This window comes from Colobus angolensis, unplaced genomic scaffold (genome assembly GCF_000951035.1).
Source record: "Colobus angolensis palliatus isolate OR3802 unplaced genomic scaffold, Cang.pa_1.0 Scaffold101, whole genome shotgun sequence".
Lineage (NCBI taxonomy): Eukaryota > Metazoa > Chordata > Mammalia > Primates > Cercopithecidae > Colobus > Colobus angolensis.
This window is the reverse complement of record NW_012111031.1, coordinates 1,089,099-1,154,643: the sequence shown is the minus strand read 5'-3', so window position 1 is coordinate 1,154,643 and position 65,545 is coordinate 1,089,099. Positions and strand designations below refer to the sequence as shown.

At 43.0% G+C, this 65,545-nt stretch overlaps 1 protein-coding gene across 1 annotated transcript; it reads right to left on the bottom strand.

Annotated features, from left to right (window-relative positions):
• Positions 1–7,221: 7,221 nt before the first annotated feature.
• Positions 7,222–35,393, bottom strand: LOC105510623. The gene is made up of 5 exons (XM_011940512.1): positions 35,206–35,393; positions 34,267–34,645; positions 11,047–11,194; positions 8,755–8,995; positions 7,222–7,746 (listed from the first exon to the last, which is right to left on the bottom strand). The coding sequence occupies exons 1-5, from the start codon at positions 35,391–35,393 to the stop codon at positions 7,572–7,574; spliced, it is 1,131 nt and encodes a 376-aa protein (XP_011795902.1). The 3' UTR covers positions 7,222–7,571.
• Between the last annotated feature and the right edge of the window lie 30,152 nt (positions 35,394–65,545).

Below are 65,545 nucleotides of genomic sequence, written 5' to 3'. Positions count from 1 at the left end.
TTTGCTTTCCATTTGCTTTCCATTTGCTTGGTAGATCTTCCTCCATCCTTTCATTTTGAGCCTATGTGTGTCTCTGCACATGAGATGGGTCTCCTGAATATAACACACTGATGGATCTTGACTCTTTATCCAATTTGCCAGTCTGTGTCTTTTAATTGGGGCATTTAGCCCGTTTATATTTAAGGCTAATGTTGTCATGTGTGAATTTGATCCTGTCATTATGATGTTAGCTGATTATTTTGCCCATTAGTTGATGCAGTTTCTTCCTAGCATCGATGGTCTTTACAATTTTGCATGTTTTTACAGTGGCTGGTACCAGTTGTTCCTTTCCATGTTTAGTGCTTCCTTCAGGAGCTCTTGTAAGGCAGGCATGATGGTGACAAAATCTCTCAGCATTTGCTTGTCTATAAAGGATTTTATTTCTCCTTCACTTATGAAGCTTAGTTTGGCTGGACATGAAATTCTGGGTTGAAAATTCTTTTCTTTAAGAATTTTGAATATTGACCCCCACTCTCTTCTGGCTTGTAGGGTTTCTGCCGAGAGATCTGCTGTTAGTCTGATGGGCTTCCCTTTGTAAGTAATCAGACCTTTCTCTCTGGTTGCCCTTAACATTTTTTCCTTCATTTCAACCTTAGTGAATCTGACAACTATTTGTCTTGGAGTTGCTCTTCTCGAGGAGTGTCTTTTTGGTGTTCTCTGTATTTCCTGAATTTGAATGTTGGCCTGCCTTGCTAGGTTGGGGAAGTTCTCCTGGAGAATATCCTGAAGAGTGTTTTCAGTTTGGTTCCATTCTCCCCGTCACTTTCAGGAACACCAATCAGACATAGATTTGGTCTTTTCACATAGTCTCATATTTCTTGGAGGCTTTGTTCATTTCTTTTCACTCTTTTTTCTTTAATCTTGTCTTCTAGCTTTATTTCATTACTTTGATATTCAATCACTGATATCCTTTCTTCTGCTTGATCAAATGAGCTACTGAAGCTTGTATATGCTTTACGAAGTTCTCGTACTGTGGTTTTCTGCTCCATCAGGTCACTTAAGCTCTTCTCAAGACTGGTTATTCTAGTTAGCCATTAGTCTAACCTTTTTTCAAGGTTTTCAGCTTCTTTGCAATGGGTTAGAATATGCTCCTTTAGCTCAGAGAAGTTTGTTATTACCGACCTTCTGAAGCCTACTTGTGTCAACTGGTCAAACTCATTCTCCATCCAGTTTTGTTCCCTTGCTGGCAAGGAGTTGTGTTCCTTTGGAGGAGAAGAGGCATTCTGGTGTCTACAATTTTCAGCCTTTCTGCTCTGGTTTCTCCCCATCTTTGTGGTTTTATCTACCTTTGGTCTTTGATGTTGGTGACCTACAGTTGGGGTTTTGTTGTAGATGACTTTTTTGTTGATGTTGATGCTATTCCTTTCTGTTTGTTAGTTTTCCTTCTAACAGACAGGCTCCTTAGCTGCACATCTGTTGGAGTTTGCTGGAGGTCCACTCCAGACCTTTTTTGCCTGGATATCACCAGTGGAGGCTGCAGAACAGCAAATATTGCTGCCTGATCCTTCCTCTGGAGGCTTCGTCCCAGAGGGGCACTCACCTGTATGAGGTGTCTGTCAGCCCCTACTGGGAGGTGTCTCCCAGTCAGACTCCACAGGGGCCAGGGACCCTCTTGAGGAGGCAGTCTGTCCATTATCGGAGCTCAAACACCATGCTGGGAGAACCACTGCTCTCTTCAGAGTTGTCAGGCAGGGATGTTTAAGTCTGCAGAAGTTGTCTGCTGCCTTTTGCCCTGCCCCCAGAGGTGGAATCTAGAGAGGTGGTAGGCCTTGCTGAGTTGCAGTGAGCTCCACTCAGTTTAAGCTTCCCTGCCTCTTTGTTTATACTGTGAGCATAGAACTGCCTACTCAAGCCTCAGCAATGGTGGATGCCCCTCCCCCCACCAAGCTCCAGTGTCCCAGGTTGATCTCAGACTGCTGCACTAGCAGCGAGCAAGGCTCAATGGGTTTGGGACCTGCCATGCCAGGCACAGGAGGGAATCTCCTGGTCTGCTGGTTGTGAAGGCCATGGGAAAAGCACAGTATTTGGGCAGGAGTGTACCGTTCCTCCAGGTACAGTCACTCACGGCTTCCCTTGGCTAGGAAAGGGAAATCCCCCAACCCCTTGTGCTTCCTGGGTGAGGCAATGCCCCGCCCTGCTTTGGCTCACCCTCCATGGGCTGCACCCACTGTTTGACCAGTCCCAATGAGATGAACCAGGTACCTCAGTTGGAAATGCAGAAATCACCCCTCTTCTGCGTCGATCTCACTGGGAACTGTAGACCAGAGCTGTTCCTGTTTGGCCATCTTGGAAGTGACCTCCAACCCTTGACATTTTGATGCTTCATGGTCTCCTGCCGGTCTCACCTCATGGTCATTTCATTCATTTACTCAATCTGTCAATTATTCAGTCAACACACAGTTGGTGTAGTTCTAAGTCCCGGGGATACAGTGAGCAGAGCAGACTAAGCCCTTGCCCACATGGGGCTCACAGTCTAATGGGGACATAGACATGGGTGCATGCGTGTGTGTGTGTGTGTGCATGCATTAGATCATGGTAAACATAACAAATAAAACTTCAGCATTGTAGGGATGAAGCAGTGATGCTTGAGATCCAGTGGATAGGAGAGGCTTCTCTGAGGAGGCAACTGTTGAGTGCTGGAGCCTAAAAAATGAAACCATGTGGGATCTAGAATGTTCTTCCCAAGGCACCCTGCCCTGACTAGCTCAGATTTATCTGTTACAACTTTTGGAGACACCCTGGGCCTCTGGCAGAGCACATACTACAATTCTGATTCATATGTGTTGGTGCAATCCTTTGGTTAACGTCTGTCTCTTCTGTGAGACTAGAAGCTCTGTGAGAGGCTCTGTTTATGATATATCCCAGACACAAGGCTGGGACATAGCACATGCTCAATAGTATTTGTCAAATGACAGATGAAAGGATAAACAAACATAGGCAATTCTCCCAAGAGAATGTCCAGTAGGCTTTGGCATTCTCTGTGGCCTGTGAGATCATCCAAAATGGCTATGAATGACTATGTGAATTGATTTACAAAGTGTGCCTGCCCAAACCTCTACTCATCTCACCACACTCCCCCTCCTCCTTGCAAGGAGACCTGCAGAGAACCAGGGTGTTGATGAAGAACTGGGGGGTGCTGAGTACCCAGTGTTTGATCAGGGATGCTGGAACGACTGGAGGAAGGCAGTCCCTGAGGATGCAGACAAATGACATGGGACCATGGGTAAGATCTGCCATAAGAGTCTGATCTGGCCAGATCTGGGGAGTTTACGGGCAAACACCACATCCTGGGGAGGAAAGAAGTCAAAGAGGATGGAGAAACCAAGAGAGGCAGGGGACAGTCAGGAGTCGGACAAGGGCTGGAGAGTCTCTCTTGCTGGGGACATGGGCAGCTTGGATTGGTTTAAGCCTGCAATGTTTCAGGGGACAGCCTTGGGGATCCTACTCCTCCCCCTAACTATACTGGGTTCTACTTCACCTCTCCACTCTCCAGCTTGAGATGCAATAATGGTGCAATTCTTTATCCCTGTCTGCCCAACTCTATGCCCCTCCTTTGACTTCCTCCAACCTTTTCAGTCTGATTTTCCATGGCTGCTCGATAGAAACCCTGCCCTTCAGTCAAGGGCGCTTCTTTACTGTCCCCCACCCTTTCCATTACTGTTTCCATAGCTGTGCTTTTGCATGCTGTTCCCCACCAGCATTCTTCTGTTAAAGTCCAAATCCATCTTTCAAGGCTTCACCCCAGCCATGACGTTCTCCCCTAACACCTCAAGCTCTGTGGGCTCTCTCCTTTCCCAGAGCTCCTTTTGTAGGTAGACAGTGACACTCAGTGAAGCAGAAGGAGCTCAGCACAGATTCTCCATGTTCATCCTGTTTTCTCCATTTGGGTCACCAACTGCTGAAGGGCAGAAAGCAGATCAAGTGTTCTTTTGCTTGGCACATAGCAGTTGCTTAATAAAGACGTGATGGACTCGTTGAAGGAAAACATCACTCTTGACCAGCAGCAATGTTTATCTAGAACCATTGCCCATTCCTCATCCTTATAGGATTGAAATGACATGTTTTTTCCCCTTGGGAATTTTGTATAATTGAAAGTCTTTCTGAAATTGGAACCTGTCAGACAAGACAGAATTTCACCTTAACCAGATTACAAGGGAAGAGCTGGAACCAAAGGAGTTTGTAAATGAGAGAATGTAAATGTAAAGTCAGAATTAGTCACAGATATTAGGCTTTTATAATGAAGCTTAAAAGGGAATTGGGCTGGGTCTGTAAGAAGGACTAGAACATCTTGTGATGCTGTATGGTTGGCTAAATAATGGCCTCCCAAAGATGTTTCCATCCGAATGCCCTGTGAATGTCATTTTATATGGCAAAAGATATTTTGCAGAATTGATTAAAGTAAGGATTTGGAGATGGAGTGACTACCCTAGATTGCTCAGGTGAGAGTGATGTAATCACAAAGATCCTTATAAATGGGCTGGGCATGGGGGCTCACACCTGTAATCCCAGCACTTTGGGAGGCCAAGGCGGGCAGATCACCTGAGGTTGGGAGTTTGCGACCAGCCTGACCAACATGGAGAAACCCTGTCTCTACTAAAAATACAAAATTAGCCGGGTGCGGTGGCGCGTGCCTGTAATCCCAGCTGCTCAGGAGGCTGAGGCAAGAGAACCACTTGAACCCGGCAGGCAGAGGTTGCGGTGAGCCAAGATCGAGCCCATTGCACTCCAGCCTGGGCAACAAGACCAAAACTCTGTCTCAAAAAAGAAAAAATCCCTTATAAATGGGAAGCAGGAACACAGACTGAGCAGGTGGAGACGTGATGATGGAATCAATGGGTTGGAGTGACGCAAGGTTGGGGTCACCAGCCAAGGAATGTAGGAAGCCCCTGGAAGCTGAAAAAGGCAAGGAAATGGATTCTCCTCTAAAGCCGCCAGAAGGAACATAGCCCTGCCAACACCTTGACCTAATCTGGTGAAACTGGTTTAGGTTCTTCTGACTTCCAGACTGTAAGAGCATACATATATATTGTTTTAAGCGTTAAAATCTGTGGTCATTTATTATAGCAGCAACAGGAAACATATCCTCTATGCAAAGGTGACCAATGGTAAGAGGAACACAGTGTCCTGTTAGACACACTTTGGGCTCTGTGTCTGAGAATGGGCACCAGGAAGGTCAGTCTTAGCAGCCATGCTCTCAGTTGCATGGCACATGGCTGGGTACACACAATTCAAATTGAACTAGCAGCTCCATGCATCTTGCCCCATGAAGCAGAAGACAGTCTGTAGCAGGAGCTAGAAACCAGGGGCTACTAAAAAACAAGCCAGATGCCAGGGATGCACATCCTCTCTTTTTGACATTCTGTCTGGGGATAGGTAGATTTTCATGTATCAAAACAGAATCCTGGGAAAGCCAGAGATGCTAACATAGTCCCAGTGACCAGCTTGATTCTATTGAGTAACTGGCCAATCCAAGGAAGAAAAGAATCCGTCGACTCAACTGGGTTTTCTGAATTGACTTTTATTGTTTCAGATTTGATTTATCTCAAACCCCACCAGACACCATCTCAAGATTCCCCAGGCAGAGCCCAGATCCTTGGGTTTATCACCAACTTCAAACACCTAAAAATTATCCCCAAAGATGAGACAACCTTCTGTTTCCCAATCATGGAATTTTTTCAGGTTGTCTGTGTATAGTCTAATGAAAAACAAAGCAAAATAAGATGGCACAGCTTCATGTCCCATAAGCAATAAATGCTTTAAAAAAAACAAAAAACAAAAAAAAACAGGACTCCAAATATCCTCTCAGCCATGTTTATTTTTTCTTATCTTTGAAAACAAAATGTACACAGTATCTTCACTACATAATTTCAAGGTGAATCTACGATAAACTGTAGTTTGATAAGAGGCAGAGTAAAGACACCTTTATCCTGAGTTTATCCCCAACAATGAGCTTTTATAGATGAGGTTTCAAACAAGGCCACATTTAGAGAAAAGAAAAGATCCGTGGTGATAAATGGCAGTGCTTTAATGCAGTTTATAAAACAAATCTCCTAAACATTTATTTTCCAGACAAGCTTCTGGCTATAGTTGGGTTAGTACAAGCAACAAAATGAAAGAATCCTTCCAAACATTGACATTGGCACTTGAAAAATAATAAAGAGAAGTATTAAAACATTTCCAGTATGGTTTCATTCTGAAAACATGTTGAGATGAAATTTCTAAGAATGCCATATAATTATAGCTGTCTTTTATTTGTAAGAGTTACATATTCTTAGATGCATATGATCAGGTTCACATAAACAAAAGGTTCTTCCTAAAAAATGGAACAATAAGAATATCATCCCACAGTCATGGCAGAAAGGAAGCTTCTGTTCAGTTCTTAGCCTGACCTTAGCCTAGAACATCCTTGGCTTAATTTAAGTGATTGTTTTTTATTTTTGTTTTTGTTTTTGTTTTTTAGTCTCTCTCCCTTCCTTCTGCCCAAAGGCCCTTATACATGCACAGACTGGTTTACAAGAAAATGCCAAAAAAAGAAGTGAGAATGGATAAAGTTCAGTATATTCTCCAAACCAGTGGTTCTCAAGCTTGAATGGGCACAACTATTGCAAAAATGCAAAAAGTATTTAGAAATACAAAGAATATATTTTAAATGTAATTCTGATTCAGATACTTCCTAAAATACAGAAATCCTTTCTATACCAAAAGAACATAATGATTCTGATTGTTCTCTTAAATGGGGAAAGAGAAAGGCATGGCCTGTCATAAACTGGTTCCATGGATATTTAAAGAGATTTTTCTGGGTAAGAATTAGAAGAAGAAGAAAAAGAATCACCCTATCTTCCTTCTTCTCTAGTCAATTGCCTATGGGAAGAGGGGCTAAGTTTTTGGGCCTGAGGAAACAGTGTGGCCCCCAGGCAGGCCCCTGACATACCCCTTCCCTCACCCCATTGCCAGGGCATTAGCCTCATCTTAGCCTAATGCAGCAGGAGTTTCTGGAAAACTCTGAAAAGAGAGCAAAGGGAGCTGCTTTCTCAACTGCATTCTGTACACAAGAAGACAACCTCAGTACAGATCCAGCGGGTGTCTGAGCCTCATAGAAAAAGGAGCTACCTCTCTGAAGCTTTGGCCCAGAAATCTATGGGTGAGTTCATCTCTGGTACTGAGCACATCGCCAGCAGCCACCTGGACAGACACGTGGAGAATGAGGAACAGGCCGGGTGAGGTCAGGGGAGTGAGCCCAGACACTCCACTCAACACCTTCCATTCCTTCAGCTCTTGAAAACCAGCCAGGCTGTAAGTCCCTGCTCATCAGCCCATGCAGAGAAACTCAGGCTCTGAGAGTGTCCTGAGACCCGTCCCCTGGGAAGCCACAGGTCTGTTTGGCACTAGCATGGCACCAGCAGGCAGTGTGCCAAGGGGGTTGACTGTGTTACAATTTGCATTTTCAACTCTACCAAACACCTCATGCTGCACTAAAAGTGGACAGCTTCTCAGGGACCCAGCCTGAGACACGTCAAGGAATCCAGATGGGGTCAGGGCACTGTCCGTTCCCAAAGTCTTTTTCGAAGCAGCCACTGTCCTTTGGGGTTCTCTGTCTCATAGTAGTCCTCCCCAGGAGACATCTGGGGCTCCAACGCAAAGAGCTCTGCATCCCACTCCATATCTTCTCCTGAGAAGTTGAAAAGGATCTGTCTGGAGCTCCCCAGGCTGGAAGGAAGGAATGAGGCAGGAGGTTTAAGTTCGGCTTGGCTGGCCACACAGAGGGAAGGGATGCTTGATTACCATCATTCTCATGGAGACCCTCAGATTGCTGCCCTAGTCCTGGGTCTTGAGGAGGACCAAATGGTGTCACCATGGGGGCCATGGGTAGACATCAGCTGGACCTTGGCCTGGCCTTGAAGGGGAAGGATGGGTGGTGAGGGCTGGGTTGTGATTTTAATATGTCCAGTGTGTGGTCTGTTACTGTGGGAGGAAAATGCTATCTAGAAAACCCCTAAATCCAACAGGGTTTAGTGGCTTTTGTAGAAGCAAAGAAAGACAGCTGGCGAGGCTTGGCAGGCCCTTCCATTGTGACAGGCAAGGCCCTGCAGCATGGCCTGGGTTGCCCAAACCCAGAAAGAACTTACCTCTCTGAGTGAGTAGATAACAGGAATTTGATGGTTAGTAATGGTAACTAGGCCTGAAGGAAGAGGATCTAAAAGGAAAGAGGCCAGAGGAGATGGTGGTAAGATGGCCCAAGAGGGGCCTGGCCAGCAAGCAGTTGTACATCTCGGAGCCTGCCCGGTGCCTTTTAGAGAGGGGCATCTGATTCATTTGATGTTGGTTTCCTTTTGGTGCTATACTCTGTTCAACCTCAAACTCTTTATAAGTCTGTAGCACGCAATGCGTCAGTGGCACTGGGGGGAATCCATGAAGGTGGATGGCACAGTGCATGGGCTAAGTGGGCCAGAAAGAAAAGGCGGCAGACCCAGGAAGAAGCAAGTTGGGAGCAGGCAACAGCAGTGCACCAGGCTAGAGTGCAGACTACCAAAACAAATGTTGAAACTAAGACCTCCCCAACACTATATACATACATACATATATATATATATTCATATATATATATATAAATAATATTTGGCATGTAAGATGGGGCTCGAGGCACCTTAAGGATCACCCCAAGTGTCTGGAGGCCATGAGAACATCTTGATCATGCTATTTAGCCCAAGCACTTACTCTTTTTTGCAGGCTTTGGGCTTAAATTTCCAGGTGTTGAAGGCCCCTTCCACAGCCTTGGGCAAATAAATGGGGTGCCTCTCAAGTCTCCTCTGAGTGCCCACGGTCCTGCGCTCGGTGCTCCTTCGAAACTGGCCGTCCACAGTATGCACAGTGTGAGCCGCGATATCCTCGGAGTGTCTGCGCGGCGCCCGCAGGATCCAATTAGAATGCAAGCTGTGCTCCTGGGAGCTGGTAGCCACTAGAAGAGAAAAGCATGTGACCCGGGAAGGAAGGACTTGCCACTGGGAGGCACATAAGGCAAAGGAGAGGGCGGATTGGACTGAACACTCACAGGAAATGGGTATAGGCAACCATGTTCCTAATAATGAATTCTTAGAAAGGCCTGATAGCCAAGCAAAGCAGATTTGACTCTGCAGTTGCGGTGCAGGAGGAATGCAATGGAATATATGTCCATTAAAATTGAGGACATAGGCCGGGTGCGGGGGCTCACGCCTGTAATCCCAGCACTTTGGGAGTCTGAAGCAGGCGGATCACCTGAGGCCAGGAGTTGAGACCAGCCTGGCCAACATGGAGAAACCCCATCTCTATTAAAAATACAAAAATTAACTGGGGACGTGGTGGCAGGCGCTTATAATCACAGCTACCCGAGAGGCAGAGGTAGCAGTGAGCCGAGACCGCATCACTGCACTCCAGCCTGGATGACAGAGCGAGACTCCATCTCAAAAAAAAGAAAAAAAAAAAAAACCATGAAGACACAGATCTATATTTATTGACTTGGAAAGTAGCCCAAGATGTATTGTAAATTGTTAAATGAAAGGAGATCCTAGTTTTATTTCAAAAAAATTAAAATGAGTCTATGAGTGTGTGTGTGTGTGTGTGTGAGAGAGAGAGTATGTGTGTGTGTGTGTGTGTGTGTTAAAACCACACTCAAAAGGACATATCCCCAAATGTTAACGGTGATGATTATCTCTGGGTGGTAGTTTGCCAGGTCATATTTTTTGCTCTCTTCTTTATGCTTTGGTATGTTTTTTGTTATCAGAGGAGAAAAGTGGCCATTTCATGAACTGAATAAAAGTGACTTGGTCACACTCATTTTTATTAAAAATCATAACTCTGAAAATGACCCTTGCATCCTTAGTGGATTTTGTCATCCCTTCACCAATATCCTGAATTTCCTAGGCCTCCTCACTCCCAGGGGCAGGGCTGCTGTCTGTCAGGGACTGGAGGGGCTGCGTGGGAGAGGAGGAGGATAAGAATAAGCTTGGGGAGCAGGGTTAACCTTCTATGAAACTGCAAAGAACCCAATTTGAAACCCCAAATCCCACAGACACACATCTATCAAGGCCAGAACAACAACAATAAATCACAAGCTTCTTTCAAGCATTAGAGAAAGTGCTCATGAATTATTTAATATTGGTACCAAAAGCTTTGACCTTAGTATAAGGGGCCAGTGAGCCCCCTGAATAAAACCATCATTAATTTACGCCATGGGGGGCAAGTCAAAGATTAAACAAACTGTCTGACAGTCGCATGATGGAATATAAAGGGGGCTCAGCTGATGTGTTTGGAATTTTTGCTCTCCATCAGGAGGGATGCCCCAGGACACGCCTTAGTGAGGAGGGTCCAGCTCTAGCAGTCCAGGCTGGTTCTGGGCAGCCACGGTGGGCCTCTCCTGCCCTACGCACCACACTACTGCCTAACCTAGGTATGGTCCGAAGCTGGATTCTCAAATACAGTTTGTCCATTCCCTTTCTTTATTTTTTTAAGTTGTGGTGAAGCATACAGAGCATAAAATTTACCATCATCACTATTTTTTAAGTGTGCCGTTCAGTAGCGTTCAGTATATTCACATTGTTGCGCAAGTGACCTCTGGAACTTCTTCATCTCAAAAAAAACTGAAACAGTACCCTTTAAATGACACCCCTCATTGATTCTCCTTCCTTCATCATTTCCCTATTGCTGTCCTTCTTAGAGTCTTAGGAAAGTCTCAACTGTCTCAGCCGTGGTAAGTGGACCGCAGAGAAAACATTGTCCAAACATGGCACCAGAGTGTTTGAGGAACAGGCTGGAGCGGTGGCAGCAGAGACAACGGAAGTGAGAGATCCCCACAGAGGATGGGCTGAGGGCCTGGCTCCAGCTTGGAGGTGCAGGGTTTCCCTGCAATCAGGGAGGTGGGATTCCTGGTGGCCTACCCTATAAGTCCACCGCAGAGCCCCCAGCCCGTCTTCACAGCATCACAGCCCTACCCGCCTTCAGACACCATCTTCCCACTGCCTTCCTGGAACTCACCGTCAAAGTCCACGTCTTCATTTGGTGGGGTGGCCTCGGCAGCCCGGGGCCGTCTCTCTGTATCCAGCTCTGCAATGATGGAGTCAAAGAAGGCGATGGCCTCGGCCACATCGGCACTGAACTGCGAGTATTTCTTTGGGGTGGCTTTCTGCTAGAGGTGAAGGGGAGAAGAGAGAGTTGCCTGAGGCAGTAAGCCAGAGACTCAGAAAAGGGTGAAATGTTGCTAAAATGAAATGCGCATGGGGTTAGGGATTTGTGAGGTTTCAAAGATAACTATGAGTAAGTGCCCTGTGGAAGGAGGGTAGATACTCCAGGTCCACAATTGCTGTAGGTCAATGGATTTCTAATTATCTCAAGAAGGGAGAGTGAAAGGACAACAAGATCTACTTCTTTCTTGGTCACAGATTTGCTGTCAGACGTTAGGCAAAATAATTAGTCTTTTTTTTTTAGCCTTGTTCCTTGCTGATAAACACCCAATTAGGAGATTGTACAGTTCCTTAGGTAGGTGGTGAGATGCTCACAGCAGAAAAGAAATGATAGATCTCCAGATATGCTGAAAATGCTCTAAGAGTTGTCAGTTTCTATAATAACTCAATTGTACATTTTAAAATGTACAATTTTAAAATAGCTAAAAGAGTATAATTGGATTTTTTGAAACACAAAGGATAAATGCTGGAGGGGATGGATACCGCGTTTTCCATGATATGATTATTTCACATTGCATGCCTGTCTCAAAACATCTCATGTACCCTATAAATATATACTCCATAAATATATACCTACTATATACCCACAAAAATTAAAAATAAACTTTTTTTTAAATAAAGATGTTTTCAGTTTCTAAAGGAACCAAATTTACACTCAAATCATGGAATAAATTAAAATTAGTATGGTTGTTTGAAAAGTACAAGGAATAATAAAATAGGGAGTTTCAAGAATCTGTTCAGTAGCTAACCAGGTTCCAGGCTTTTTCCTGACCGTTCCCTTCATGATCTTCACAATAGTCCTGTCATGAGTGACCGACATCATGGAAGTTCAAGATAGATTTCAGTGGAGAACTCATGGTCTCTAGAACTGACCAAATCAATATGTGTACTAATAACAAACTCTCTGAGGAATTTAGGAAATAAGAGGACTTGGGGAGAGAAAAAAAGGGACAGATGTGTTAACATGGGCACTTTTGATCCAATGAAATTTTATTTTATACGGGCATTTTGAAAATAGGATGGTATTAAAAGTGAATATGATTTAGTTATAGACAGGTGTGTCAGGAAAGAAAATGACAGCATCTCTATCTGTACAAGATGTTTATTAAGTGTATGCATTTTGTACTACTAAGAAACATTTTTAAATAGAGAAGTTTTTTCCTTTTATACTTGCACAATATCAAAGGAAAGCTCTAAGAACTTTCTTAGAGGAAGATGTTGAAGGACCACAATATATACCTTGATATGATTTGATTCCGTGTCCCTACACAAATTTCATCCTGAACTGTAATCCCCACATGTCGAGGGAGAGACCTGGTGGGAGGTGACTGGATCATGGGGGCGGTTTCCTCTTTGCTGTTCTAGTGATAGTGAGTGAGTTCTCTTGAGATCTGATGGTTTAAAAGTGTGGCACCTCCCCTTTGCTCGCCCTCTCTCTCCTGCTGCCTTGTGACGAAGATGCCTACTCTCCCTTCACCTTCCACCATGATTGTAAGTTTCCTGAGGCCTCCCCAGCCATGCGGAACTGCGAGTCAATTAAACCTCTTTTATTTACAAAGTACCCAGTCTGGGGTAGGATCTTTACAGCCGTGTCTCCTGGTCCTTCTGCTCCATCACACTGGCCACCTCTCCACCTGCTTTCTGGCTGGCAGAAGCTTTTGGAAATCTCTCTTCCACGGATGGCCTCTTTTAAAATGAAACTGAGGAGAGGAAAAGTAGAAACTTCAAGAACATAGAGAACAAGAGAAAGGCCATCCATGGAAGAAAAATTTCCAAAAGCGTCTGCCAGTCAGAAAGCAGGTGGAGAGGTGACCAATGTGATGGAGCAGAAGGACCAGGTCCCAGAGCATCATGGGTGGGGTGGCAGCTGAGAAGAGGGACAATTCAACCTTCAGGAAGTGGAGACACTCTAGACTGGGTGACACCAGGCGCAACAAGGGCCGGGCATGGGATGAGACTAAAACACCAGGAGGCCCAGTCTCTGAGTGCAGTAGGCCCAGCTGCCAGGCATCCTTCTTGCAGGCAAGTGACAGAAGGCTCATGCCTGGAGGTGGGTCCACACTTGTTCATTCTCCCTGTATTTTCTCTTGCTGCTTCCTTTGCCTTGGATGTTCTCATTGGCTGACTTCCAATTCATCCACTGAATCTTGGCTGAGACTGCTCCTTCTCCAGGAAGCCTACCCCTCTCCTTGGCTAAGTTTCCATCCTCTAGGTTCCCATGGGTTTCAGTACCTAACCTAAGTCTATGATGACAGATATCATTTTAGAGATTTTGGTGAAGTGGAGAAGAGAGAAACAAAGAGTGGATAAAGTCATTCTTTGGCTGACCCCTGAGGGTCAGGCTAACGCAGCTTGACCCCTGAGGAAGGATAAGTATTATTTAATAGTAATGCAAGGTCCATGGTGGTTTTGCACCTCAAAACCCACCTCCACATGGAGGGGACATCTCCAAGTCTTCAGAAGGCAACTGTCATCAGTGTTTAGCTTAATGCAAAGGTCTCAATCTTGTTTGTGTTCATCACATTCTTTTTTATCTGGGTTACCCTGTTATTCGATTTAAACGATTCAGTCCTAAGTGTCTCTGGAGGGAGGGTTTGGTTAGCAGCTCAAAGCAGCCTGAGTCAGTTGCTGTCAATTGTTAAAGAGTTGGGAAAAGAGTCAATGTTGGTGTCTTAGCTATTAAAGGCTAAAAAAGCATCCTGCCATTGGGTAGCTTAACATGAATGTTGTCTTGTTGTGAATCTCCCGAATCTCCTCAAGTATTATCCTCTGAGGATAACATTTGTAAACTAGAAAAAGAAAACACTAGCATAGAAATCACCACCTCAGCCGCTGAACTCTCTGTCGTCCAAGCTAGTAGACAATAGCCCTTTAAGCTTCACCTTTGCTGGAGGTGAGATTTCAAATATTCAAACACGTCACCTATTTCAAAAACTTCAGCTCTAGGATTCAAGACTTGGGTCACTTTCCCACACTTTGTCATTTCTGCTTAAGCTCAGCAGCAATTACCATCCCAGGATCACTCAGAAACACTGACAAGTGAGCTCCTTGGGTGACACTGAAGAGCCTGTTCTTCCAGGTCCCACTTCTCAGGCTCTGCTGGCCCAGTCAATCCACAGTCATTATAAAACTGGTTTCTGTTGAAAGAGCTTTTGGATCCTGCTGTGGCTGGGGAATGAGTCAGTGGTGGCACACTGGTGACATTATTTGTGGCTGACCCATATGCGCTTGTGTGACTAACTCTCGTCACACAAGAGGGCTTTCCTCCACTTGTCCGATTATCTTCATTAGTCCCCCCACTGCCTTGCCCCAAATCCTTTATGGGATAAGGCAGGGGCATAAACACATGTAAATGAATAAACAAATTGTTTTATTCTCCTACTTAGCCCTGTCTGCCTTCCCTGCCTGCTTTCCCTGCCCCTTGACTCAGTCTGAGATCCCAGTCCTGAGAGTGATAATGCTATCCCCGGTCAGTGTTAGGGTGACTCTGTAACAGTCGTACCTAATCCTAGTGGTTGTTAGACTCTCCTGAGGTGCTTTTAAAGAATATCTATGCTTGCCCTTTTCCTAAAGCAATGAATTTAGACAATTAAGTGATTCTAATACACAGTGGCTGAATTATCAGTCTACAGGGACCTAAACATAGGGGAAACAGCAAAGGGGCCCACGATCTCCACCTCAATGTCTGGTTTACAGTGGAAAACCTCAAATCCTAGTTCTACTCCCTGGGTTTGCAAGAGCAGACAGGAGTGTCTCCTCCATGACAAGAACACAAGGGACATGACCCAAGGGGACAGGATACAGGTCATTGAGGGATGAGAACAAAACTCTGGGTTAAGAGGCCCAGACTGCTCATGTCTTTGTGTCCTTCCTATGACTTAGCACACAGAGAGGCCCGGGTAATGGAACTCCATCCATCCCCTGCTGCTCTCTCCTGTTGGCCCGAAGTATGAGAACATCTCACCCATAGGGGCGCACTTTCCCATTCCCAAACTTTACCTAAGCCACCTCCTGGGCAGATATTTCCTCTGTTTATATTCATGCAGTTTTGTTTGCTTCCTGAATTTAATGTTTGGCATTCATCCCTGCCAGACTTCATTCTGGCTAGAAACAGCTGCTGCTCTAATGTGTTACAAACGGCTTGGGATTCTGATCCTATCTCTTATTGTCCAGGGGATCAAACATCCTGGTGTGCTGAGGAATCATCTCAGTTTATGCCTGTTATCCCAGTGGGATTATGCATAGTACCTCTTTTCACTCTTCCAACATGTCCCTAGTTGGGGGATAAATCACCTGGTCCTTTATCATGTAAACCACAAGTTGTGCCACCTCCTCACTCCCCCAAGTCTGTTACCACCTGCAATAAGCTGCATTTTATTATCAAGTTACTATAAATATGCATAACATTTTCCTAAAATCTTCACTTTAATCCATGTTTTTTGATCACCAATCTTTTGAATAGGATTTATTCATTTGAATTATTCATTTGTTTTCACCTAAATCTTATCCACAATATTTCCGGATTTGGTTTATTTAAAGTGATCTAGGCACCTGAGAAAAAAACTTGAGTGTAAAATCCTAGCTCTTTATATATTTTTTCCAAGTCTGTCACATTTGCTTTGTCCAAACCTCACTTTGTTGCTTTTTAAAAAGCAACTCTCTATTAGTGAATCTTTCTAAAACACTCAACTCAGTTTCCATAAAAGAAATTAGATTTTATCATTCATATTTTATAATATTTAATTAAAATAAATGATTATAAATTATAATAAGTCCAAATTATATAAACCAGTTTGGGAACAATATAACTTAATTTTAATAAGCACGTCATTCAACTTGTGAACCTGAGAAGTACATAGACATATCCTAGTTTTAAAAATGTTTTATTACAAACAATTTTTCAATACAAAAACTGTAGAAAATAGAACCATGAATCCCATATACTCATCATCAGCAACAACTATCACCTTTCTGCCATTCTTGTTCATCTATCAACCTCTCACTTTTTTTTTCTGGAAGCTAATCCTAAAGATAATTTTACTCATAAATACTTCAAAATGTATCTTTAACACATAAGAGTTTTTGACAACATTATCCACAATATTCTTATACTCAACAAAACTGATAATTTCTTAATATCAGCAAGCACTTAATATCAGCAAGCACCTAGTTCTATTTTTCTTGACTGACTCAAAAATGTCTTGTGCAAGTTGGTTTGTTCAAGTTAGGATTCAAACAAGGTCCACATTTAGTTGCTACCTGTTTAAGTCTCTTTAATGATTTATGCAGGTCATTTAATTGAAGAATCTGCGTCTTTTGTTCTACAGACTTTCTCACATTCTAGATTTGACAGACTCCTTCCTCTGCGTATTGGTTCACATGTTTCTCTCTTCCTCAAATTCCCTATATCTGGTACTCAGATCTGGAGCAGGGCTGTCCAGTAGTACTTTCTGTAGTGTTGGGGATGTTCTACATCTGCACTGTCTGACACGGCAGCCACTAGCCACGTGTGACTGTTGAGTACTTGAAAAGTGGCTACCGTGATTGAGGAACTGAATTTTTAATTCTTAAATTTAAATTTAAATAGCCATATGTGACTGGTGGCTACTGAATTGCAAAGTTCAGATTTAAAGGTGAATTCAATTCAGATTTAATTTTTTAATAATAAGGTTAGTGGTTTTGTGTATCACACACCAGGAGGCACACAGCACGTTTTCCTGTTTTATGCAATGTTGACATTGATTGGGGGTTTATGTGATGTTGCTTGCATCCATCTACTAGAAAATTTGCCATCTACCTTTTACTTAATGCTTTTAGCAATCATTATTTAGATTCATTATTTTATTTTACTACTAGTTGCAAAATATTGCTTTTCCAGTTCTTCAACCTTCCCGCATTTATTAACTGTGCTTTTGGTATGAAGAACTTTCCCACGTCAACCACATGGTCTGTTTAGGAATGGCAGAATACTTGCTTTTTTTCTCTCATATAATAAATTGATACCCTAGAAAGTTTTCAAGGTAACCAATAAGGCTCACTTGCTTGTTTGGAGGGGGATATTATTTAAAATTCACATATTTTTAACATATTTGATGTATTTTCATCAGTTGTAATTATCCTTTTTGATGCTCACACTGTCCTGTATTTTGATAGCAAGAACTCTTTCAAGGTGGATCCTGAGTCTCTTTGACACAATCCTAGTATCTTTGAGAACCTCCAAACTTTTAGACATAAATGCCCAATATTCATCTTGTACATTTTCTACTCCAGACCTAGATTCTGTTACTTCTCCAAAAAAACCTTAATTTTTAGTTGGAAGTGGTATTTAGACAGCACAATATACATGTTTAGGGATTTTATTGCTACAGGGTTGTCATTACTTCTAGGCCTTTTCAGTGCAAAAAAATGAGGAAATACTAATTTTTTAGAAATAAAACATCTTGAGTTCATACTGATATTTGCAACTCAAATTAAAATAGCGTGTTCACGGTTCCTCTTCCCACACTTTGTATTATTGCTACAATACATTTCACTTTTAATTATGCTGTAAATACACAATACATTGCTACCCTCTTTGCTTTAGACAATTTGTTATAATTTGGAGAATTTTAAAATGTTTTAAACCCACAAATTGTATTTTTACTTTTTTCCAGTCCTCCTTACCTCTTTGTGTGGATCTAAGTTTCTATCTGGTACCATATTTACTCTTCAAAAAAATATCCTTACTATTTATTGCATTACAAGTCTGCTGAAAAATGAATTCTCACAGGTTTTGCTTATCTAAGAAATATTTCTTTTGCTTTCATGTTTTAAAAGATATTTCCACTGAGTATAGAACTCTGTTGACAAGTATTTTTTTTCTTTCTTTCAGCACTTTAAAGATACCACTTTTAATATGGTTAGGCTGTGTCCCCACCCAAACCTCATCTTGAATTGTAGCTCCCATAATTCCCATGTGTCATGGGAGGGACCCTGTGGGAGATAATGGAATCATGGGGGTGGGTCTTTCCTGTGCTGTTCTCATGATAGTGATTCTCTTGAGATATGATGGTTTTATAAAGGGGAGTTCCCATGAAAAGCTCTCTTGCCTGCTGTCATGTAAGATGCGCCTTTGTTTCTCCTTTGCCTTCCGCCATGATTGTGAGGCCTCCCCAGCCATGTGGAACTGTGAGTCCATTAAACCTCTTTCTTTTATAAATTACCCAGTCTTGGGTATGTCTTTATTAGCAGTGTGAGAACAGAATAATACAACTCTATTGTTTCCTGGCTTGCATCATCTCTGCTGAGAAATTTGTTGTAATTTTTATCTTAGTTATACTGTGTAATGTGTCTTTTTTCTCTTTGTCTTTTCAGCAATTTTATTATGATATATGTCGGTTTTATCATTGTTGTTGCTGTTGTTGTTGTTATTGATCCTGTTTGGTGTTTTCTTAACTTCTTAGATCTGTGGTTCAAAGTATGTCATTAATTTGGGGGAAATTGTCAGCCATTGTTCCCTCAAATATTTCTTATACCCCCTTCTCTCTTTCTTCTTCTCTGGGATTCTAACTACAATTATATTAGACCCCCTGATGTCATCCCATAGTTCTTGGATGCTCTGTTTTTGTTTTTGTTTTTGTTTTTTAACTATATCTTCTTTTTGTGATAGTTTTGCTCATCTCTTTGGACCCATCTTCAAGTCTACTGATGTTTTCCATAGCTGTGTCAAATCTATTGATAAGCCCAGCAAAGGCATTCTTCATCTCTGTTCTGTGCTGCTCATTTCTACTCTTTTCGTTTGGTTCTTTCTTATGGTTTCCATCTTTCTGCTGGAATTATCCATCTGACCTTGTGTGTTTTCCACCTGTTCCATTAGGGCTTTTAACATCTTAATTATAGTTTTTAAAAATTTTCCCATCTGATGGTTCTAATGTTCATTTCATGTCTGAGTCTGGTTCTATCAGTTGCTTTGTAGCTTGGCACTGCATTGTTCTTTTCTTGCTTTTTCATATAATTCATAATTTTTTGTTGAAAGCTAGGCATTTTATGTAGGTCAGTAGACACTGAAGTTTTTATGTCTGCAAATGGTCTTTCCTTTGGCTAGGCCTTTAGTTTGGCTTTGAGTCAATCTAGATAAGATTTTAGCTGGGACTGGGCCTGTTGTTGCTATGGTTACTCCAAGTGCATCACAGACTTTAAATCTCTCCAGAAATACCTTGTGTTTAAAGTAGAGGCTAATTTTCCAGAGAGCTGGTCCTCAATGTCTGCTGCATCCTCAGCTTTAGGTCTTTCCTTCGTGCTTTCCTAAAGAAATGGTCTCCCTCCACACTTTTGCCCCTCTGTTAGCAGTATTCCACTGTCAGTTTCTACCTGATGCTTGTTAGGATGGTGCTGAGAGGCAGGAGGGCATTCACTGTTTTCTGATAAAGCCCCGGCCTCAGGCAGGCGCTGTGTCCCTGGGAATGCGGCCTTCTCCATGGCCTTGAAAGGCTGAGAGTGATATTCTTTCCCATTGTACACATCCTGAGCAGAAACTGACAGTCTCTCTAATTCAAAGTGAATAGTAGAGATTTCATATTTAACTTCTTTAATTCTTATTTGTATCTCTATTAAACTGAATATCTTGGTTCCATGCAACATTCATAATATTATTTATTTTACCCTACTATATATAATCATTTCAAAATAGTAACACCAACATTACCAATAGTAAGCCCACTGAATGCAGTTTAAGATGTATGTGTACATCTGTGTGCGTGTGTGTGTGTGTTATGTGTTTTGTCTTTGGACTGAAAAACGAAAATTCTGTTTTAAAGTCTCTTGAAATAACGTTTTGCTGTGTAATTATGCTTTTGACTTGGTAATTTGTTAGATTCCTGTGCTTCAGTTGGGTTTCATGTTTTAAGGATTGCTTTTTCTTTTTGCTTTAATATGTTAAAACTATGTAAATAATATGCATGGCTCCAAAACCAAAACTATAACTAACACTCAAGAGAGGGCTTGCTTTCATCTCAGTCCCTTCTCTTCATTTCCTCTATCTTTGCTTTAGTATTTTGTTTATCTTTCTATCATTTCTTCAAAAATATAAGCAAGTAAATTTGTATTTACTGCTTTTAAAAAAACAAAAAGGAGCATACCATGTACACCTGTGAGTATTGCTTTCCTCACTCAGTGTATCCTGAGGATCACTCTATAGCAGTAAATAGAGATCCTCCTCATCCCTTTTAATAGCTGCATAGTTCTCCATTGTACAGACAGGCATAGATACAAACAACAGTCCCCTATTGATACATCTTTGGGTAATTTGCAATCTTTGGCTATTACTGCAGCAATGAAAAGTCTTGTCATATGTCATTTTGTATTTTGCCTGTAATACTATAGTTAGACATAGGCTTCCATTTATAAATAGCCAACTTGCTCTGGATGTCTTGAGAGAATGGTAAGCATCAAGTAATCTGGTAAGTTAATTAAGTATGGTTTGTTAATAGAGCTTCTATTGTCCTTTTATAAATTACACTTTTAAAGGTCATCAAATGGATTGTATGATGATTTTTTAAGTACCAAGTCTAAACTACAAGTCAGGGCTGAGTCTTTTCTATTCCTGGATTGAACTCAGGCTGAGCTCAGTTTTTTCTGCCTTCTCACAATTTCCATGGGGCTTTCTAACCTACACTATGACATTCCCGCAATGATTCTTTCAGGGCTCAGGCTATTGTCACAGGAAAATCTACTTTACAAAGAGGTGGTTGTACAAAATGAGACTTCAGTCATCAACCCCCCTAGATGAAACCCAAAATAGTCTTCCCTCCCTGAACTCACAACTCCAAGCAAAAGTGGATTGCTTCCCTCCCAATCTTGATTTTTTTTTTTCCTAGCCCAGACCTTTTGGTCTTTGGAAATGCCAAATGTAATGCAAGATGTTTCCTGCTGCAGCCTTCCTGGCTGAGTTTCACAGGGTCCACCTTTGCCATCAGCCCTGAAGTAGCCCAGGGAGAAGCTTTCTCTAAGAGCATCTGTATCGCATTGCCAGCTCCACTCCAGTTTGCCTTTCACATTTAACCCTCCATGGCCTTAGGGTTATCATTTTCCACGTCTTCCCTGCTCCATCTCCCCACCCCAGGCCTGAGCCTCAGATTACTTTTCTCAGATGGAATCCTTTGCACCTTCCAAACAAAACTCATTTGTATTTCTCATGTCAATTTCTAATTCCTTGAGGGCAGTTTCTAATTTTATATTATTTTTTTTTTTGCGTTTCATATCAGTTTGCCATCCTGTTTGTCTTCACCACCCTTTGAGTACCTGGGCTGCCTGCTTCTCCAGTCTATTCATTTTCTTCTGGGCTCTGTCAGTATTTTTCTGCAAGAGATCTAAATTCTACAAAATAAACTTCCAGTTGTAAACAGCAACATTCTGTCAGAAAGGAGAACCCAGCCAATGCCAAGGAGACCACCGCTAAGCATCCAGCCCCCTCTCACCTCTTCTACTTGGCAATTCCCCTCATCTCCTCAGAGGTCAGCTCATGTGTCATCTCCTCTCTGAAGCTTTCACCAATTGCCACAGACAGACCCAGGCACATCTTTTCTATGCACATTTTCTATCTCATTGGCTAGATCCACATTGCACACTGTATTAATTCACACTGGACCAATGATCCTCAACCTCTTCTGTGAGATGACTTTGGCAAATAACACTCATGAATATGACATACCCCTATTGATAAATGCACACTGCCAGCTGCAAACATGAGACAGGTTGTAGGATATTCACAACTCCCAACGTTCTGGTTGTAATTCCACCTGTTTCTCATGCAAGGCACCTCAACACACCAGTGTGGCTCAAACAATGACACTGGGAGTTGCTGCCTCAGGCTATGGGCTGCATTAGGGCAAATATATTGTCTTTAGGTTTGAACATCAAGCATCTATTTCAGTGCCTGATGTGGAGTAATAACTATGTGTTGAGTGAAGGAATGTACATCATTATATACATGCCATTACCTAATTATATTTTCCAACCAATTCATATGTTGCTAATTTATACTTTGGGACTTAATTTGGCAAATTTTTAGGAACTCTGTACTTCTGATTTCTACGAAGTACTAATAATATTTTCTTGGGATAATCATGCCTAGGAATCTGAATGTCAATATTGGTGATCAAATTTCCAGGGTCAAATGTAGAATTGGTCTTGACTGAGAAGGTTGTTTTATACTTGGATCATTCAGCTAGGTGAAATTAAATGCAAAACAAGTCAAATGTACCCACAAGCAATTTAATACTACCAAATAAGGTTTTTCTGGTTTTAAACCTTAAAAGTTCCATCTAGTGCATCTTTTTTGCCTCTTGCTATCCTTGGGATGGAGATACAGGACCAAGTCAAAAGTGATACTTATCTATTTCTTTTATACTACAACACCCAAGGAAATGTATGCTCATAATTGGATAGGGTTTTACGGAAAAAGAGTGGGAGTTTATGAAACAAGAACTGTAAACTGAGAAGAAAAAATCTTAGCAAAAACTATCATCACTGAAATTTAAATACATAAGCACACATAGCCACATACAAATTTTCAATAGATGAGCTAAATAGTCAACTTGCCAGGACTGAAGAAAAATCAGTGAAATAGACAATTGAGCTGCGAAAATTATCACAAAGAGATAAAAATAAGAAGTTTGTCAGAAACTCTAGTATAACTGAACTATGGTATTATCTATTATAGCTAAACATTAAAACGTTTTTGGGAGACCAGCTGCGTATCTTTTGTTTCTGATAATAGAGGTTGTAGACTCACTGGATCCAACCGACAGTTTTAGGCTTACTTTTTCCCCAGCTTTGTAATATTTGTTTTTGTTTGTTTAGAGAAAGAATAGCTCTCTGTCACTCAGTCTGGAGTGCAGTGCTGTGACCATCACTCACAGCAGCCTCGAACTCCTGGCCTCAAGCAATCCTCCTACCTCAGTTTCCCAAAGTGCTGGGATTATAGGGATGAGCCATCTCACCTGGCCGAGCTTTATAATCTTAAAGCCGTTATTTATTTTGCCAGCCCCTTGTAATTCCTGGCCTTATATGTCATCTAAATGATCATTTGGCTTTAACAAAACACTAAGTTAATAAAATGTTGCTCATATATATCAAACTGTTAGAAGCTTAACTGATAGAACTGAATTAATAGACTTAAAGCATAGTGTAAAATCTTCACAGACAGTAAGTGAAATGTCACAATCCATTAAGAGAAGGAATGTACACCCTTATATACATGCCAGTTGTCAATAAATAGTGTTGGAAAACTTTGCTATTTGGGAAAAATTCAAGTTGTGTTCTCAGTTCCTACTACATATCCAAACAAATTGCTGATAGACAAAGGGATTGGCTTAAAAAAAAGAAAAAAGAAAAATGAAACAATTATAAAAAGGATAATATGGCAAATATGCACTTGACCTTGAAACATGGAAGGACATTCTTAGCATGAAAGCAATGTAAGAAATCACAGATGAAAATTGACGACAAAAAAATAAGTAGCATCTGCACATCAGAAAACGTCAAATAAATGAAAAGATGCATAATAACTTGGAGAAAATATTTTAACACATATGGAAGACAATGCACTAATATCCTTAAAAATCCCTGTGAATAACAAAATATAAGAAGAGTCCCTATAAATGAATAACAAAACTTTAATACAGCCAAAAGAAAATGTATAAAGACATGAATGAACAATCCACTAAATAAGAAGTATGCATTTTTATAATGATAAAAAAGGTCATTCTTCAATGACCCTTTGCAAAGGTAATTATGCAAACAATAATAAAAGTACCTTAAGATACTGTAATTTATCTATCAAATTGGCAAACTTTTAAAATTAACGACAGTACTTGATGCTGATAAAATGCAGTAAGAAGAGTTTATTAGAAACCTACTGTTGATGAAAAGCATAAATTGGTAAAATGTTTCTGGAAAGTAATATGTAAAAGAATCCCTAAAAAATAATGACCTTTGGCCTTCAACCCATTAATCACACTTTAGGAATCTCTGCTAAATGCCTTATAGACATAGAGTAAAATGTGTTTATTTATAATGTTTAGCAATTGTTTAAAGAAGGTGAGCTGTTAAATTTGCCTTTTAAGCTTTTGTTTACAAAAAGTAGTTAATGAGATGGAAAAGAACCCATAATATATAACATTAACTGAGAAGAGAATACAAAGATGTATATATGGTATGAACCAAATTTAGTACATTTATACATATATGAACATTAGGTTTGCCAGGTTTAACAAATGAAAATAAAGCATGACAGTTGAAGGACTAATTTCAGGTAAACAATGAATAATTTTTCATATAAATACATGTCAAATATTACATGGGACATCCTTATACTAAAAAATTCTAATTTTTGCTAGACATTCTTCATTTTATCTTACAACCTCAATGCACATATGTGCAAATACACAGAAAAAAATGACTATAAGAAAATACACCTAAAAATTATATAGTGAATATCTCTATCTAGATGGTAGGATTCTAAGATATTTTTATTTTCTTCCCTATACTTTTCTGTGTGTTATGAATTTCATCTTATAAGCAAATATAAGTTTATTATCAGAAAAAATGTATACCATGTGTTTTTGATGGTGGGTTCTAATCAATTACATAGTGGCTATTTTAATTATCGGGACATGATTCCACACGAATATACTCAAACTATATTCTATTCCACTAAAAAAAAGAAAAGGCAAACCTCTACTCATCAAAACCACACATCTATGACTTTTCCAGATCTTCCATCAAAGTTTGTAACAGTTTCCTTCCTAAATTACAATTGGAGTTTCTCAGGTAATTGGTTTACTGAGCATCTGCCATGTGCCTAAAACCATTCTAGAGGTTGGAGTTAAAAAGATAAATAAGATAAAATGCCTCTGCTCAATGAGCTCACAGTTGGTGGCATAGACAAGCAAAAGCACAGACAATTACAGTATGCTGAATGCTAAAACAAGGCTCAGACATAGGGAGGAGGGAAATCCATTGTGTTGAATTGTGGATGTGAGAAAAGGCTTCCCAGGAAGTACTGTATCTGCTGTCTCAAAGGACAAGAAGTTAGCCAGGTGAACAAGGTGGTGTAGGAGAGAGAAAAAAGGGAGGAGGAAGTATTGTTTCTAGGCAGAGCAAACAGCTTGTGCTCAAAGGATAGATTAGGAATATAATTACATGTCTTGCAGCTTGACTGAGAGGGACTGCAGGAATCATATGCACGGTTATCAATCATTATTATACTATCTGCCATCTTGCGGAGAGCTCTGCCAAGCATAATAGGAAATTTTTTGCAATTCATATTGAATTTTTACTGCCTTTCAACTATGTAAACCAGACACTGGCCAAGTGATAGAGACAGCTCCCCAGCCTCTGCCAGTAACTGATGCTCACAGAAAACCTGCATTTTAATATCACTGTGTTTGCAGAAATTCTCAACAGATCTGAAAAATAATTCTCAATGGTATAAAACAGATCCAGAACCTGCTTCCTATCACATATGCAATTAATATACGGACGACTTGGAGTCTTTTTAGATGAACTGGATTCAGACCCTCCTGCCATAGAGGAGAAGGAGCCTCTACAGGCTGTTGATATGGTCTCATTCTATGAACTAAGGCTGAGTGGCCTTAATAGAAAATTAATTCTGAAAGCTAACTATTTTCAGAATAAAACTATTTTCACTAAAAATCAATCAGTTTTGACAGGTATTCTTCAGAATTCAACAGGCTCTTTTTAAACCATTCTTATAACAGGTGAGTTTCATTAGTTGAGGGTCAGGGAGGGGTGTATATTTTGCAACTAGTTCACCCAGGCAGACATATCAGAAATCCAAGCTACTCAGGGATCCATGAGAGAATTAATGAGGTTTCTTCTGACTGTGGTGGGTGACCAGCATGTTAGTCCTTGTTCACACTGCTATAAAGAAATACCTGAGACTGGGTAATTTGTCAAGGAAAGAGGTTTAATTGACTCACAGTTCCGCATGGCTGGGGAAGCCTCAGGAAACTTACAATCATGGCAGAAGGTGAAGGAGAAGCAAGTACCTTCTTCATAAGGCATCAGGAAAGAGAAGAGCAAGCAAGAGAGGAAGTGTCACACTTTTAAAACCACCTGATCCCATGAGAACTCCCTCGCTATCATGAGAACAGCCTGGGGTAAACTGCCCCCATGATCCAGTGACCTCCCTCCCTTGACACGTGGGAATTAAATTTGAGATGAGATTTGGGTGGAGACACAGAGCCAAGCCATATCAACACGTAACCCCCACCTGAGAAAATGTCCAATGTGAACCATCTGGACTGTGTGGGAGCCATGGGGTTCCATAGGATTCTGCTGCCAACCCCAAAACAGCAGCCTGGCTCTGTCGCCAGCCTCCCGAGCCTCTTCTCTGTGATCTAGCCAGGCCTGGGTTCACTTAGGTGGCCCGTTTCTCAAAGTGGCCTGTGGTTGTTGCTGTTTCTCTGGCCCTAAAAGTGTGGGGAGCTGTCCTCAGGGAGGACCCCAAATACCAGCAAGCACGCTGGTCAGATGCAGAGCACAGGCTTCAACTTTTCCTCTTCACCTCCCATTGAAACCAAGACTGACCAGTCATAGAAAGAAAGGAAGTTCTGGGCTGAGCGCAGTGGCTCACACCTGTAATCCCAGCACTATGGGAGGCCGAGGTGGGCAGATCATGAGGCCAGGAGTTAGAGACCAACCTGGCCACCATAGTGAAACCCTGTCTCTACTAAAAATACAAAAATTAGCCGGGCGTGGTGGCACGCACCTGTAGTCTCAGCTACTCAGGAGGCTGAGGCAGGAGAATCACTTGAACCCGGGACCCAGAGGTTGCAGCGAGCCAAGATCGCGCCACTGCATACCAGCCTGGGCCACGGTGCGAGACTCTGTCTCAAAAAAAAAAAAGAAAGAAAGAATTGAAGGAAGCTCTGACACATGCAACAACACAGACAAGCCTTGAAGACGTTGTGCTAAGTGCCATAAGCCAGACACAGAAGAACGAGTATGATTCCACTTATGTCAGGTGCTAAAATGGGCAAATTCAGAGAGACAGAAAGTAGAACAGAGACTACCATGGACTGGGGAAAGGAGGAAATGAGGAGTTCGTGTTTGATGGGTGTAGTTTCTGTTCGGAATGAAAAAGTTGTGGACATGGATGGTAGTGATCACTACACAAGATTGTGAATGTACTTAATGCCACTGCATTGTACCTTTTAAAATAGTTAAAATGGTAGTTTAAAAATAGCTTACTTTAAAAGGCTGTTTCACATCTAAAGAAATAATCGTCAAACCTTTTATAAAAACATTCTCCTGATTTCTAAATGAGGTACTTTGAGAGGGTCCACGATCTTTTAAGGAATTCATTTTCCAGGGTACTACTAACAATACTTTCATAAAGTATTCTAAAAATACGTTAATTAGGGCTTAATAGTCCTTTGGATGAATTATTATGCATTTATATAAATGATAATTTGGAAAAGCTCATGGGAAACTAGTGTGAAAGACTCTGGTTATTGTCTGGCTATTAACATTTTGAAAGATATCTAGTATTATGTACTTTTACTTTTAAAAAAATTGATACAAAGTCATTCAAAGCAAAGCATTTAGTACGTGGGGTGCAGTGGCTCACACTGTAATCCCAGCACTCTGGGAGGCTGAGGTGGGCGGATTGCCTGAGTTCAGGAGTTTGAGAAAAGTATTTAATTTCTTAAGAATTTGTTAACTGTAATAGACTTCATTACCCATAATCTGAGGACACTAAAAAGCACTCATTTCAGGAACCATGAAGTGCTGTGTGAAAATGGTAAAAGTTATGTTACATTTGTTGTACCACACCAAAATAAAGCTTAAATTTGTAATGAAAATGTTTTCAAGTTAGATGGTGGTGAAGATTACACAACACTGAATAGACTAAAAACCACTGACTTGTACACTCCGAAAGAGTGAGTTTTAGGTATGTGAATTAAAGCTATTATTTAAAAAAACAAAAAAAAGCCAAGCTAAGAAAAGTGATGTTTATGAGTAGGTGAGAAAAGAGAGAAGTAAAATAACCCAGGGCTCGTCATAGCAGGAGAGGGCTGCAGCTTGAAGAAATGAACAAGAACAAGAAAGTGAGGACAGGCACACACACAGTCTGAAGCCAGTCACATCCCATACGTAACCCTGGAACAAACTGCACAGGGAGCAATCGGCTATCTAATATGCTAGGATGCAGGGTGGAGTGGGAAGAGCAAAAATCACACAGGACAATTTGTTACTTTTCACAGACATTTTTCTCTCCTGGGGTGAACCAATTCTTCAAAGGATTTTGACAAAGGCCATTGGAAGGGTGTGTGATCTATCCATACCTCTGGCATTAGAATTCTTCCCTGGGCTCAGAAGGGACTGGCAGAAGCTACTGAGCTCAGCTAAGCTGCCAATCCATAGTCTCTCACTAAGATGCAGTTCAGGACAACATCCTGTGTTGTTACAGCTAGGGCTCTGAGAAATCACCGTAGGAACTCTGGTCTTGCTGTCTCACAAGACTGACTCCCGCCATGAGGACAGGGACTTTGTCTTCTTCACCAGCACCTAGAACAGCTCCTGACACATAGTATGTGCTCAATAAATATATGTTAAGGGACAAGTGAGTGATATATTAATTAACTGTTACTAAAATATTATTAAGGGCATCACTAACCACATCACACAAGACTCCCTTAGTCAAGTGCCATATGAGATATTTTGAAATTCAAAGCCAGAAGAAAAATCTCACTCCCCTAAGCAATGGGTATGGTTCTTCTCAGATCATCAGAATTTTGAAACAAGTCCAGCTCTTTTTATCTTAGCTTCCAGCAAGGACAGAGCCAAATCTAAGGCTCATCTATGGCAGCTGAATTAGCTTCTATGATCTGCATATTATTTTGAGTGGTCTTGATTTTCTATGATTTTTTTTCTCTCCCGATCTTCCAATTTCTGTTGCTACTTAACAATTCTGTATGCTCTTAAATCTTGTATGCTATACAAGATCAAAATATGTTTTCCAGTCAAAAGATGCTGTAGATATATTGAGAGTGTGAGTTCTGATATGATACAGAAGCTAATTCAGCTATGCAGAAGCTAATCCAGCTGCCATAGATACTACATATCAGATACTTTGTAGGATGAGCTGGGAGATATGAAAGTATTTTGTTGAAAAATGATTTCAGGACATAATATCTACCCATCATGAAGTTCTGATTGTAGCTGTGCTTGCACTGTTTCCTCAGCTCTTTTCCTAGTGTGTATTGAGAAGTGCAAAAGTAGATGATATACAAACTCAATATTTCAGTGCTATGGAGACCTAGAGTAAAACTGGAATCATGTGGCCATGTGAAGAGAAGTCAAGATGGAGATAAATTTCATCCACGGATTGTGGAAAGAAAACAATTAAAGCATACCTTCTGGCCACTCCCTTTCAGCCAGGTTTCTCTTGAACAAAAGAAGCCCAGTCTCTCCCACTTTGGGAGGACTTCACTCTACACAGAATCCATATGCAGTATAACGCAGCTGCCTCCCTAATGACTGTCCCTGGACCAGGTGTGCAGGATAAAGCAGCCTCTGCACTGCATCCTAAGGTGCACACTCTTGCATCTTGTATGTTATACAAGATCAAAACATGTTTTCCAGTCAAAAGATGCTGTGGATACATTGACTAGAGTGTGAGTTCTGACACGATACAGATTGGGATCAAATCCTGGCTTTCTCTTCATCAACTGCATAGCCTAACACGAATCTCTTAATGCCCCCAGGCCCCAGTTTTCTGCTTTGTAGAATGGGGCTAATAGCCAACGTGTCAGGTTTGGAGGGTGATTAGAAGTCAGAAATAACAGCTGACTGTTCCTGACTGTGCCTGGGCTATGGCACGGCAGCAGGGGAAGTGGGTGTAGAGGAGAACATCACTGCTCCTCCTCACTGGCAAGAAACAGCCAAGGTGCCCAGGGCAGGAGGAGGCTTGTCCTATTGGTTCAGCGACTACATTCCTTGACAAGACATACTTCAAACATGCTATCCTTCTGCCACACACATTATGCCCTGAGTTAGAAATTCTCACCTTTTAGCACCCAAACAATGAGTCCCAAACTGCAGCTCATTCCCAACACTAACACAAAAATCCTCAGATATGGATTTTTGTTGTTGTTTTGATTTTAAAATGTTGCAAAAAGTGTATTTCATTCATTTTTATAATGACCTATTGTGAGGGAGGAGTACATTGCCAGAGGGCCTGGTAGAGACCCCCACCATGCAGGGTCCCAGGAGGAGCTCCCAGACCCACCCAAGGCTCACCTCGTTTCTAGCGTGTCCTGACTTCCTCCTCCCATCGACCCACATGGGTGGTATTCCAGGCTCTGGGTATCTCCAGGGGGCTGGGATAACAGACCATTTGGTACCCTGGACTTGGGTGCCATTCACATGTCAATGGGACCTGTTAGAAAGCCTCACTCCAGAGTATGAAAGCCATTTTTCTTGATCCAGTAATGGCTTGTGAAATCAAGTTATTGTGTCGTGACAATGTTTAAAAAAAAAAAAATAGAATAGCATAGAATGCTTTGGAAACCATCAGAGTGCTAAGCAAGGAACAGGAGTAAGTCTATTTCATAAAACTTGTTTTGTTTGTGTGTTTGGGTAAACTGGGTCAATATCCAAAATATGTTTCTTACTGCAATGGATCCTAATCAAAATAGTTTAAAAGCCACTATCTTACCACAAAAGAGGGACAGACAAGGGAACTTAGGTCCTGTGGCCAGGCCAGGGGCTTGCATCTGGATGGAGGGAGGGCAGAAGAGAGGGCCTGACATGGTGCCCTGGAGCCACAGAGAACACTGCTCCCTCCCTATATGGAGGCCGGCTCTCCCCTCTGTATGGCACAAAAGACATCAGACTTTTAAAGGCTATAAAGCATCTACAAATAACTGATAGTATTCACTCCTATGCTCTGGAGATAGAAAAATGAACAAGATACTGTTTCAGCTTCAAGCTCACCAAGTTCACTGCAGTCCACCAGGGGAGACACATATTTTAACAAACCGCAGTAGAACATGATGAAAGCTAAAATAGAGGTGCGTTCAGACCAATGCTGGAGAAGAGAAGAGGCTAATTCTATAGAGGGGTATATTCACTTCTTAGGGCCACTGTAACAAAGCACCACAAACTGGGTGGCTTCTGTAGCTTAGAGCTACAGATATCACAGTTCTGGAGGCCAGAAGGTGTCTGCAGGGCCATGCTCACTCTGAGGGTGCTGGTGAAGGGTTTGTTCCAGGCCTTTCTCCTGGCTTCTGGTAGGTCCTTGGCTTTTGTCCGTGGCATTCTTCCTGCATCTCTGTGTCCTCACATGACCATCTTCTCATGCAAACACCAGTCCTGTGGGATTAGGGGCCCACCCTACTCCAGCATGACCTCAACTAATTGCATCTGCAATCACCTAGTTTCTAACTGAGGTCACCTTCTGTGGTACTGGGGGTTAGGACTTCCACATATACATTTTGAGGGGATACAGTTCAACTCACAGTAGGTAGTCAGGGGAAAGAATGGTGTTTTCCCTAAATCTGGAATGTCAGCAGAGCTTTCTCCCAAAGCATGGGGTAACGGCATTCCAGGGTGAAGGAGTCCTCCTGGTCCCCTGTCCTGGCAATGCACAGAGACCCAGGCAGCCGTGGGCCACCCCTCCAGCCATGAAGCCTGAACCCATCATTTCACAGGCAGGCCCAGCATACAGCTGTTTCTGTCAGAGCCACGGGGAAAGAGAGCAGTTGAAAAGACTGCTAAGAGCCTGCTGTACCCAACATTTCAGGGTCAGTGAGCACTGGAGTAAGTGCCTGGTATGTGCTAGGAACCATTACGTGCAGGAGCCCACTCCTCACATTATCATTTCCATTACTACTGACGGAAAAACAGACCGAGAGGTGAGCTTCCCTTAACAAATGCACACAGCTGGTAAATAGCAGAACTAACATTCAAATCTCGGTCTGATTGACTTCAGTGTCCTTTCAAAACTCTTTCCTGATTGCGCTGTGGTGGAGAGGCATCTCTGAAGGAGATCCCTACATCATGGCAGGCCCATGTGCCTCTGCACAGCCATTCAGAGGGCTAGAGCTGGTCATTCTGCTTCTATTCCCTCCCTCTATCTTCAGATAGCTCAACAAGGAAGGGAGGTAGGTCCTGTAAGAAAGAGCTCCATTTGCAGGGAAATGTAGCACCTAGAGGAAATCTAGCCAGTGCCTAGAACCCTGGAATATCCAAGCTGGAAAGGAGTCCAGAAACCACTGCAACCCTCTCTGTCATCAGAGGCGGCTGGCCCACAAATCTACAGCTCACCGGCCACAGAGTCAGCACCAGGACACGCGATTAGGACCCTTTTGTATGGGCCCCCAACACTGACATACTTTTAGAGTTAAAATGATGATTTAAACTGCTCCCACCTGGTATAACATGCAGACAGTTGAAACCAACTGGGTTAGGCCAAGCCCTAGAGATTTGATAGTGGGCCAATCAGTCATTCAACATTAATGGAACTTGCACGGTCTACAAGACACTCTGGGGAGAAAGCAAGGAAGCGGGAGACAGGCCTGCTGCTTCAGACATCTCATCCAGTCATCAGGAAAATGACTGATGGAAGTATACAACAAAACAGCCTCAACCTACGGGCATTAGAAATAAATAAAAGCAGGCTGAGTTTGGCGTCTCACACCTGTAACCCCAGTACTTTGGGAGACCAAGGTGGGAGGACTGCTTGAGGTCAGGAGTTTGAGACCAGCCTGAGCAACAAAGCAAGACTGCCGTCTCTACAAAATAATTTTTTTAAATTAGCCAGATGTGGTGGCAGATGCCTGTAGCCCCAGCTACTCGGGAAGCTGAGGTGGGAGGATCACTTGAATCCAGGAGGTTGAGGTTGCAGTAAGCTATGATCATGCCCCTGCACTCCAACCTGAGCAACAGAGGAGACTGTCTATAAATAAAGACAAGTCTGAGGAAATGAAGGAAAGAGTAACGGAATGAATTGCCGGCTCATAATTAAAATTAGGCAACCTAGCACGTAGAGGCGGGTCACCGAGCCTCAGTTTGCCCTTCTGTGATACTGAAGGAGTTCCTCCCCACCTACTGTACTGGCTTTATTGGGATGCTCAAGAAAAGATGATATATACAAAACACTGCAATAAGCATAAACAAAGAGATAAATGCAAATTATTTCTTTCACTCATTTCATGCTCGTGACTGTCTGGAGACCTCCAGTGCCCAAAGCCATCCGGGAATCTCCCAAGAGACACAGACTCTCTCTGTGGCTATACCTGAGCCACCACATACCTGGGTCTGAGGTACAGATGGAGGAATCTTCCAGTTGTTTGGCTTGCATGGGGCTAAGCACCTCAATATTTGAAAACATCTAGTCATATGATGATTTTACTTTTCACCAGGATTTTTAGATGTGACAACAATAATTTTTTAAAAACCAATAATTTGTTGAAAACTGATTTGCTGTCATACAAATGCCATGCGAGCATTATCTCACCTATAACACTGGGCAGTAAACGACAGATGTGCCACGCGAACACGGTGCCGCCTGACACCCAAACCCGTGTCTTCCCCACCGAGCTGCTCTGTGGACACTGTTACCTGCTCCTTCTCGCTTCCTGGGTATTAAAAATAAACATGGATCAAGAAACTACCAATCAGGCACTATGCTTATTACCTGGGTGACAAAATAATCTGTACACCAAAACCCTGTGACACATAATTTACCTATATAACAAACCTGCGTGCGTACCCCTGAACCTAAAATCAAGTTAATAATAAATAAATGAGTAATAAACATGAGCTTAGCCACCGTTCCCCAGGCTGGGGAGATGGCCACATAAAGCATCTGAGGACTATTGCGCCGTGGCTCAGAATGTGTCAGATTAATTTAGCCACGCAGAGGTGGGAAGAAGCTTTCAAACACTTGTCCAAGGCTCTTGGAAGAACCCTCATGCAAATTGTACTGCTCAGCAGCACTCACCTTTATTTCTTTGGGAGTAGACCGGACAGGGGTCTTTTTCCCTCCCTTGGAGGACTTGGAGGTGGTTGAGGAAATGCCCTGCGTGCGGCGGGGCTTCAGATCACTGAAGCTGCTGAGATATTTTTTGCGCAAGGCCAGCAGCTCCTGCAGGTACTGCAGGCAGTCCTGGGTGCGCGAATACATCCACGCCCGGTCCTCCTCCTGCCGCAGGTAGTACAGGCTGGTGTCCATGCTGCTGGTGCTTTTGTACTTCTTTAAGGACTCGCTGAATTTCTCCCCGTGGTCCCCGACCACATACATGGAGCTGCTTCGAATCAGCTTCACTGCGGGGCTGGCTCCTTCGTAGAAGGGGCTCTCGGCCGCCGTCTTTCTCTGCGGGCTGGAGTTAAAGATGGAGTGGATCTTTCTGAACATAGCGCTCGATTTCTTTCTGTGGGTACCTTCCAGCTGCCTGTGCCGCCGCCACTTGATCTAGATGCGGGGAGAGAAGCCGACATCCAGGCCTCGCACCATCTGCCTTCCAGGAGACCTCTGATCTCTGGGATCCCAGGGAGCACCGGCTTGATCAGGTGGGTGACCTGCACATCTCCCATGGGGGATGTTTACAGCCTACGACCAAGATGCCATAAACAACCCGAAGATAGAAGGTAGTGCACTGTGAGCTTCGAAACGAGCGCCCTGGCTGGCTTTATGAAGCATTTGGTGCAAATAGCTTCTGTGCTCTCCCGTGGAAGGCCCCAGCTGGATGGAGAAAGTGGGACAGAGCTTTGCCTGCTCAGTTATTTTCTTTCCTTTTCACTTTCCATCGCTGGCCATGGTTTCACTCAGTTTGAGCTCATCTTGGTGTGGATTTTTACATTTCCACCTGGGCTGAGCTGGCTCCAGTTCTGAATTCTCTGAATCCAAAATGAAATTCTACTTAGCAGGGACAGCCCTTACCCAAAAATCATGTGTTGCTCAGGGTAAAATCTAGTCCCCCGAGATAGGCCAGGGTGGACACGCCAGGGCGTTGGCAGGAGCTCGCAGATCCCCCGATAAGCCGGGCTCTGAGCAGGCATCTGAGCGTCCTGGAGGAGCCTCACCCTGCGGTAATGGGACCTCGCAGCCGTTACCGGATAGCAGCCCATTGTGGAGGCAGGAGGAGGATTCAGATATCCGGACCACGACTTTTTGCACAAAAGCATCAGTGAGCTGAAGGGTGGTCACATTGGTGGGGTAGACCCTTTCTTTAGCCTCAGCACGTTTTTAACTTCGACTAGTTAAGATCAGACATAAACTATTTTTTTCAAGAGGGTTGTATGAATCTGTTAGAATTCCAGAGATGTTATCTGTAGCATTTTTCTCGGGCAGGTGCTAAACATTGTTATTTTTGTTCATTCTTCTATGCAGTCTATTTCTCTCCTAGACTACAGTCAGAGAGTAGAAGCCTGCACCAGTCTCTAGGTCAGGCATTTTTTTAAGCTATGAGCTAAGAGAAACTATGAGCCACCAGAAATTGTATGTAAAGCATTACTGAATGAATGTATTAGCATGGTTTATTTTTGCTGTTTGCTTTGTGTGTGGGGTGTATGTGTGTTTTAAGAGAATGAAAAGATTCATGGTTTTTTCAGATATTCAGAGGTCTGTGATGCAAATAAAAACATTTTTAAATGTTTCTATCCTGCATCAGAACAATAACCATACTTTTCTTTATATGACTGTAAAATATCATTATAAATGTTCTCCTGTTGAGGGCATCCTCTGCCTGTGGCATTATTCTGAGCACTGGGGTGGCACAGACCCTCACATGTGGAGCATTTCAGCTTTACAGTTGCAGCATGCTTTAGCAGTGATAAAGCGTTCCCACACATATTAACTTATTGAATATTTGTAGCTTCCTTGGCAGAGAAGCATTATTTCCATTATCATCTTTAGTTGTCATCAATTCACAGATGAAGAAGGGGCGCCCTGGAGAGGTTATGAGACTTATCTGTGGTCTCAATCAGGCGACTGCAGAATCAGTCCCCAGACCCAACTGTCCGGCTTCCAACCCATTATGCTGGTCCCAATGCCCCCTCACTGCATTGAACTCATAAAGTCACTGAGTTCCCAGGTATCCAGGGGGAATCTCTCTCCGACCCACTTCTCTACCTGAACTAATGCATAGTATCAAAGCACCCGGGATGGATAAGTGCTGACTGAACTTCTTCTCAGAGGTATCCACAGGCTATGACTACACATTCTTTCTCAGTAGTTCGTGCCAGTGGGTTTATGATTACGCTTATTCTACATGGATTTAGAGAGTTTAAATCAATAAAGATGAAGTCTCCCTCCATATCCAGAATGCCACAAGCGACCTAATCTCTTGATCACAAAGGGAATAAAACTGTCTTCCTCTATATTCTCCTTTCTTCACTCCTACCTCCTGCTGGATTCTTCCCAAGGGTCAGACCTAGAAAGAAAATTGAGAAAATTCTACTGACATCAACCCTGCAGAACATTTCATGCACATGAAATGGACAGGACATTAAGCAGCAGCCATGGCCCAGCAGCTGACTCCCGTCAGTCACCTCCGATGCCAGTCCTGTCCTGAAGCTGCCTCCCTCCTGAAGCTCCTACTGAGTCGGGTGAGGGGAAAGAATGCTTTCTGCCTACAAAATACTCATCACCTCTGCTGGTGGAGGAAATTCATCCAGAATAGTGACTGCCTCTAATGTATCTTACTTAGATTTTCTCATGGCCTTAGCTGTAAAAAATGAGTGTGAAATCACCTTGTGGCTTTTCAAAGTGTATTTTGTGTGTGTGTGTATGTGTGTGTGTGTGTTGTAAGTAGAGATAGGGTTTTGCTATGTTGCCCAGGCTGGTCTTGAACTCCTGGCCTCAGCAATCCTCCTGACTTGGCCTCCTAAAGTGCCTGGATTACAGGAGTGAGCAACCATGCCTAGCTACAAAGTGTATCACAAGGAAACTACAAATGCCCATCAAACCCCAAATCAGGCTCCCCAGGCTTGACTCTTTTTACACATCGTGGAATGTGGACAAACATGTAAGCAGGGAGAGAGAAGAGCCTGCATCCTCTCTCCCAGCCTAGCCCCTCCACACCAGCCCCACTGCCTATGTGGTCCTCACTGGGTTCAGACCAGACTTCCTCTTCCTGGTGGTGTCAGAACCTTGAGGCTTGGCCAGAGAATCTGCATAAAGTGACTTGTGTAACAAAACTTGCTTTATTCCAGAATTTCTCAAATGTAAAATACAGAACCCCAGCATGACGCCTGAGCAGTCTAGAGGATTTGCTGTGTAGCAGTGCTGTGCAGAGGCAGCTACAGGCAGCAGGTGTAGAAGAGCTGACTGAGCCTCTGCCTGCTCCTAGATGAGCCTGGTCTTGTGGTGCTGCTCACGACTGGAAGGGCAGGCCAGGGTAGCAGGAGAGAATGAGGGTATGGGCCTTATTCAGAGTTCGAATCACAGCTCGACTACCTACCAGCTTAAGAAAGTTATTTAAAACCTCTGAATTCTGGATCTATCACCACCAAAACTAGATACCATCTTTTTCATAGAGCTGGTGTAATGATTAAATGAGATACTATATCCTTTAACCTACATCTTCTCCTTCCTCCCTGCACCCCCACCCTGCCTCTGGTAAATGCCATTCTATTCTCTGTGTGTATTTGACTTTTTTTTTTTAAGATTCCACATACAGTGAGATCGTACAGAATATTTATTTCTGGGTCTGGCTTATTTCACTTATAATGTCCACCAGGTTCACCCATGTTGTGGTGAGTGGCAGAATCTTCTTTAAAAACTAAATAAGATTCCACTACAGATAGATGATAGATAGACAGATGATAGATAGATAGATAGATAGATAGATAGATAGATAGATAGATAGATAGACAGACAGACAGATACACAGCTTCTTTATCTATTCATCCATCAGCGAACACTTTGGTTGTTTCCGTATCTTGGCTACTGTGAATAATGCTGCAATGTGCAGATACGTAGGATGAACAAGTCTAGGACTCTAATGTACAACATGAGGAGTACATTGATGTGTTGTATTTGAGATTTCTGCCAAAAGAATAGGTTTTAGGTGTTCTTGTCAAAAAAGGAGGGAGATGGATAACCATGTGGGATGACAGATACTTTAAGTCGCTTCACTGTAGTACCCATATCACTTTGTATATCAAAAGATCATGTCATCTACCTTAAATATATACAATTAAAAAACAAGGAAAATAAATGAGATAATAGAGAACACTTAATAGGCATATTTGCTCAATCATAGTAATTATTACTTATAGGAATATAAAAATATGATTTCTACTTCACAGTTCCCAGCATATAGTTGCCAAGCTATTATTCCAGGCAAATATTTGGAATCCAATTATAATTCAAAGGGCCTTTCATTCTGCAATATTTGTAGAGATCACTGGCTCAAATGGGCCTTAAGAACAATCAGCTAGAAACTGCTAGTTTCACCCGCTATTCTGAATAGTGCTAAGTTTCCCTAAGATGTTCACTGGTTCCCCCTATCATGAACAGCACACCTGCTTACAGGGCATTTGACCAGGCACCCTGTCCCTTTCTGGCATGGATTCAGGTGAGCACCTCATCATTTTCCTCCATACAGTTGGGGACGTTGCCTCGTATCATGGTGTAACCGGGGATAGTCTCTGGCACACACCTCTCAAGATCATGGCTCCTTTAATCCCACTATCCTGCAACTGTACTTCATCTAGAGTCCCGAGTCAAAGGAAACAATCAACACCTTGGTCCCTAATTGCACATCTAGAAATCCCCTGACAGGAAGGTGACTCTGAGTCAGCATTTCCCAGAGGCAGGGAGGTGGGGCTGGGGGGAATGAAGGAAGAGTGCAGAAGAAGGGGACGCTGAGAAAAGGAAGAGATCAAATAAATGTGTTGAATATTGAATGAAGGGTAAGATTACAAAGTTCGACAACGTGTATCCCATGTCATGAAGTCCATTTGCACAGTGTATTGGAACATTTAGCTTTCTGGTTGCACTATGAATTCTGAGGAAAGAATTTTCCCTGGAGACCAGTTTCCCTGGCTCAGACAGCGAAGGCCTGTGCTTTAGATCTTTGACAGATGAAGCACAGTTCTCTGGGGAAAGAACAGCTCCAAAGCCCTCCACATATGAAGACCAAAAGCAGAATAACACATTGCTACACCATCCCCTCTTAATTTAACGTGTTTGGAAACCTCTAAAAAAAAAAAAAGTACCTGCAAGCCTTTAGATCCTCTGAGGTTTACAAGACTGAAAATGTCCTGGTGCCTGAGTACACAAAGGGCTGGTGGTGGAACTATATCCTCCTTTAGAACGCATGGCCCTAATTTGGGAGGATCGTGTACATTGTTGCCCGTCAGGCAGAATGGGCACATCTGACAGTGGGAGGTAGAGTAACCCAGCTAAGCCAAGCTTGGAGATGAGTAATGAGAGGCTGGATTGGAGAAAGTTAGAAGGGAAGGGCAAAGGTGGCAGCAGGCAGTTAAAGGAGGGTCTTAAAGGCCAGTTCAACAACTTTGGATTCAATTCTACAAGGTGCCTGTTATCAGACCTCTGGGAGCCATAAGACATTTTCCTTCAATTTAGAAAAAGCGCCCTCTCCAGGTGAAGGCTAGCTAAGCAGTCCCCACTGGCTCCCTTGGCAGGTGCCCTGGTACAGTGTACAGTCCGCACAACAGTATATGGCAACCCTGGCTGGTTAAAAACTTAGAACAGAAGATGATGTGGCAAATGGAATTGTGAGAAAATTCCATTTAGGAAACTTAAGTAGGAGCTCCATATGATTCAAGAAAGGCTAATGATTTGTTTATCTATTACTATGTACAAACCATCCCAAGACTTTCCTGGCTTGAAACAACGATCATTATATTTGTTCACAAATCTGCAATTTAGCTGGGCTTCTGTTGGGTGTGCCAGTGTCACTTGTGTGGCTGCAATCAGTAGTGGGTTGTCTGGGTCTAGGCGCAAATGGGGAGCCTCTCCCTCTCCACATGATCTCTCCAGTGAGGTGGCTGGAATACTTAAATGGCTACTCAGGGCATCCAACAGTTCAAAGGTGGACATGGCCAAGCCTTCAGGCTGAAACTGGGAACTAGCGCCCTAGTTTTCCTACCCAATTCTATTGATTTAGTCAAATCACAGGACCAGCTCAGATTAAGGGGAGGGGACTACACAAGGGTGTGAGAATGGCTCATTGGGGCCACAGGTATAGTAGACTGCCACAGCTCCTTAGGAAGCTAAGATGGCCATCCAGGTGGAAGTGGGGAGGAATTCATTGGAGAGCAGCCACTGAACAGATTTTTCTAAGAATAAGCTCCAAATTATTTGTAGTTGACTTTGAGAATACTATATATCCTAGTCAATTTATTTTTCTAAATGTATTTAGCAAGGATTAGTAGCAAAATAGATTATAGTACCCAAAATCGAGTTTCATAAATCATTGTAGGAATAGGTCTCATTTTCCAAAAATGTAAAAGGAAAGTGAATAATTATGAGTGGATTATATAATACTTTGGAAAGACAAATTCAGGAACTCAGCCTTATCCTCAATCATTTTAAAGTAATATACTGCAGCATTTTATTGGAACTTGTAGAAAAAAGATATAGTCTTCTCATGAATGCTTATGCTTCTTTATCAAACATTTACATGACAATCAACAGAAAAATTGAGTGTGATTTTCCAAACCCAAGGTAGAAGGCTGAGACTGACGGTACTTTTGGGATTGGAATAAATGAAGTATCTGCTGTCCAGTATTTTTTTCACCTCCTGCACCTACCTCCTACCTACCTCTCTTCCCAGATCTTCCTCTCCCCTCCTATTTTTTTTCTTTTTTCTCTAATTTAAGGCTATTATATTAGAATATCAGTTTGGCTTCCATAACTCAGATAAGAATATACATATTTATTTTTCTCTTGTTTAACAGTGCAGAGGAAGCTAATCCAGGGGAGATGTCTCTGCTCCACATGAACACTCAGGGACCCAGGCTCCTTCTATGTCATTGCTCCCTCACTCCCTAAGTATGTTCCTCTGCCTACATGGTCAAAAGTGGTTCAGAAGGAAGTATCCTTGTTTCAGCCAATAGAAAAACGGGAAAGAAAAGGCTTCGCACATTTCTTTCACTTGTAATCACCTCCCATTGACCAGGATCTATTCACAAGGTACCCAGAGCTGCATGGGGAGCTAAGACATATGGTCTTTTGTGGGATGATCTTGTGTCCAGTTCCAACTTCTGTTGCTATAACAGCTCTGGGGTTGAGGGGAGGCAACCAGCAATCTCTGATAGATCGTTCAGTTTCATTTGTGGAGTTAGGAAAGAGAAGGGAAAGAAGATGAAGAAGACATTTTCTTCATCTGGACCTCGAGTAGTGACATCGAGGGAAAAACAACTTTTTAACTTTTCACAAGATCAAAGTCTTCCTATTTATCCCCTGACAGGGAACTGGTCTGGCTGCCTCCTCTGCAACAGTCCTCCAGAAGACACCTGGAGAGGGGCACAGCACGCTTCCTCACATCTTCACCTCCTCGATCAATGGAAGGACACTGATTGCTTTGTGGGGCTCCAAGTGTTGGGCCACCAGGCATTTGCTGATGGATTAGCCTTAGTGAGTCTTCCCTAGAATCAAGTGTCAGCAACACTGGGGCAGAGAGTGAAGCTGCTCTGATGGGGGCATTCAAGGTGGTGGTTTTTTACACAGGCGGCCTCGGCTATCTGCTTTCATCAATGAGAAATGATGACTCTTCTTCAGGCAGCAGCAAGAACTCAGAACATATTTAGGTGAAACAATCCCTGCACATAGAGTGGCCATATATCCAGTTTGTCTACTACTTGTCTATGGCATAATTATGAATAGCACTCCAAAGAGATGATCTTGTAGCCTAGGGTGCTAGTGACACAGCCAGCCTGGTCTTATTTGTATGCTTGGGCATACAGTATGTCCAGGGGTATAGTATGCCCAGGCATACAGCATGCCCAGGTGTACGGCATGCCCAAGGGTACAGTATGCCCAGGTGTACAGTGTGCCCAGGCACAAGGCATGCCCTGGTGTATGGTGTGCCCAGGTGTATGGCATGCCCAGGTGTACAGTATCCCCAGCTGTATGGTGGGCCCAGATGTATGGCATGTCCAGGCGAATGGCATGCCCAGGTGTATGAAATGCCCATGTGTATGGAACGACTAGGTGTAGGCATGCCCTGTGGCTGCAAGAATGGAGTGAGCTGCAGACCCTCAAGTCATCAAGAGGAAGCGAGAGGTCTCAGAACTGGGTCAATAGCACCGGGGTGCACTGGGAAAGGAGTGTTTGTTTGGAATTTAGTAACCTTCACTAAACCTGGTGAATTCACAGGTGACATCAGTGGGTGCAAAATGCTCAAAAAGAGTCCTCATTTGTCTGATCAGCTTGTCTCTAGCAGAGCCAGAAAAGCATTGAATGCTTTCCTGCTGCCATGGTGTATAGAGTGAGAGGGGAAATCACCAAGAGGTGGAAGCAACCCAAATGCCCATCAACAGATGCATAGATAACCAAATGTGGTCTATACATGCCACACAATAGCATCCAGCCTTAAAAGGGAAGGAAATTCTGACACACCCTACAACATGGATGAGCCTTGAAGACATGATGCGAAGTGAAATAAGACAGACACGAAAAGAGAAACACTGTATGATTCCACTTACATGAGGTGCCCAGAGTAATGAAATTCATGGAGACAGAAGGAATGGTGGTTGCCAAGGGCTGAGGGGAGGGGAAAATGGGAAGGTAGTGTTTGATGTGGACAGAGTTTCAGTTTGGGAAGATGAAAAGAGTTCTGGAGGCGGATGGTGGTGACCGCACCGTGTGACTGTACTTAATGCCACTGAATTGTACACTTAAAAATGGCTAAAATGATAAATTTAAAAACAAGTAGATTCCCAAGGCCCTCTAGAGGAACTCCCGACTCTAGGAGATTGGAGAAGCTGGGAATTTTTCCTTAAAAAAAAAAAAAAAGCATCCCAGAGGATTATTACCATCAAGGAAGTTTAGGAAAGTATTGAAGTCCACGCTGATTTATAGGCACTCAATAAACGGTCGCTCAATAATAGTTGCCGTTGTTATGAATAATGTAAATGGTTTCGTCTGTAGACGTTCCACTTGAGAATCACAGTAGTAATCATGGTTAATATTTGCAAGCACTGACTACATAAGCTGGGCTTTTACATGTGTCATCTCACTTAATCCTATAACTTTACCTGTCAGGTATGATTACTGTCCCCACCACAGAGATGGGGACATTTAGAAGCGGACTTTTTTATTATTATTATTATTATACTTTAAGTTCTAGGGTACATGTGCATAACGTGCAGGTTTGTTACATATGTATACTTGTGCCATGTTGGTGTGCTGCACCCATCAACTCGTCAGCACCCATCAGTATTTCTCCTATTGCTATCCCTCCCCCAGTCCCCCCCCCTCCCCATGATAGGCCCCAGTGTGTGATGTTCCCAGAAGCGGACATTTTTAAGTAACGTGCCCAGCATCCTATATCTATTGTGTGATAGAGCCAAGGTGTGAACGCAGAAGCTGTGTCACTGGAAGCGGGTATCCTTGCCGCATTATGAGAAGCTCCACCAGGGCAGGAATCGTGGGTGCTCTTGCTCCCTGCTGTATCCACGTTGCCTTTCTAGATATGTAGTAGGAGCTTTATAAATATGTGTTAAATGAGATTCAACCTTTTTGTGGTCATAGAAAATGGTTATCTGAATATTTGTCAAAGGAGAAATGCCTTGAGACCGTTTCCACCACTTCCCAGCTTCTTTCATTTGTCTCTAACTTCAGAAGTTCTGAAAAGGCACCAGATGTGGAGTTAGAAGACCTGGGTTCTATTATCGGATCTGGCAATTATTGCTGTGTGACTTTGGCAAAGCCTTTGGTTTCTTCTTCAGTAAAATGCCCGTCATAGGCGAAGTGGCTCACACCTGTAATCCCAGCACTTTGGGAGGCTGAGGCAGGCACATTGCTTGAGGTCAGGAGTTCAAGACCAGCCTGGCCAACATGGTAAAACCCTGTCTGTACTAAAAATACAAAAATTAGCCAGGCATGGTGACACGGGCCTGTAATCCCAGCTACTCTAGAGGCTGAGGCAGGAGAATCTCTTGAACCTGGGAGGCAGAGGTTGCAGTGAGCTGAGATTGCACCACTGCACTCCAATCTAAGTGACCGAGCGAGACTCCATCTCAATAAACAAATAAATGCCTATCATAATAAACCCTGCCCTCTTCTGCCCCCTGTTGGTTGGGTTTTAAGGATTCTGGAGCCACACAAGCTATAGTGGTTGGTAGCTGAGCCCAGGGTTGAGGGCGGGATGGAATTGCCCTCCTGCACTCAGAAGGGCCGGGAGCTGTCCTGAGGAACACTGTGAAGGATTCACCAAGCAGATCAGAGCCCAGAGACCTAGAACAGTGCCGTGGGAAGTGTGGAATGATTCCAAACTGCATACCTCACTGGCGACCAAAGACATTTAAATTAAAATAAAACTACATTTAATACTTGTTAGACCAGACTTTGAGAAAAATAATACCTGGGGTTGCAAGGGTGGGGAGAGTTTCAGGGGAAAGTTACTCTAATATGCTGTTAGTGAAGTGACAGCATCTATTGGAATAACTTTTGTTTGGGGTATTTTGGAAATACATATCAAAATCCTTAAAATTGTGTATTCACTTTGATTTGGCTATTCCAATTCTAGTAATCTAGCCTGAAAAAAATTGTCTTTTTTTTTTTTTTTTTTTTTTTTTGAGACAGAGTCTCACTCTGTTGCCCAGGCTGGAGTACAGTGGCACAGTCTCGGCTCATTGCAGCCTCCACCTCCTGGGTTCAAGCAATTCTCCTGCCTCAGGCTCCCAAGTAGCTGGGATTACATGCATGTCCCACCATGCCTGACTAATTTTTTGTATTTTTAGTAGAGACTGGGTTTCACTATGTTGGCCAGGCTGGTCTCAAACTCCTGACCTCGTGATCCACCTACTTCAGCCTCGCAAAGTGCTGGAATTACAGGCCTGAACCACCACATCTGGCCTCATAAATTTTCTACAACTGAGAATTAGCTAAATAAATTACACTCATATAATGGAACACAGCAGTTACTAAAAATGATGTCTTAGAGCAATAATTAATAATGTAAAAAGATATTCACAATGTAACAAGTGGAAAAAGTCCAGTGTAAAACAGTATATACAATACATTCCCTTTTATGTGTCTGTATAATAAATATTTCATGTATTGCTTTTAAGTACACAAATGTGTTGTTTTGAAGTCACGTAGAAAAAGAATATTTAAATACGCAAATATTTTTAGTATATTAAGAGAAAAAGGAAGGTTGAAAAATATATAAATAGTAAATATGATATAACATAAATGCTGAAAATATTATTTACATATATAAAGAATATATATCAGAAATACATATAACCAGAATATATGATTAGAAAATAAAGCACTGGGCTGGGCACAGAGGCTCATGCCTGTAATCCCAGCACTTTGGGAGGCCGAGGCAGGTGGATCACTTGAGGTCAGGAGTTTGAGACCACTCTGGCCAACATGGTGAAACCCAGTCTCTATCAAAAATAAAAAAACTAGCCAGGCATCATGGTGCACACCTGTAATCCCAGCTACTCAGGAGGCTAAAGCAGGAGAATTGCTTGAACCCAGGAGGCAGAGGTTGCAGTGAACCAAGACTGTGCCACTGCACTCCAGCCTGGGCGACAGAGCAAGAACTGTTTCAAAAAGAAAAAGAAAAAAAAAAGAAAAGAAAAGAAAAAGAAAGCATGTATAAGCTTAAAAAAATTTTTTAAAACCATCATCTTGTTATAAAGTGCTAGCTCAGCTGTTTTGTGCTTGAATTCCTGCCCACTACAAGTAGGTTTGACTGATACACCAAGCTAGAGCCTTATCAATTCCCCTGAAATAACCTGTGACCTGTCTAAAAATTGGATAGTAAATCCTTAGGGCCTTATGGATCTCTATTCTGATCATTTCTTTTCTTCAGTTTTGTTCTTGTTTCTGATTATCATGTTAGAAACAATTGTTAAAACACCCACCCACTGTTATTCTATCCTCACCAATCTTGTGGTGATCAGTTCACCGTCATCTAAACTCAAACCAAGAGGTGGGCGCAGTGCATGCTGAAAACAATGGGGGAGAAAGGAGATGTTCTGATAGCATTAGAAAGATGGATTGATACTTGTGGTCTGTTTTGCCCACTGCTGTATCTCCCTAGCTTATCTGTTTTCTTTGATCTTCTCCAGAGAGCAAGCTAAGCCAAAGCCACACGTGGTGAATGATTAACCAGTGTACAAGGCAATCTGGAAACAGTTCCTCCCCTCCCCCAGGGACCCCAGCACCGCACATTGTTTTCACTCTTGTTACAGGTCAGTCAGGATGGGCTACTTTTGCTGTGACAACAAATAACTCCAAACTTTATTGGCTTATTACACAGATTTCTTTCCCAATCATATTGCATATCTATTGCAGGTCAGCTGGGGGCTCTGCTTAGCCTCTTGGGACTAAGGCTGACCCAAGCTTCATCTCAACAGATTGATCATGGCAGGGGGAAGACAGCATGGTGAATCATGGATCATTCCTAAACCTTCCAAATGTAAATTACACATATCACTTCTGCCCACACTTTGTGGACCAAAGCAAGTCATATGGTCTCTTCAAATTTCACAGTAGGTGGGGAAGTACAATCTTAGCATGTGCCTGGAGGAGAACCAGAATATTTGTGAACAGCCCTAAAAATGTCCGCGTATCATCACGGTTTGTGTATTCAAACCATTTCCCCCTTTCAGTTCAATGTCAGCTCACATGGGGCAGGAATAAAGTCTTCTACATAGTTAAATGCGCCCCTATCACCTAACCCAATTCCTGACACACCGCAAGTACTATTTATTGAGTGCATGAAGGAACAATGTGTCCCACATAATTGAAACTGCCTTTGCAAAATTATAACTGAGAAAATTATGACAGTGAAAGATATCAGACTTAACTGACCCCATCTTTCTTCTATGTCCTTGTTCATTCCTGGGCGTAGTCTGAACTAGCCTTGGGAAGGAATTTAGTTTATAGTTTAAAGCTAAACTGTTCCTGTAAAACAAATGAAAAGCTACCAGCCACCAAGTTAGAATAAGAGGGGCTGGAATTCTAAATATTACCAGCCATTATTCCGAAGGTTATAAGATTTGCAACTTCCCAACTTACTCTTGAAGGTAACATCACTATTGTGAACCTAGAATCCGCCTTTTGAGATGTCTGTTCCAGTTTTTTCATTTCTAACAACTGAATGGCCCCACCTGGACCTGCCAACCAGTTCTGTGGCCCCACTCAGGAACTGACTCAGCATAAGAGAACAGCTTTGACCTCCCTACAGTTTCATCCCTGGGCCAACCAATCAGCACTCCGGATTCACTGGCCTGCCCACCAAATTATCCTTAAAAACCCTGATCCCCAAGTTTCTGGGGAGACTGATTTGAGTAATAATAAAACTCAGGTCTCCTCCACAGTCAGCTCTGTGTGAATTACTATTTCTCTCTTGCAATTCCCCTGTCTTGATAAATCAGCTCTGTCTAGGCTGCGGACAAGGGCGGTTACATAATGAGGAGGCAAATGTAGGAATTTAGGTGCTTTGAGGTTGTGCTATGTTGTTAGTTGTCAGCTTTGCATCACTTTCATCTGCTTCTCACTGGATCTTCCTTTCCTAGAATCTCCTGCCTTTCACAGGTTGAGTTCAATTTTCCAATGAGAGAAACTTGCCTGAGCTTGGGAAGAGAGTGAAGAGAGGCAATTCTCCTCAGGTCATGGGGGCCACAGCATACAGAAAGTTCACAGTGGCTTCTAGGCTTCTTGTCAAGCACCAGGTTTGGTAAGTTTTTCCAGAGTTTCTTGAAAATTGAAAATTGCAGCAGTTTCCTGGCAAATATTAGAGAACCACCCGCTTAGGTATTCAGTCTGACCTTCCAGCTGTTTCCATGACCTTCCAGCTGGTTTCACTCCCCCAGTTCTTGTTCCTTCATATAAACCCTAATTCTTATATTAAACCTCGTTGTCCCTCATAACACACAGAGTGGCTTTAATGCAGGGTCTTCCTTTATTTTTCCTGAGAGTTAAACGAAATTTTTTGCCTTTTAGTCACACTCCAAAGAAACTTGTTACATTTACTCTGTAGGCAAGCCCTCTATGTAAGGTTTACTAGTGTGTTTCTTCTCAAGTCTTAACTGGAAAAAGGGCCTAAAGATCGTTTCAGAGCTCTAAAGGTGCAGTACCTGCTAGCAGCCTGCCTTGCTTCTCCATTCATTAACAGCCTCTCTGCTGGGCAAAGGTGCCAGTCTTATTTGTGACAAGTAAATTAGGAACAGGTATAGCTAGAGGTCGTAAATCTTTCCAGCTTTGCAGGAAGATTGGCAAACGTGTCTATCCTGACCTATAATTGCATTATCTTCCCACTAAATTCTCAGCTCCCTGGTTTGCCCCTTTCAGCAAAGCATGTTATTTTCTTCATCTTGGAAGGAACCTGAGTGAAACTGCTACTTCGCATCAAATGTTGATGCCTGGTTCAATCGAGGTTTTTAGGGCATAGATTGTGCTTGTCGAGAATGTATATTTTATCCTTACACTTTTAAACGCCCTTTGAGTGGAAAATGGCTGGCCCTTTCAATGCTGTAACTCAAAAAGCTGATGGAGAGAAGCCACACACCCCTCTAACAGTGCTGGGTGGATTAATCAATTGCTGAAAGTGAATATTAAAAAAATTCAAGACTCAGCAGGATTCTCGGTGTTTGTGAAGAATCACTCAGTTCACTGTGGATGCCAGCACCAAGCTCCACCTCCCAGTGTCTGTGAATCAACATCTACAGCACCTAAGCTTATCCTTTCCATCAATCAGCAAATATTTGCTGGGAGCTACTCTGTGCTCATCACTGCCCTAGGCTCTGTGAGGGTTTTCCTCGGGCTGTTCCTTTTCCGTCTCCTTCATAGTTTTCTTTTCATCTATCAGGTCATTAAATAAATGCAATGACGACAGCTAACTGAGCTCTTAACATGGTGACTGTTTTCTTTCATTTGGCTGACCACGCAAGTCTTCTTATTTCCACCAGGGGGCAGCACGTCCGCAGGATCAGCCCTGGTCCTGCTCCGTGTGAACAGCAAAGCAAGGATCATCCAGGCCATTACAATAACGTGTGTACCTAGATGGAGAGGAAGCCTGTCAGAATTAGCGAATGTGTGCAAATTTCATGTGCCGTGTGTGGCCGGGTGGATGTATATTCACATCTTAAAAGCTATGGCAAAGGCATTGTCACTATTTTGTTCAACATGCATTGAGCACCTGCCATATGCCAAAACTGGTGCCACTCGCCTTAGTTTTTGTCTTTAATGTGAATTTATTTATAATTAGTATTTTATATGAAGAGCAGTGCCAGTGAAATGCATTGAGGTGTATTTGTTTTGACACTTAAGTAAAATAAGCATTTCCCTCTAATCTGTTGACTGCCATTTAATTGGCTTATAAAGCACCTTTTCTGTTAAGAATAACATTTTTAAATTAATTACATTCAGGCAAAACTCTAATGAGCTGGGGATGAGACACAAATGCAGGCGGGCATATTAAAGTTATTTCCTTGAAGTTAAAACATTCCAGAATTTACCTACAAATTTAAAAAGCATTACCTTTGGCTCCATTTGTTAAATTGTCCACATGCACCCAGGGTTCTGTGATGCTTCATTTGCATACAGTGATGTATTTACAAATGGAAGGTGCCAGGCAAAAAGGAAGCCCCTCACCAGGTCCAAAATAAGAACTTCTGAGAGTGCTGCCTGTGTTGTCCTGGGCTGGGAAGTGGCTACCCAGGGACTGAGGGCCAGGGACGAGGGGAGTGAATTACCAAGGGGGGTTCCTGCCCAAGACTGGGGGAGATGGTTGCCATTTCTTTTTGATGGACCAAGGCCAATGCCACACCTTATTATTTCTGACAAATGAAGAATTTAGTAGTGGTCAAGGGCCAGGTGTCTGAGGAATTTTAAAAGATGAGAGAAGGGCCTGGTGTGGTGGCTCACGCCTATAATCCCAGCACTCTGGGATGCCAAGGTGGGTGGATTATTTGAGCCAAGGAGTTCAAGACTAGTCTGTGTAACATGACAAAACCCTTCTCTACAGAAGAGAAATACAAAAAGACAGCTGGGCAGGCGGCAGGCGCCTATAGTCCCAGCTACTTGGGAAGCTCAGGCAGGAGGATCGCTTGAGCCAGGAAGAACAAGGCTAGAGTGAGCTGTGATAGCATCACTGCACTCCAGCCTGGGCCACAGAGCCAGACTGTGTCTTAAAAAAATAAAAATAAAAAATATGAGACAAGGGGGAAGAAATGGAAAGGGCCACAGAGAAGTTGTAGCCACATCTTGAAAGAATAACAACCAGCCTCAGTCTAGGCAATTTACTGACTCACTCAATCCTGGTGATAGCAACAAGGAGGTAGATATTAGTATGACCATCCCCATTTTTCAGAAGGGAAGTGGATTCACAGAAAAACTGTGTAACTTGTCCATAGCACACAGCTAGTAAGGGAGCTGGATGTGAATTCAGACAGGCAGCTCAGGGTCTCTTATTATCCTCTCTACTACCCTGCTTTTCTGTGTGTGAACCACAAGGAAGACTGGCTTATCAGTCAGTGAAAACTGACTCAGTGAAAACTTCATGAAAATAATTATGAGGCAAACACTGCAAAGTGTTACCTTCCATGAAATCCAGGTGGTGGGGGTCTTGGGTGCTTGATATGTAACTTCATCAAATTTTGAAATATGCTAATAATTTAAATAATTTATATGCCGATAAGACAGTGTAATATAAAATTTACATTTTTAAAAAACTATACATATTGAAAACATTACACTAAGTGAAATAAGCCAGGCACAAAAGAACAAATGCTGTATTATTTCAGTCATTCTAGGTACCTATGTCAGAGGCATATGAACCAGAGCAATTCCATCTTGAATAGGGACTGGGTAAAATGAGGCTGAGACCTAATGGGCTGCATTCCCAGACAGTTAGTCATTCTAACTCACAGGAAGAGACAGGAGGTTGGCACAGGATACAGGTCATAAAGACCTTGCTGATAAAACAGCTTGCAGTAAAGAAGCCAGCCAAAACCTACCAAAACCAAGATGGCAACAAGAGTCACCTCTGGTCGTCCTCACTGCTACACTCCCAGCAGCAGCAAGAGAGGTTACAAATGCCATGGCAACGTCAGGAAGTTACCCTATATGGTCTAAAAAGGGGAGGCATAAAAAATCCACCCCTTGTTTAGCACATCATCAAGAAATAACCATAAAAATGGGCAACTAGCAGACCTTGGGGCTGCTCTGCCTGTGGAGTAGCCATTCTTTATTTCTTTACTTTCTTAATAAGCTTGCATTCATTTTACTCTATGAACTTGCACTGAATTCTCTCTTGTGTGAGATCCAAGAACCTTCTCTTGGGGTCTGGATTGAGACTCCATTCTGGTAATATCTTTCTGTTGAACCATGCAAAGACAACACTGAGAAGAACCCCTACCCAAAGGAAATAGACTACAGCACTGATTGGCCAACTTTGGGTAAGTGGGGTGCATATACCTGGGTAAAGGATGGGACTGGGTTACAGGCCCAACTTAAGAAAGTTAGAGTCTCTCCTAAGACAAGTGGGCTAAAGGCCCCACTCAATAAAAGGTAAGGATGCTTGACTGAACATGGGTTTGAGGCTCAACATAGGAAAGTTAGAGTCCTTCCTAAGATTTAGGGGGTTAGAGGCCCCTCTCAGTGAAGTCCCTCTCAGCTAAGAACGGATTTGGCACTATGGGATGTTAACTGCTATTCTCTTTGAATTAATCTGCCTTGCACTCTTTGCCGATGTCGGGATTCACTCAGAATGGTGGCAGAAATATTAAAGGTAAATATTAGGGAAAGTTATAGGGAATAATCACAAACCTTTTGGAAGGCCAAAAGATTACACAGCTTGCAATAATTGAACAGGCTGAAGGCAGCCGGTTCTTACCTTGGAGTATTAGGTCATAGAGTAAATACTAGGGACAACAGAGGCTTCCCAGTTAAGTCTGTTTACCCTATCTCCATTAACTAATCTTTGAACTAGATGGCCCTCTCAGGTGGCGGTTGACCAGGGATATTGCCCCCAGTGATATTTACTTTAAACCGGGGTAACTGAGCTTTAATCATTCCTAGAACTACTCTCTTAACCGTGTTAATTATCCGCAAGTGTGTTTACTCAAAGCTTCTGTTGTTAATTGTATACCAAATAAATGCTTGGACAAGCAGCAGTGACAAACCTCTCTTGGTGTGCAGGCAGTCGGACACTCAGCTAGACGGGCAAAACAGAGTATCTGTGTGTCAGTGTACATTTTATTCATCCATCGGTTGGGTCACGGTCTGCAGGCAGACCCCTGCAGCTAATGCCCTCAAGTGTGAGGAGCAATACTTCATGCTGGCAGCTGGGGGTGACAGAATTAGGCATGTATAGGATCGTGGGACTTAGGGAGCTTTTTCCTCCCTAAAAAAGGAAACTTGAGAGCTGATGGGATGGCTGGAAAATATCCCTTCGTGACTAACAAGGGACCGCCTGAAATTTTGATTCGGTGTCGGCTGCAATGGGCATGTCTTTCTCTGGCCTCCCTGAGTACCTTGCCTTCCCCACCCTGCCACAGACAATGCTTTTCTCCCTTCCCTGTCTTTCTCTGTGCAAACCAGTTGAACTCATGACAAAAATCATTGTTTATCTCCTCTGTAAAGTTTTGATTAATAGAAAAAAGGATTTGTGAGCCTAGTCTTAAGCTGTAGTGAATCTGGTGTGCTCTGTGTGTCTTTCTGTATTGTTTCCTCATAAAGAGGGGTACCTTAGGATAGAACATGGCCTTAGAACCCATAAGCCTACTGTTCAAGAGGGCCTAGCAAACTGGTCAGTTATAAACTTTGCTGCAGATGCCTGAAAAAAAAAAAAAAAAAACTGGATGGGGTTTCCCTCCTGTCTTCTATATCCTTGGGAACCATGTGGCCTTGCTTTCTCTTTTCACAATGGCAGCCCAGGCTCAGGGTTCAATTCCTGGCTTATGGAATGAGTCCTTTATCGTCTGTACGTCTGTGTATTTACATGTGTTAAGCATGTGATATGAAAGAGCTTTGATTAATTGGTTTAAAAATAAGTGCTTAAATCAAATATTTTGTCAGAAAAGTAAAAAGTGTAACGCCTTTTAGTTCACGTGACTTTAGTAATTTTTGGGTAATAAAAACAGCTTTAAAGATTATTGGTAAAACAAAGACATTTGGTCTAAATTATGCAGGTCAGATATTAAGTTTGCTAAATGCTTTAAAGTCATAAACTGCTTCTTTGACGTTTAAAAACTGTTCAATTTATCTTGGAGCATTAGAGTCTAGATGCGACCTGGGGACATGTGAAATTAGCCATGCCCCCTATCTATGCAAAGAAGGTTATAAAGAAAAGAGATTTTATATAAGAAAGGATTTCGTATGGTAAATTTTTGTCCTAATGTAAAATGACTGGTTGTTTAAAAAGAGCGATGCTTAGGACAAGTCAGAAAGTCCAAGCAGGTTGTAGATGGTCTGTGCACATTGTAAAAGAATTTATAAAGGGAATTTATGCAAGAATGTACAATTTAAAGGTGATTAGGCCTCCTAAATGCTTCAAAAAAATGCCACTATGACTCTTAAATGTACAGCTTGCCTGCTTTACAGCTAGGTAAGACCTGGGACACATGGAGTTAGACAACGGAAAGAATCAGACCTTATCTGCACTTCTGACTGGGTCCTAGGCTCCACACTAGTACATAATTAAAACCCTGAACTTACCAAGGTTTTCACCAAAAGTAAAAGTCACTAAGAGTTAACATTGTAACATGTAGTTTAGACTACTAAAGAAAGAGTTCTATGTGTAAGGCATGAAAGGAAAGTGAAATGTGTTTCTGGTTAAAAAAAATTATGAAAAGTCAAGGAAATGTGGATTTTTTTTTTTTTTTGCCTAGATTACAGGGTTGAAGTGTTGTTTTAAGTTAGGATAAAGCTGAAGGTATGAACAAGTTGTAGAAGGTTTGTGAAAAATTAATTGTAAAAGAGATTCCATGTGTGAACATATTAGCTAAAGGTAAAGGGCCATTCAGTTTTCCTGTAAATTAAACATCAAAGTAATCTTTTTTGACTTTTTGCTTAAAACGTTACTGATTCTTTGTTTTGTTTTTCAGAAAGAGTCAAGGAAACTTAAGGTATTTACAGCTTTTGACAATTAACTAAATTATACTTCTGTGAACAAAATTTGAAACATATTTGTTTCTCTCTACCTGATTCCTCCAGAATTTGGAAACTATTTGTGAGTATCTTAACTTATGGCAATATATTGCAGTAAGAATCTGTTTCTTTTGCAACAGGACACAAGTGGAAAAACTGGTTATTTTACCAAGGCTTTGACTGGAATGGTGTGTTTTCCTTTAAGGAATTAAACTTGACTTATAGATCCAATAAAAGCCCCTTGGGAAAACTGGCCTCACACCTTGTCTACACAGTCCCTGTACAGGGTTCCTGACCTGTGGTAAGTAAAGAATGTCACTTTCTAACAGACCTATGATCCTCCCAAGTTATCTGGGAAATGGCCTAGGAGCCCCGAATTATCTGGGAACCACAAAAGGAGAGGAATTTACTCAACTCATAGGTGTTTGAGGGTACAAACCCAGGGCTCAGCTCTAAAAAAGTCTTATCTAAGATTCCATCTATGGAACAGAATTCCACCAAAGCCAATTTAAAAAGAGCTTATGTGAAAAGTAATTATTCTTGCTGTACTTTTATGAATAATCAGGCCAAGTATAATAAACCAAATCAGTCTTACCATGATTTGTCTTTAGTAAAAATGGGAAACTGGAGAGAGAAAAATTATGTTTCACGAACTATGGTACACTTGTTATTAAACTTTAGTTTCATAAGTTGTTTTTAGTTTTTTTCCTGCAATTTAGACTAGCACTGCTTATTCCTATGAACCAACCAGTGACCTCTGGCTGCTGCTTAGAAGAAACAACAGGGATGGGTAATATAAAAATCTGAATCAATATTCTAATCCTGAGAATGTATTGGAATCATCTAGAAACCCCATATCAGCTTGGTTCCAACAGTTGCCCAGTTCATGGAAAGCCTTCTAATTTAGTTAACTTGGGACAATTTTGCTTATTTTGCTCTACCGTTGTGGAGTATATTATTGTATTCTTTGTGTAGAAATGCAGGATACTTCCGAGTGTTTTCTTAAACACTTATTAATCTTCCAGATATAACCTTTTGTTGGAACTCAGAGTTATGAGTGTCCCTCAACATACTTATGCTTTCTAAGCTCCTCTATATCCTGAACACAAGAGACCTTAATAGTAAGGAATATCATCGCCCCTATTCAGCCCAAAGAAGTAACAGAAAATGGATCTTCATCCCTCTGCAACCCTTAGGATTAAGAATTCTCTTATTTCAAAAGCGGGGAAAATGTCAGAGGCATCTGAACTAGAGCAACTCCATCTTGAATAGGGACTGGGTAAAATGACACTGAGACCTGCTGGGCCACATTCCCAGGAGGTTAAGGCATTTTAAGTCAAAGGATGAGATAGGAGGTTGGCACAGGATACAGGTCATAAAGACTTCGCTGATAAAACAGCTTGCAGTAAAGAAGCCGGCTAAAACCTACCAAAACCAAGATGATGATGAGAGTAACCACTGGTCATGCTCACTACTACACCCCCACCAGCCCCATGACAGTTTACAAATGCCATGGCAATGTCAGGAAGTTATACTATATGGTCTACAAAGGGGAGGCATGAATAATCCACCCCTTGTTTAGCATGTCATCAAAAATAACCATATAAATGGGCACCAGCAGCCCTCGGGGCTGCTCTGTCTGGGGAGTAGCCATTCTTTTATTCCTCTACTTTCTTAATAAACCTACTTTCACTTTACTGTATGGACTAACCCTTAATTCTTCCTCGCACAAGATCCAAGAACCCTCTCTTGAGATCTGGATTGGTACCCCTTTCCAGTAACACCTAGAGTAGTCAGATTCATAGAGAAAGGAAGTAGAATGTGGTTACCAAGAGCTAGGAGAGGGGAGGATGGGGAGTTGCTGTTTAATGAGCACAGAGTTTCTGTTTGGGGGAATGGGAAAGTTCTAGAGATGGATAGTGATGTTTGCACAACATTGTGAATGTACTTAATGCCACTCATTGTACATCTAAAGATGGTTAAAATTCTGAATTTTAGTTGTGTATATTTTACCACAATTTAAAAATCTATGCAAAGAGAAATTTACTGAACATTTACTATTTTTAATTTATTAAACATATATTTTTAAATTAAATTTGGCAATTTCAGAAACACTCTGGGAGCCCTGGGGCTAGGTCAGGCTGCCCTGCAGCACAGCCCCGATGGGCCCCAGGAAACGTGTGGGTACCCGAGTACCTTCACTTGGTCTGAGCACTATTCTGTGTGCACTGAGGTCTGATGCACATGGGCCTCCCCAGTGGTTGTCAACCTTTTGCTCCTGCATCTCGAACTCTGTGCCACTGTGTGTCCAAGAGAAAAGTGAGACAGAAGAGTGGGCTTTGTGATACCAGACATCTGGAAACTCTGACTCCAAAGGGCCTATACTGAGCAACATGGAGTTTTACAAAGGACAGAAGCTATCTTGAGAACAGGGAACAAAAGTCAGGAAAGTCTTCCTGGGGTCCTCTACACCAGCCCTCAGGAGAACAGGAACAGTCCACACACCTGCAGCATCCTGTGCACACTCACACCATGGTCCTTCCACCCACCATCCACCAACACCACTGCTCCCAGAAACTCCCTTGGGAAGGTGAGCCTGTAGGTAATTTATGGTTTGTTTGCAGAATTTCCTGAAAATCTAGTCCATTTACTCCCCTTCTCAGGACCAACAATAGCAGCAATCTAACCCAAATCCTCACCTCCCTGTGTCCCCTGACCCTAATATGTCCCAAACTTTCCCAATTCTAATCCACCCCCACATCAAAAACTCACTCACTCAGGATTCAACACACTCAATGACCACCACATTTGCCCTCTTTTCCAAGGCACTCCTAAGTCTCAGAATCCCCTTTACTGGCGTATGTAATGAACTTGGCTTTGCCTTAACACCAAGCTGTTTTGGTGGGGTTTGGGGAGCCACCATCCCATATGATACTCAACTGCTGTGGACAGACACCTCTCAGCAAAGGGGCCGTTACAGGGTGTAGAGTCAGTGATCTTCCTCCAAACTCTAAATCCTTTGGGATTTATGATGCCTAATAGGCAAGAATGAACATATACTCATTTCTCCAACTTAACTATTTTCCAATTCTTGTTCATTTATTAAACAAACAAGCAAGACAGGAAATTCTTCCTGTCTGAGGTTAATTTGATTACCAGCATCAAAAACATGCTGGGCCCAGCTCCAGGTGAGAGGGTGTGAGCACATTCTCTGTCCCAGAGCAATTTCTGTGCAATTCCAGCATGATCCTGGAAGCCTCCTCCTCCAATGCTTGCTGGGCTGGTGAGGCTGCAGAGGGAAGGGCCGGGCGCTGCCCAGCACCCCGGTAGCAGGCAGGGATTTCTACATGGTGAAATAATAGTAACAAGAAAACAGAAGTGGAATTGCTCACTTGTATTCCACACTTACTACTTTCTAGGCACCACACAGTTTTATACCCAGCTCATGTAGTTCTTGGCATTTTACCCATGGGAAAGTTGACAGCCAGAAAGGTAAGTGAGTTGTTCAGGATCTCAGAGTTAGTCAGGCTGGAGCAGGTGCCAGCAGACTTCCCTCGGTTTTGGAAACTGTTGCTCTCTCCACTCTCTTACCCTGGCTCCTTGGTAGCTATGTGACCTTGAGCAAGTTACAAAATCTCTCTGTGCCTCAACGTCTTCATCAATGAGGGCAAAAATACCCACTTTTTAGGATTGTTGGAGGGATTAAATGAAGTACTGAACACATTGATGCCATTATTTTTGATATATTGCCATCGTTCTGATTACAGGCACCAGCAGAGCTAAAGAGCATTCAGGGAGGGAAAACCTGCTGGAGGGTCTTGCAGGGAGAGATGGGCCCTGCTACACGGCTCATAGATGGTCAGCAGGGCCAGAGTTGAATGTGGAGTCACATGGTGTGGCCTCAGGGGGTTCTAGAAGTCCTACCTGGCCCCTATTAAGCACCCCAAAGACCACGCACCACCTCTGTTAAAATGCACAACCTCAAGGTTGATCTGCTCTGCAGACCCAGCCTCCTTTCATTCCCCACTCAGCCCCAGTAGAACCTCCATCTGACACCCAGGAAGGACTCGGTAAACTCTCTAAGGTGAAACTGGTCGCTTTCTTGCTGAAAACTCTTCACTGACTCCACGTTGCCTTTTGGACATAGCCTGAGCTCCTCAAAGGCCATTGAGAAGCCTCCTCAATTTGAACCCAACCTGCTTTGCCGGCCTTAGTCTTCATCCAGGAAACCAGAAGACCTGTCTAGGCCCACATCCTCCAGGCAGTGAGAAAGAAGGAAGAGAGACAGAGACAGGCACCATGGGACGCAGAGACCAGGGACACGTGACCGTGCCAGCCACTGCCTTGCCATAGCTGTGCACTTTGCAGGCTTGAGAATAAATCTCACCGCCCAGCAGTTATCAGAGCACTGAAGGTGCTGCCCTCATCTCCCACCCCTTGCCTGCCCTGGGCAAAGCTCACCCAAACTCTTGACCCCTCTGTAGGCCTCTTGGGAGCCAGTTTTCAGGGCCTGCTCTGGAGCTGTACCTGTGGCTGTCAGAGGAGGGAGGAACCAGACTGGCAGTGGAACTGTGAGGGTACAAGAGGCTCTCGGTGCAGCTGTGGCTGCAACTGAGGCGAAGTAGAGCAGCCAGGAGCCCTGGAAAGAGGCCAGGTGGAGAGAACCAGAGAAGGTGCTGAGATGGATCTCATACTCCCTGGGCAGCCACAGACCTCTGAGCCTTTGCTTAAATCCCTACCCCCTTGGCAGGGCACAGTGACTCACGGCTATAATCCCAGTGCTTTGGGAGGCCTAGATGGGAGGATCTGAGAGGACTGCTTGAGGCCAGGAGTTTGAGAATAGCCTTGGCAACATAGAGAGATCCCATCTTTTTTTTTTTTTTTTCATGTTTTTAATTGACCAGTCATGGTGGCAGGCACCTGTGGTCCTAGCTACTCAGTAGACTGAAGCAAGAAGATTGCTTGAGCCCAGTAATTTGAGGCTGCAATGAGCTATGATCACGCTACTGCACTCCAGCCTGGGCAACAGAGCAAGACTTTGTCCCTCAAAAAAAAAAGAAAAGAAAACTCCTCTAGTGATCCTTAACCCAACAATTTTCTTCTTCCTAGATTCCTCCCCCATCCTTGACTTGGCAAGATTCCAAGAGGTATCTGCCTTCAATCTGCCTTTGTCTCCTACCCCACAGCCCGGTCAGAGGCAGTTCCCCTCACTTCTTTCATTCTGTGGCATTTCCTCTCTGTGTCAGTCAGGATCTAACCAAAAAAATAGAACCAACTTGTATATTGAAAACTGTAGACTGTAGTTCAGGGCACTGGTCACACAGGTGACCGAAGAGTATAGCAGGCAAGCGGCGGATGAGGGTAAACCCGAGATTAGCATTTGCAGGGAGTGACCTCCACCCCTAGGGGCCAAGGTCACGGTGAGAGTGAAGAGTCCCATCCATCCACAAACTCCCCACTTCCCCTTGCCCACCCTCTGATCTCCCCCAGGCCTCCCACCGGGCAACCCCAGACCCCAGGTTGTGGGATCAACCCTCCTGCCCCACCACCCTGTGCTCCCATTGCTGAGCTGGTCGGTGCTAGGCACTTCACTTAGGTCATCTCTGTAATCTTCACAACCACCCTGCATGTTTTTCATTCCACTGGTAGGAAGACACAGATAACAACCCAACCCACCCCCAAAATAAGAAGCAAGGTGAACCCAGGTCAACTTGAATCTAAAACCCAGGCTGGCTGAGTCCTCCAGAGAACCCCAGTGACTCTGACTTGTCTTTGTCAAGACAGAACCGTAAGGCTCAACGAATGGCTATGGAGCAAATCAGATTCTGAGTCTTTTAGTCGTGGCAGAGAAGGATTTGGACAGCTCCCATCTAAGTGCTATCAAGAAAAAGTAAAGTTGTGAAGTGCAGCCCCCATGGGAGGGGCTGTATACTTCAGAGCCACCTCACTATCAAGCAGGTCCCAGGGCTCACCGGGGTGGGGGACAAACTCCCCAAATGATTCTTAGGCATGCTGGAGTTTGGAATCCACAAAGGAAGAGGACCACTCCTAGCGGGAAAAGAGCACACAAAGACAATTCTTCCTCAGTCCTGAAGGAGGAAAAAGTGACACCAGGAGGGTAACCCGCCCAGGGCCAGAACCCCCAGAGTCCTGGAGCAAGGCCCTGAGAAGCCAGAGGTGCTGAGGATGCATTCATGCATTGGGTCATTCACCAGCAAAGATTCAACAAGCACCAAGATGCCAGGCACCGGGAATATGGCTGTGAGCAACGCTGTGACCCAGCCCTCATAAAACTTGCTGTCCAGTTTCCGCTGCCCCTGCTCCTCCTTTGAGGGCTTCTTGGGGACAAGGTGACCCCTCAGGGACATTATGTGACAGATGGAAAGGGGAGGAATGGGAGTAGCGAAAGTCAAGCACCTGGCTCCATAAGGGAGAAGAGCTGTGTGTGTGTGTGTGTGTGTGTGTATGTGTGTGTGTTTATTGCACAGCTATGTGTCTGTGCAACTCTTTGTTTTCCTGAAAACTGAAGAGAGTGTATGTGGAAATTAAAAAATTATTTATATTATAAACAGTACATGTGTTTATATAAACTAACTAAAATTGCACACTATGACACATTTCTAGACAACGCTTTGTAACTAATAACCAGAGTTCGAGATATTCAGCGAGGGAGTTGAACCCTGCACAGCCTCTTGAGATGTGGGGTCTGTGCAACCCTGGGATGCCCAGCAGTCACTCCCAAGTCACAGCCTGCATCTGTCTGTGGGTTCCCAGGTCCTGCCACTCTTGAACAGGGCTGTGACGAGGCCAATGGGAGTACTGACTGTCCCAGTCTATACTGTCCCTCCCTGAAGGGGCTGTCGGAGGACTCTATATATCCCATTCTGTCCCCCTGCTGGCTCCAAGCCCAGGACCACTCCCTGACTCTCGGTCCTTTTGTCTCCCACTCTCTGGAGCCCCAGGACAGATGGAAACCAGCCAACCAAGCACAACAGAAAGGGGGCCCTTCCCTTTCTCTTTCCTCCCCTTTTTTCTCCCTCCTTCTTTCCTCTCTCTTGCATATTAGCATTTTAAAATAAAATACTTTTATCTGATTACAAAAGTAGTGTGTATTCGTCGTAAAAACTCTGGAAGTTTTAGGAAAGCCAGAAAACTAAAAATCACATAATCCCACAGTGGGTTCATGGATTTTTCATCTCGATTTCGTGTTCTGGCATATGTATATATACCTTCTCCAAAAAGACCCACAATGCACAGAGTTTGGTTTTGAAACTGGCTTTTGTTACTTACAAATGTGCCATGGATGTGCTTTATTTCAGATTACTGTCTACTGTTCTTCAGCTTCTCTCTAAATGGCTACATGGTGTTCTGTGGTGTAGAGGCAGGAGAGTTTGTGTCATCAGCGCTGTCCTCAGCACCCTCACACTTCCAGGGCCCTCCTTTCCATGCTACTTTCTGTCTGCCATTCTTCTAGAAAGTCCATGAGCTGAGGGCAGGCCCTGGTGAGGAGGAGAGGCAGAGGATCCCCAAATGCCAGGATTCGCTCATAGAGCTACACCTACAAAATGGAAAGATGCTTACTACACAACTTTAAATTTGTGGCCTGTTATCAGCCCCCACTGCTGTGGCATATTATGACTTCACAGTTTTAGAAATCCTGTGATTATCTGTGAACACTACAGTGGTTTTGTACAGCACATTTGCATGTAGGTTAAAAGCTTTCATTTCTTACAACTCAATAGCCAAAAACAACGATGACAAAAAAACCTAATAACCTAATTTTAAAATAGGCAAAGAATCTGAATAGACATTAGTCAAAAGAAGACATACATATGACCAACGGGTATCTGAAAAGATGTCACTAATCATCAGAAAAATACAAATCAAAGCCAGAATGAGATACCACCTCACACCTCTCAGGATGGCTTTTATCAAAAAAAAAAAAAACAAAAGACGATCGTTGTTGGCAAGATTGTGGAGAAATTGGAACCCTGTACACTGTTGATGGAAATGCAAAATGGTATAGCTCCTGTGGAAAAAGTATGGAGATTCCTCAAAAAATTAAAAATAGGACAACCATACAATCCAGCAATGCTACTTCTGGGTATTTATCCAAAAGAATTGAAATCAGAATCTTGAAGAGATTTCTGCATTCCCATGTTTCCTGCAGCACTATTCACAACAGCCAAAATGTGGAAACAACCTAAATGTCCATTGGCAGATGAATGGATAATGAACATATCTACATATATATATGTATATATACACGTCAAATATATATACATAAAGAAATCATTCAACATGCAACAACTTGGATGAACCTGAAAGACATTATACTAAGAGGAATAAACCAGTCACAGAAGGACAAATACTGTGTGATTTCCCTTCTTATGATGTGGCTAAAATAGTCAAACTCCAGCCAGGTGCAGTGGCTCACACCTGTAATCCCGACACTTTGGGAGGCCGAGGCGGTTGGGTCACTTGAGGTCAGGAGTTTGAGACTAGTCTGATCAACATGGTGAAACCTTGTCTCTACTAAAAATACAAATTAGCCAGGGATAGTAGCACACACCTGTAGTCCCAGTTACTCAGGAGGCTGAGGCAGGAGAATTGCTTTAACCTGGGAGGTGGAGGTTGCAGTGAGCCAAGATCATGCCACTGTATTCCAGCCTGGGCGATGAGTGAGATTCCATCTCAAATAAAATAAAATAAAATAGTCAAACTCATGGAAGCAAAGGATAGGATCATGGCTGCCAGGGGCTGGGGAGATGAGGAAAAGAGGAATTGCTAATCAACAGGTAAAAAAATTTCGTTATACTGTCAGAGGCATTTGGACCAGAGCAACTCCATGTTGAATAGGAGCTGGGTCAAATGAGGCTGAGACCTGCTGGGCTGCATTCCCAGGAAGTGAGACATTCTAAGTCACAGGATGAGATAGAAGGTTGGCACAAGATACAGGTCATAAAGACCTTGCTGATAAAACAGTTTGCAGCAAAGAGGTCGGCCAAAACCCAGCAAAACCAACATGGCGACAAGAATGACCTCTGGTCGTCCTCACCGCTACACTCCCACCTGTGCCATGGCAGTTTACAAAAACCATGGCAAAGTCACGAAGTTACCCTATATGGTCTACAAAGGGGAAACATGAATGATCCACTCCTTGTTTAGCATATAATCAAGAAATAACCATAAAAATGGGCAACCTTGGGGCTACTCTTACTTTCCTAAAAAATTTCCTTTCACTTTACTGTATGGACTCACGTCAAATTCCTTCTTGTGTGAGATCCAAGAACCCTTTCTTGGGGTCTAGATTGGGACCTCTTTCCAGTAACATCTTTCTGCTGACCACGGAAGGGACAAGGCTAACGTTGGGTAAGTGGTGGGGCCTGGTAACATCTTTCTGGTGCGCCACAGAAGGACGATACTGAGGAGAACCCCAACCCAAAGGAAATAGACAGCAGCACTGATTGGCCAACTGTGGGTTAGTGGTGGGGTTACCCAGGTAAAGGATGGGACTAAGTCAGAAGTCCAACTTAGGCGAGTTACAGTCTCTCCTAAGACAGAGTAGGTTAAAGGCTCCTCTTAATAAAAGGCAAAGATGCTTGACTGAACTTGGGTTTGAGGCCCAACACAGGAAGGTTAGAGTCCTTCCCAAGATTTAGGGAATCAGAAGCCCCTCTCAGTAAAGTCCCTCTCAGCTAAGAATGGGTTTGGCACTATGGAATGTTACCTGCTCTTCTCTTTGGATTAATCTGCCTTGCACTCCTTGCTGACAGCTGGGGGTGACAGAATTAGGCGTGTACAGGATCATGGGACTTAGGGAGCTTTTTCCTCCCTAAAAGGGGAAACTTGAGAGCTGATGGGACTGCTGGAAAAGATCCCTTCATGACCAAAAAGTGACGGCCTGAACTTTTCAGTGTCACTTCAATGGGTCGGTCTTCCTCTGGCCTCCCCGAGCTCTTTGCCTTCCCCACCCTTCCACAGGCAAAGCTTTTCTTTCTCTCACTTCCCTTTCTTATCTTTTCTATTACTCAGGGCAACAATCTTGCCCAGAGACCACATGTTGAAACGCCTGGTTGGAAGTTGGGTTCACAATGTCAGGGCCCAACCAGGGGCAAGTTTAAGCCTTGCCAGTGTGATACTGGGTACTAAACAGAGTGGCTAATGTCTGGCCAGAACAGAAAAAGATAATTTTCCTCTGTATTGCAGCTTGGCCCCTAGGACTGTGGTACAGCCAGCCGGGTCACTGGGTCTGCTCAGGGAAAGGAAACCCAGAAGCCTGGCACGCTGGGGAAAGAGTAAGAGTTTTTTACTGGACAGACTTCTGTTCTCTCTTTCTGTGCAAACTTGTTGAATGAATGGTAAAAATCACTGTTTATCTCCTCTGTAAAGTTTTGATTAATAGGAAAAAGGATTCATAAAGCTACTCTTAAGCTGTAGTGAACGTGGTGTGCTTTGTGAGTCTTTCTGTATTGTTCTGTCACAAAGAGGGGTACCTTAGGGAATGTTAGGATAGAATGCGGGTCTCAGAACCCATAAGCCTGCTTTTCAAGATGGCCCAGAAAACTAGTCAATAATCAACTTTGCTGCAGGTCCCTGAAAAAAACCTGGATGAGGTTTCCTTCTTGTCTTGTATGTCCTTGGGAGCTTGACCTTGTAACCACATGGCAGTACTTTCTCCTGGTCTCTGCCACCACAATGGCAGCCTGGGTTCAGGATTCAATTCCTGGCTTAGGGAGTGAGTTCTTCCTGGTTTAATATCTGTTTGACCTTTACCGTTTGTTGATTTCCTTTCCTTCCATAAACCGTCTTAAATTTTCCTTTCACTAAGCACAGAAATATCAGCCATCTGGCCTGGCTAAAGTTGGGTAATAAAAGATTGAAAGGACTTTTTAAAAAGAGTGCTATGGTTAAAAATCAGCGGCCGGGCACGGTGGCTCATGCCTGTAATCCAAGCACTTTGGGAGGCTGA

What these genes read in the sequence shown, in the direction of transcription:
- LOC105510623 (XM_011940512.1), bottom strand. Translation starts at nt 35,393, where the DNA reads ATGGGCTGCTATCCGGTAACGGCTGCGAGGTCCCATTACCGCAGGGTG. An exon ending in GAGCAACACATGATTTTTGG is followed by an intron (nt 34,646 to 35,205) that starts GTAAGGGCTGTC and finishes CTTTAACTCCAG; the next exon opens with CCCGCAGAGAAAGACGGCGG. An exon ending in CTACTCCCAAAGAAATAAAG is followed by an intron (nt 11,195 to 34,266) that starts GTGAGTGCTGCT and finishes CACCTCTAGCAG; the next exon opens with AAAGCCACCCCAAAGAAATA.